This window comes from Raphanus sativus, chromosome 9, assembly GCF_000801105.2.
Source record: "Raphanus sativus cultivar WK10039 chromosome 9, ASM80110v3, whole genome shotgun sequence".
Lineage (NCBI taxonomy): Eukaryota > Viridiplantae > Streptophyta > Magnoliopsida > Brassicales > Brassicaceae > Raphanus > Raphanus sativus.
The window spans coordinates 7,258,447-7,327,657 of record NC_079519.1 but is presented as its reverse complement, the minus strand read 5'-3'; the positions used below and the strand labels follow the sequence as shown (position 1 = coordinate 7,327,657).

Here is a 69,211-nt window from a genome sequence, read left to right as displayed (position 1 = left end):
TTTTTGAGTGCTATTTTTGTGACAAAACTTTAAAAAAACTATTTGAGAGAATTTTCCAAATATGAACTCTCTATATTGTTTATATCGTTTAGACAAAAAATAACACATTACAAAATATTAATGTTACACAACACCAATCGATATGTATTATTGATAGTCAGGTAAATATCAAATACATTGCTAAATAAAACATTAAATTTGTTTATTTTTAGCACCCATGATGTGACTTTAACTTTTTTTTCTATATATCATATATTATTGTAAATTTCTTGATATATAATATTTTGTAGAACTCTATTAGTTATTTTTTAAAAATCTGAAGCTCTTCAGTTGAAATAACTCTAGATAGTAGTGTGACGTATAATTGTACGCCTGGACTTGGCAAGTATAGCCCAAATTTATTAAGTCATTGCATAGCAATCTCGTATAAGGAATTGAAGTTTTTTGAGTTGAAAGACCATCTTGCATTTGTTGGTATGAAACTTATTTTAAGAATAAAAATCAGTTTTCCCACGTAACTTTAGATTAAGATTTCTACTTCAATAATCATGTTGTCTAAGCGAGTTATCATGACCTAAAACAGCATAACCAATTTTTTTTATATGTCGATAAGAATAAACAAACATAAGCATGCATATGTATAACAATCATATTAACTTCCCCCAAAAAAAAACTTTTCACATTAACTTACGTGTACAACAACATAACATCTATATGTACGTCCTTAGTAGCATAACCTAAAAAAATATAACCAATTTTATATATCGACAAAAATAAACACACATAAACATAATCATGCATTAGCATAACAATCATATTAACTTCCTCTATAAAAAAAATTATCCCATTAACTTATGTGTACAACAACAAAACATCTATATACGAACGCCTAATAACTAATGTACGGCAGCATGACAATTATATTATTTTTAAAAAAACCAACATTAGTTTCATGTGAAGACCAAGATACATATCTAGTTGTTTCTTTAACATATGACACCCAAAAAAATAAAAAGAAGAACACGCGAAGATGAAAAATAACATGCAAAATACTCTCATAATAATTTTCTTGTATCTCTTATTATGTTTGGTATCAAAATATGAGAAGTGACAAAATATGAGAGAGCTTAATCATACATATATAGATATGAATAGTTGTAGTTTCTTTTAGTTTATGATTTTTTTTTAAAAATAACTATTTAAATAGAAAAGTTGATAATCTATAAAAATATTTGAAATAATTATTCTACAAATTTTTTAATTAGGATTTGAAGAAAGGAAAACTACTATTTATAGTTTTCTTATGTTGAAGATTTTACTAAGTAAATTATTTGACAAATATTTTTTTGTTTAAAATTTAAAGAGAAAAAAGCAGAGAAAATTAGTATTAAATAATTTTAAATTTTATTTATTCTTAAAAATGAGATATATTAACACATGTAAAATTTTTATAAGGAAATTACTATAAAATAATCTTTTACAATAATATTTTCTTTATGATTTTAGAAAATTTAAATTATTATTAAATAAATTATTTTAAAAATATTTTTTCTTTAGGATTTTAAAAGTAATTATCTTAAAATTACTATTAAGTAATATTTAAATTTAATATTAAATTATTTTTATAATATTGTTTTTAGAAATTATTTTTTTAGTTTCATAATATATATATTTTAGTCATGAAATATTCTAACACATGTCACAATATTAAAAAGAAATTATTATCAAATATAATTTTGCAATTATATTTTTTTATATTTTAAAAATGGAAATAAGTATTAAATAATATTTATAATTAATTATTAAAAAATCCTTTTTATTATCTTTGTATATATTTTTGATTTATGAGATAGTTTAACGCATATCACATTTTTAGATATATAACTTTCATGTGTTACAATCATGTTAATTATCAACTTTAAAGAACAATTTTTTTAAAAAAAATCATTTTTTGTATCGTAGTATATATTTTTAGTCATGAAGTATCCTAAAACATGTCACAATATTAAAAAGAAAATTATTATCAAATTATATTTTGCAATTATATTTTGTTTAAGATTTAAAAAATGGAAAACTACTATATATAATATTTATAGTTAATTCTTAACAAAAATCATTTTTATTATCTTAGTATATATATTTTTATTTATGAGATAGTTTGACGCATATCATATTTTTAGTCATGAATTATTCTAACACATATCACAATATTAAAAAGAAAATTATCGTCAAATTATACTTTGCAATTATATTTTGTTTAAGATTTTAAAAATGAAAAATTACTATTACATAATATTTATAATTAATTATTAACAAAAATCGTTTTTATTATCTTAGTATTTTTATTTTTATTTATGAAATAGTTTAACGCATATTATATTTTTAAATATATAATTATCATGTATCACAATCATGTTAACTATGAACTTTGAAGAACTAAAATTAATATAATCTTTTATAATTATATGTTCATTAAGATTTTAGAAAAAGAAAATTAGTATTAAATAAATTATTTTTTCAAATCTGTTTTTTTTTGTTTAGGATTTGAAAAAGTAAAAATTCTACAATTTACTATTAATTAATTTTAAAATTGTTTTTACTATTAATTAATTTTTAAATTTAGTTTTCTCAAACTTTTTTTTTATTTTCTTAGTACATATATTTTTAGTCATTATATATTTAAACACATGTCACAATTAGAAGGAAAATTATTATCAAATAATCTTTTGCAATTATTTTTTGGTTAGGATTTTAAAATGGAAAATTACTATTAAACAATATTCATAATTACTTGTTAACAAAATTCATTTTTGTTATAATCTAAGTATATATACTTTTAGTTATTAAATAGATTAACACATGTCACAATGTTAAATATATAACTGTCATGTGTCGCGATCATGTTAATTAGTAATTTTGAAGAACCAAACTTTATATATATCGGATTAGAGTTTTCAAAAGATTATAGATTAGATGCTAGGTAATTATAAAACATTGAATCCTTTATAAATAGATCTATCTATATATGTTGCCCAAAAAAAGATCTATCTATATATACTACTCCATGTATATATAATTTTAGTATTATTTAAGAAATGAATTTTCTTATTTTTCATGTTTTATATAATTTTAGCCTACGTCGTTAATTTTAATAATCAATTTTAATAAGATTAATTTTTTTTTTTTTAATAAATAATTATTACGTTTTTTGTCGCACCATCAGAAAACGAACCGTTGGTTGAGGACATGAACTTGGGAAAGGTCAAGTTAGGATAAACGGTCAAAAACATTGGACGTCATTGGCCTGCTTATAAAGCTCAAGGAAACTGATGTAAAAATTAATATCACCTTAAATTTTAAGTACGCTAGACATTTTGAAATACTGTTTAACTGATTTATTTATGTATTTTCTGTTAATAACATGTTCGTAGAGAGAGAGAGAGTAAAATTATGCTACTTGTAAAGATTAGTTGTTTGGTTAATTTTAAATAAGAAAATAGTAGATCTCATATACGTATCTTGCAAATGTAAAACTGAAACACAAACCACAAATTATATTAAAATAATAATATTGATCACAAGTAAAATATATCTCTCCGTAGGGCAAGCCGACACTAGTATTAAATCTAAATGAGTGTTTCGATTTAAAGATTATAGCTTCCTATGTGCAACATATAATATCAAGTAAATATAGGGATTCATTCATACATAAAGCATACAATTACACTTTTTCTTTTCCATGGGGGCATTCAATACTTTTTAAAATATATTAAATCTAAAAATAACTAAGTTCTATTGGTTATTAAATCTATATGTTCACATAATTTCTCATATTCTCTAAACTTACAAAATACCCTTGTTCAAAAACGCGTCCGCCTGGACGATTCATCGGCCGAGTAAACGTGATATAGTGGATGAGCGTTTCGATTTGCAACAATTCGGTTGTATTGTACGAAAAAATAATTTTCTTATATTATAAATTCAAAAATTGATAATTATAAGTAGATCTAGTATTTATGCCGCATAAAACGAAGAAAGAATGGTGAAAACCGAGAAAAAAAAACTTGAAAACTCCATGAAAGTGTTGCAGAGACTCACCACAGATTAAAGAGAAAGAGAGTAAAATCGTAATTCTAACACTTATTAAAGAAAATCGAAAAAATAATGACCATTAGGACACGCTCTACTTTCGTTATAATCCAACATATTTAATATATATATGTATCTATGGTTAAAAAATCAGAAAAAAAAATCCCCGAGTACTCCCCGACTTATATCCGATTTTTGGATAACTCACTAGCCTTTGGGTTACCGCACGCGTAGCGCTTAGCGAGTTTCTGAACAAGGCAAAATACCGTGACATAATTTACCAAAATGGTCACATTATAGACTATGTAGATGCTAACTAGACTAGTTTTTGTTTTTTGTTTTTGTCAGCTAACTAGACTAGTCTTACTACCATTAACCCCTAACTATTTTCCATTTTCTTGCGTCCTTCCTATCAACAACTTGTAAATCAATTTTCACTTAATGACAGTCCTTAAATTGACCAAAATACCCCCAAAACATTTTAGCTTTGTCCGCAAGACGACACATTGGTCAAAACACTGTCTTCGCCAATAAACCTCGCCAGCAATTCGTCGTCCCACTCGCACTCACACCCACTCTCACTCGCTCTCATCTCGTCTGTACTCCACGCTCCGTTCAAACCAAGGCAGCAACCGAACAGACCGGTTGCGTCGACGCTTGCCATGGCGGAAGCGTTGCTGTCTGAAAACGAAGGACCACAGCTCTCCTCGTTGACGTTGATCGTGATGTAACCCGTAGATGACTGAACAACCACCGGAACCGCGTAAGGATCGTCGATAAACCTCACTCGGAAATTCTCCTCACCGGAAAAGTTAGTTCCGTCGACGTTCATCGTCGTCGGTGAAGAAGAAGAGTCAACGAGCTGCATGATTTCTTCAGGAGTGTACTCCTCCTCGTTAACGTCTTCCCGGGGGATTGTCATCTGCGTTTGCATTCCCTTCACCGCCGCCGTATCTCTTCCCCTCTCGTCTTCTTTCTTCCGCGTCTCCTCCATTCTCTCTCTGCCTCTCTGTTCAACTCTTTGACGAGACTACGAGATATATAGAGAGAACTAAGACCGTACCGTTAATTATTTAGTTATGTTCTGCGATCATCTTTATATACAAATATAAAAGATTACATGTTTATGATAATATCCAGGAATACAGTGAATCCGGTTTGTAACTTGTAAGTGGGGGTCCAAAATGAGAATGAAATTATGTCTAAATCAAATCAATTATCAGAGCTGTCTGTATAAAGTATAAACGCTTCTTTTGTTGAAATATGTTACACGTTTGACGTCTTGATGATATATAATTATGTTGTTTTGTTCGTTCACCAAGCAATTGAAAGACAAAGATACACATGTCAACTCTTCTTTGGATAAAACAACTCATGAAGAGATCATTTGACTTTTTTTTTTATGTCGGCTTGTGTACTGCTAAACGATGCAACTGTTTCATAATTCAAGCTTTGATTTTTTTATACATTACTATATAAGAAGAAAATAAAATCCAGAAAAAAGTGTTGAAAATTTTACGAGGAGTTAGCAAATAGAGGAAGGTGGTCGGTGGGTAATTTAAAACTCTAGAGAAGAAGAAAAAATAGGAGAAAGTTAACAGACCTCTGAAAAATACAGAGACGTGCCAACTGCCATCTGTTTGGTCAGTGTGTACTGTAGTGTGAGAGATTAGAACTTTTTTTTCTCAATCTATTTACGCATCTTACCAATCAGAAAAAACGAATGTCATCTTTATAAGCCCACGGCCCATTTAACATTACAAGCCATCTTGATTTACCCAAAAAATAAAACCGAAGCTAGTGATGCCTTCTGCCTTTAACGTGATATGTACATTGAAATTAAGATCAAACAGAATCTCTTGTTTCGTCTAAGATACAAATATGACTAATTAACCGGGAATGATCTCTTCCAATCTGTTCCTTAACCGGTATCCAGAAGGTAAAGAGTTGCTTGCTTGTATCACAAGACACACTCTCTTTCCTTTTCCTTTCTTAACTTAGGGCAATCAGAAACCCCCAAATGTTCTGTACACGGAAACGATCTTTCAACGCGAACCAGATCGTAACATGAGCGATGCTGACCCGTGCTCGCTCAAGCTTCCCGTCGACAACCTCCTCATCTTCTGCCAGAACCTCTTGCCTCGACCTGAAGCCAAGGGACCCGAGTTAGACTGTCTCTCTAACCTCCCTGAACCGGTGAACATCTCCGACACAGAAAGTCCTTTCTCCGTGTCAGGCTCAGAGTCGTAACTCGGTAGCAACGGATACCGAGCCATCCTCCCCGAGCCTTCTCCACCACAAGAGCTCTCAGCTCGATTCTCATCTTGAGTAAGCGAAGCTACAGAGTTGAGCTCCTTAGCTTCGTCGCATTCGTTGCACACAAGTTTCAAAGCTTGCACTACCTCTCCCATGAAAGGACGGTGCGATACTTCAGGTTGAACGCACATCGAAGCTATCGCAGCGACTTTAGCTATGCTATCGAATGGAATCTCGGGTTGTCCTAAAGACTGGTCTATAATAGCTTCAAGCCCTTCTCTGCTCGTGAGAAGAGACCTAGTCCATGAAACCAAGTTCTCTTGACCTGGTGGCTGAGTCATATCCACCGGCTTCCTCCCCGTGAGTAGCTCGAGAAGCACAACTCCGTAGCTGTACACATCACTCTTCACCAAAAGATGACCTGTCATTGCGTATTCTGGCGCCACATACCCGAAAGTTCCCATTACACGTGTAGAGATATGTCTGTTATCTTCATCATCAAGTGCGTTTCGAGCCAGTCCAAAGTCAGAGACTTTAGGCGTGAAGTCATGTTCAAGCAAGATGTTACTAGACTTGAAGTCTCTGTGTATGACTCTAGGGCTCGAGTCTTCGTGTAAATACGCTAATCCACGGGCTGCACCAAGAGCTATCTTCAACCGAGCATCCCAATCTAAAGGCGAAGCCTCTTTATCAACACCGTGGAGGTGAGATTCAACGCTGCCGTTTGGTATAAGTTCATAAACCAAAGAACGGTTACGATCTTCTATACAGATACCAATCAGATTCACCAAGTTTCTGTGATGAAGACGGCTAAGCATTTCAACTTCAGCCAAGAACTCTCTCCCACCTTGCTGGTCATCTCTCTTCAACACTTTAACCGCTACTTTAGTTCCATCATCGAAAAGACCTTCGTAGACCCGTCCAAACCCGCCTTCACCAAGAACCCTAGACTCCGCAAAGTTATTGGTTGCTTTCACTATTTCGCTTGCGGTGAACGTCTTGGCAGAGAGTGTGAACGGAGCAATGCTTGACGCAAAGGACAGTGAAGTTGAGCTAAGCCTGCTTCCGGTTAAAGATCTGGTAGAACCTGATGGTTTCGCCAGGGAAGGCAGTGAAGGTTGAGCAAGTGTTGCTCTTTTAGACAGCCTCTGATCTCTTCTTCGCCGGAAAAGCAAGAACCAAACAATGACGAAGCATAAACCGATAAAAGCAGCAGCTGATAAAACAATCACAGCAATAGTTTCACCGTTGAGCTCTTTCTTCCGCATCTTCTTTGGAACATCAACTCCGAGCGGTTTCATAGCTCTACCGTTGTTATCACCGGGGTAAGGTCCTTGATCTATAACGGTCATACCGGAAACCGGCGGAGAAGCAGGTAAACCGGGATAACGGACGTAAACCACGTCGTACTGGCAAAAGATTTGTACTTTTTTACTCCAGAATCTCTGGTAAGTAAGCATTGCTGTCATGTTATCGAACTTATCTCCGAGTGGGACTAAGTCGACAAGAACAATAGATTTATCTGGCTGTTCGCTTGCTGCGTTGGCTCCCATTATACGGACTTGGCTCTGTTTCATGAACACTCCAGCGCTTACTTCCCGAGCGAATTCTGAAACCATGGGGAAGAAGTCGTAGAGGGCCATGCTTAGCCGAAGCTCGACCTGGATAGGCCAGACGCAGCCACATGGAGATCCAGGAGGTGTGTTCGTGTATGGTTCCAAGCAAACGGTTGATGAACAATCTGCAGACAAAAAGTGGTTTTAGACCAGAACAAGAACGTGTTCATCTCAAAATAACTGAAAAGAATGTCTGACCTGAGTTAGGGGGAGGAGGAGGAAATGCTTGAAGAGGCGGAGCGAGTGGGAACTTCCGAGACTTTGAAGGTCGTGAAGAGGACCTGAGAGGAAAAACTTTAGGAGAAATAAACAGAGTTTAGGATTTTCACATTAGGCAAAGTGGTAAAAGCAGATTTTTCCTATTTTATGAGTGAAGGACTCGAACCTTGGGTAGGAGAAGGTGCTGGAGCTATGGAGATATGATCCATTGAGGAAGTGATTGGAGGGTGAGCAGGAGAAATCAAAGAAGAACGAGCATGGTGTGGTGATGGAAGAGGAGATGACACTGAGCCTATAACAAGGAAACAAAGAAAGAAGAGAGAATTAAGATCACGAGAAGCGTGATGACTGACCAATCTAAGTAGCTCAAAGTTGAAACGAAACCATTACGCTTAGGCTTCCTGGGAGATATAAGATGCGTTGGTGGTGGTGAAGGAGCTGGACTAATTGTGATCTTATTTCGCCCTTGATGATGCCGATGGGATGAAGGTGGAGGAGGAGATGCTGAGCGGTGTACATTAGTGGGAGTAGAATCTGGCGGTGGAGTAGTAGATGGAGGAGATACGTGATGAGAGTTCCCGTTAAATTTCGGAGCTGAGGGAGCTATGGAAGGAGGAGGAGAAGCTGCAATATAATAATAAAATGAATTAGTCTTCTTAATACAACTTGTATGGTTAATGCCCTACGAAACATAAACCTTTATGTGGGAAGACAGGCAAGGGTTTAGCAGCTTCGTTTGAGGGTGCAGCAACCGGATTTTTGTTCTCATCTCCATTGTCGCTGGGCGGTGGATGATCTGGAGAAGAAGAGGAAATGTTTGATAACTTTGGTTACGGTTTTTTTTATGGATAAACATATTAGAAAGGTGAGCTAACCTGGTGAGACAGCAGGGGATTCAATTGGGAAAACGGGGTGGGTAACAGGCGAGTTTCTTATTGGAGATCCCTTTGTTGGACTAGAGGTGGGCACTGCACAGTTGGAGGAGAATAAACACAGACAAGAATGTGGGGAGAAGAATAAATACAGAGTCAGTAATTCCGCAACAGCATACCAGGTGAACTAGAAGGTAACTTTGGTATGACTGGATGGACTGGTGGTGAAATGTCAATCGATATTGTTGGTGGAGATGCAACTGGATTCAGAAACCACAAATGAGTTTATGCTAATAAAAATAAATAAAAAAGCCAAAGGGGTGAGTAAAATATGTACTGCTATACCAGGAGCAATAGGCTTCTGCTTGTGACTGTTGGAATCATTTTTAGGAGGTACAACGATTGGTATAGGCGGAGGCAGAGGCACTGATGGTAATGGTGGAATATCCGAAACAGGGGATGAAACAGGGCCTGCAGATTACAGAGCATTACAATGTTAAAAGATCCAAGTAAAGAACAGTGCAAGCTAAAGATTCAAGATTTAGAGAAGATTGACATACCTGGAGATACTCTTCCAGGCTCTTTTGGTGCATCTCTTGGTGGTGAAGCAACCGGTGTGATAACAGGTAGAACTGGAGGAGATTTTCCCGGCAAATCCTTCACGGGTATTGTAGCAGGAGCTGAGAGAAGAATCAAAACCCACCACAAAATTGAATTTTTTTTTTTTCAATACAAAATTCTACTCTACTTCCCAAGAGTGCCCGCCAAGTGTTCGAATAATTGTCTGTGAGAGAATTCCATTACCTGGAGCATTAGGAACAGAGGCAACAGGCCCACCCGACGGTGGAGGATCTACCACGTCAGCTATAGGAGGAAGAGAAGGCGGAGGAGCTGCCACGTCAGCTATGGGAGGACTAGACGGTTGAGGCGGTGGCGCATTGCTGCTGGATGTGTTGTGAGATTCAGGTGGACTGATCGGTGCTTGACCAAACCCTTTTGAAGAAGATTCAGGTAACGGTGATGGTGGTGATGATAACGGAGGTAACAAATCCAATCCTGAAGGTAACAATTCAACAGATCACGAAACAAAATCAAAAATCTTTTGTAATAAAAAAAAAATCATTCTATTTTCTGAATAGAGAAAAATAAAAAAAAAAAGATTGCGTCAACAACTTGAGTTTTGACTCGAGAGTTACTTTACATCCAAAAAGAAGTATTTCACGATATTTAAAAAAAAAATCTCCAGAAATTAATATTCATCGACGGAAACTCACAAAAAAAAAACAAATTATTTTTTAATTTCGTTCATCCTTTGAATCTAAAACAACATTTAACACTAGTGGAGTTATTGCACGCTCATTTTTAATATATATAAAAAAACCGAAGATAGCAAATTGATCCATATATGGGTCTGATGCCAATTGATCAACCAATGGGAAAAATGATTGCTTTTTTTTAACTTAGGGGTAAACAAAAATTTAACATACCTGAGGAAGAAGCAGCAACTAAAACCGACGAAACTAGACAGATCTTTAGGAGGAACACCAAAGTCTCCATTCCATAGAAGAGATCAGCTTCCTCCGATGATCACGAGGAAGGTCTTTTGTTCTGTTGTGGGTAATCTTAAGCTCTAAGTTTTAAACCTGAGAGAGAGAGATAAATCGAAGTGGCAGAAGGGACAGAAATGGCTTCAAACGCAAGAAGAGGGATACAGAGAGAGAAGAGAAAGTAACAGTGAGAAAGAAGCAAAGTAATGATATTTTTTCTTTTTCTTTTAATGCTCACAGAGGAAAGGAATTAATAAAACAGAAACGAGTTTGGTTTAAGAAGAACGGTAGAAATCAAAAGGGATGCAATTAATCTTTGAACAGAAACGTTTCTTTTTTGTCAATTTGTTTCTGCTCCTAATTGGTCGAGAGAGAGAGAGAGAGAGAGAGAGAGAGAGTTTAGATTTAACATAGAAGGTGGGATCTTGAAGGTAGTGGGATAGTGTCAATGGAGGAAACCAGCCTCCGTGTCTGAGAGAGCCTAGTGGGGTTTTTGAACCATTTGTATATTTCCCTTTTTCTCCGTTTAGGTTGAAGAATGTATATTTAATATTGTAGTTCTGTTTTTCCTTTTTCTAGTCAGTGCCAATCGACTCAATAGATTCCCTACACATATACAGTATATATCTAGTTTTGTTTTGGTAAAATTCATTTGTTTGAGAAAGTGTGTAGAAGCGTTTCTCAATATATAAATTTGTGACTACATAGTGTTTTTAATGTTTTATGTTTAAATAAATCTATAGTGGTAATGGGACAAAAAGAAGTATTATTAGTTGAAAACTTACAAATTATTTTTTGTTTTACGTATTTTAATCTTCAAGATTGCTTAACCAACAACCATTTTTGTTTATTAATAAAAAGGGAAAGGTTATATCATGTCAATTAGATTTACACAGCTAACCAGCATCTTTTAGTATACTTATTCGTCACTTTTGAGACATTTTAACTACATACAATAAATGCATATTTCATATAGTTATCATTTTTGTATCGTGTAAATCATTGTTTGTTTCCCTTATATAACAGTAGAAGTTGTCTCCGGTTTTAAATTATAAACCAAACGCTAGACACATATCCAATTGGAAGTAAATTTCAAGTTCCAATTTCTATAACAGATGCAATAAGAATGAGATCAAGTAAATTAATAAATAAAGTATTGCATTTATTAGGAAAGTATTAAATTCAATACTCCTTCCGTTTTTTAAAGATCCATGTTTTAGGAAAAAAATTTGTTTTAAAAAGATATATTTTTTATTTTTTCAATGTATTATTTAATGAAAATCTGTTAACTTCAAGAAAATTAATTGTGTTTATTGGATTTTTATTGGTTAAAGGTTATGGAAAATTGTTATTCACAAAAATCAATGTATTTTTAATGTGATTTCTTAATATATGTAAAAAATTTAGGATATGTATCTTTAAAAAAAAGGGAGTAGTAGTTATTAAATTCCATAGCTAATTTTATATTCCATTATCTCTTGATGTCATCAGTCATCACCCTCAAAATGTACAGGTATTATGTGATAATGCATATGAAGTCTAGGTTTTCATAATAACCAATTCCCGTGGTCGAAAAAACCAAGTGGTAGAATCGATTGAATTTTTTTTATTGCGAATTTGTTGGATATAAATAAAAAGGAATCCAATGAGGAGACAAATTAACCCGATCGATCCTTTCTTGTTAATCCAACCATCACTAAAAGAAAGAAAGAAAGAAAAGTTAGGTTTGGATTACCTTTTAAAACCGATTTGACGTTTATCACATTTAGGTGTGGGTGTGGCATACTATAATAGTCTATAACCGTAACGTAACTTCATATATATGTATGTTTATTCCAATTTCAAGTAACATATAGACAATCCATCTTGATTTCAGGGTATCATCAGTTTCGTATATTCTTGTTTTGTAACTTTTGTTTGTTTTTCATTCCTTCCACGGCGTTGTTTTCATATCTTACTATGTTTGCTTTGGGACATAAAAAAAAAGGAAAGAAAGAAAGATAAAAAAACCATGGAAACCGATAGCAACAATTCACTTTAACTGATATAGACACCGCAAAAGCACCGACGCAAAACATATAGAAGCTGATGTCATTCGATTACGCTGTTCAGTCCAGAACTAAAATGCAAACATGTCAAAGATTAGGTCCAAAACTAAATTGATCAAATGTTGACCAATAACAAAAGTGTATGTACACACTGATCAGGTTGATGGCGTCTTGGGAAAAAATAATTGAGAATGCATAGTACTAAACTATTAATTAAGTCTTCAAGACCGAAAGCACCTTGAGATACTAAAATATAAAATGAAAGTACACAAAAGAGACGGAGTTTTATAGGCTGTATGTGTTGGTTATATTGGGTTGTAACCCAAAAAATTGTGAATTATATAATGAATGAATCGCCACACTTTTTTGAAAAAGTATCTTAGTCTTATTTCAGATTTTGGATTATACGAAATCTTTTTATAGAATAAAACAATCAAAATTTTACTCTCGTTTTAAGCTAAGATACAAAAGTAAAAATAGTTTTAGTGTATGTTTCTTCAAAGATATTTGATGATTTTTAAACAATAATTTTTTTTCTCTTTCTCTAATTACTGTTACTTTATATTGTTAGTTTCTGATTTTCTATCTTCATTTACCAATACCTGCATTTCCTTTTAAAGAGAATGAAAAGTTGCAACCAATAGTTACAATGGTTAAGTCAAAAGTTGCAAAAGTTAACGACGAGTTTCAGTGGTTAGTAAAAAATTGCAATGGTTAATCATCAAGAACTGTAATTATCAATATGGTTAATCGCCAAAGATTCCAATCATCAATGGTTACAAAGTTTCATTACATAGTTGCAATTGTTCGTAAAAAACAATTGCAATAGTTCATATAAAATATTGAATCTATTCATTTAAAATTTTAAATATATAAAAATCCTCATTTATTTAAGTGTAATAAGAGATTCATTAAATAAGTAATATATATCAAACTCATGCATGAATAAAAATGTTCGAAAAATTGAATTTTTATTTTAGTACTATACATTCCAAAGGATGTCTTAGAGATGAAATCCTTCAATCTATTTTGGACACATGAAGATAATACACACATATGTATTTCCATACTACTCTAAGTGTTTATATTTGACACTATTATAAGCCATGTGTCCCTATCATTTTATTAGAGCATACAAAGCCAAGTCTCAATTTATTGAAGTGGCATCATTTCACATTCATATAGGTAAATACTTTCAGTCATTCACCTGCAAATACACTTTTCAAAGTATTTACTAAGAATAATCAAGAATCTCTAGACTCATAGAGAGAGAGAGAGAGAAAATCGCTCCCAGACACTAGTTACAAGAAAGGTTTTTAACCACGGGATAAAGACACACATCCTCCTTTTACCTCCTGTTTTATTCCTCTTTTCGGCTGACTGAACCTGCAACAGTCTGGCTTTTCTCAAATCTTTTGCCACTTCAGTACAAAGTCAGCGGGTAATCCCAAGTACTGCCTTTAACCCACCGGGTTCTTCCCCCGACCCGGGGTCGGAGGGACCGCCTGTCCACCGCAAATACGTCTCCGGCGACCGGAACTACGGAAGAACTGATGAACTCCGGCGCTCTCACTACCAGCTGGGATGCTTCTCAAATTTGTTGATACAGGGGTTCCTGTCCTTTTGGTGAAGCCTTACTTTTCTCTCTGCAAAAGTCCACAGATCTACAGATTTTCCCAGCAAAACATAAGAAGAAGATTGAGGCCTGTACAACTCCTACAAGCCAAACCGGAAAAGAGCTCACAAATCTACTGAAACGATAACGGCTTTAGAAACAGAGGTTCCTGTACTTTATAGCTGCTGAAAACTTGTGAACAAAGTACTGCCTAAGCTACTTGTTTATTTAAGGAGAAGAAAGTTTAGAGCAAAGTCACAAGAAAACCTAGCACCATGAGCAGAAGACTATCGAGAGAGGAGAAGGGGAAATCAATCCGGTATGATTCCCTCAATGCCCCACGAACTGCTCGAATCAAAGCCCAACTACCGGATAACGCTGAAATCGACAGCAAATTCTCTCTAACTTTGATTGGGAGGGTAACAAAACCTTCTGCTCAAAAGTTTGGAGGCAAAACACCAGAATAAAGCTCGCGTAGCAGCTCAGGAAGAGGAGTCCTCCAAACAATTATCCCATCCCTCTGTACTGGAAATTCACAAGCAACGCGATTGGGAACCTAGAGGAAACTTTACCTTCCAGTCCTCTGCCTCCAACGCGTCAAACACAAAGGAAAGGAAAACTCCTAGAGAAGTTAGAGAAAGCTCCAAACAGAGAATCTACAAAACTCAACCAAAAGAATGGGAGGACAGGAGAAATTACAGACGTGACCACCAAGCAAGGGAGAGATCGAGAGGAAGCGGGTATAATTATCACCGACTCACACGGGATCATCAACACAGATACCCTGCCTCAAATGGAAGAAGCTATTACAGAGAGATCTCAAGGAACACAAGTATCTCTCGTGAGGGGGGAACAAAAGCACCAGAAACTGTAGCTGAGGCAGGTGATAGAGGGGCTCCTCTACAAACCTGCCCACACCCTTTACCTCAAGAAGCAGTAGAAAAAGCACTAGGCGAAGTAAGAGACGCGATGCTTGTGTATACAAAAACTGCGGACCCAACTGAAAGGGAAGCAAGAATAGAGAGAATGAGGCAGGCGGAGGAACACGGAGAGATGGAGACAAGAGCCATCAAAATGGTGAGAGACTCAATGATCGCAGAAGCCAGGATGACTATCCAAAACTCTGAGACATTCTCACCGGAAAGAATCCCAGCCACTCAGCGCTTGAGCCTCCCCGATGAGACACAACATATCTCTGGAAAAAGCTCAGGAAGAAGGAGCCAAAACCCTGATTCACAAGAAAGAATCCTTGTAACTCAAAGACTGGGTCCTCCACCACGCCTACAAGATTCTCCAGAGGAGAGAGAACTACCAGTATTACCTCAGTCAGAGGAAAACAGAGTACCAGCGACTCAACGACTAGGACATTCGACTGAGATATCACCGACCAGTTCAGAACGAGTCCCAGCAACAATGCGCCTCGGACCTGTCTTGGATCCAGAGAGGTCAAAGGAACTAATGTCCACTGCACCAGGAGGAAAAAGAAAACCGGGACGCCCCCCAGGGAAAAGAAAAGTGCAAGGTAGCCCAAAGCTAGTGGCGGGATCGGGTTCTAGAAGGAGGACAGTCTCTCAAAACAAACCTCCCACAGTGCGACGAAGGCTAGCTCCAGATCAAAATGCAGTGGGAAAAGCTAAAACAAAAGTGGGGACAACAAGGAGAGCAGGATCAGCTGCGACCTCAGCTACAAGTTCGGAGAATAGGCCAATCTGCAACTTGATCCCAGCGAGCTCAAGGAAGAGGATGGATTTTCGGACTCCATCCATTCCCGGTCCTTAAAGATTATGAGCTGGAACTGCCAGGGGTTAGGGAATCCCCGGACAGTTCGACGTCTAAAGGAGATGAACCGATCAATCTCTCCTGACATTTTATTCCTCATGGAAACTAAAAATCCCGATAGCTTCGTTCTCAACAAAACCGATCAACTTGGATATGAGCACCATCATCTAATCCCGCCAACCGGTCATGGTGCAGGGGGGTTAGCGATCCTATGGAAACAGGAAGTAAAGCTCCATATTTTGTCCTCAAATGCAAACTTCATTGATACTTGTATTGAATATGAGGGAAAAACTTTCTTTGCTGCCTTTGTATACGCCGATACTGATAATGCAAAGAGAAGATTGTTTTGGGAATAAATGACTCCCCTAATGAATAACAGAGACGTCCCATGGATGATAACAGGAGATCTAAATGACATCCTCAGTAATGAAGAAAATGAGGGGGGACCGGCAAGACCAGAGGGATCGTTTGGTGATCTCCGAACTTTCTACTCCGAGGGAGACCTGTTTGACTTACCCCACTCGGGTGATTTCCTATCTTGGAGGGGACAGCGGGGCGACCATCTGGTTAGATGTCGCCTCGATAGAGTTGCTGTGACCAGCTCGTGGGCAGAACTATTTCCGACTGCAAGGAGCCAGTATCTGGAGCTTGAAGGATCAGATCATAGGCCACTGGTGTCTATCTTTGCGCCGGAAAGAAAGAAAAGGAAGGGAATGTTTCGATATGACCGCAGATTAAAAGACAACCCGGAGGTGAAAGAGCTGGTACAAAACATATGGCAAAATGCAGGGGATAGCTCCATTAGCACAAAAATATCCATGACCAGAACTGCGATTGTTGAGTGGAGTAAGAAACAATATCGGAACAGCAGGATCACCATAGAGAAGAAGAAAAAAGAGCTTGAAAGCGCACTGGTGAACCCGATCAATGATGGCGATCTTATTAAGAAGGTCACAACAGACCTAGAGGCAGCCTACCAAGCGGAAGAAGCTTTCTGGAGACAGAGAAGTCGCCTCCTTTGGCTGAAGCTAGGAGACCGCAACACTGGATATTTTCATGCGGTGACAAGAAAATGACGCAGAGTCAACTCCTTCTCGGTTATTGCAGACAGCAATGGGGCAGAGGTGTATAAGGAAGGCGAGATTACTAAGGTCATAGTCCAGTATTACGAAGACCTATTCACTTCGATGGAGGGAAACAGAGCTGAAACAGTTGCATACGCTCTTCAAAAAAGAGTAACAGATGCGGAGAATGCGGTTCTAATACAGATACCGTCAGCAACGGAAATCAGAGATGCGGTGTTTTCTATTCACGCAGACAAGGCACCGGGACCGGACGGGTTCTCAGCCAGCTTCTTCCACTCCAATTGGGAGGCTATTGGACCAGATATAGTCAACGAGATCAGAGGCTTCTTCGAGTCTGGAATGCTACCGCCAAGGATAAATGAAACAAACATCCGACTCATCCCGAAGATTAAAAGCCCACAGAAAGTAGCCGATTACCGCCCCATAGCGCTGTGCAACGTTTATTATAAGATCATCTCAAAGATCTTAACGAGAAGGATGCAACCGCTGCTCACAAACATCATCTCCGAGAATCAGTCGGCCTTCGTCCCCGGCCGAGCCATCTCTGATAATGTGTTGATAACACATGAGGTACTCCACTTCCTAAAGAACTCAGATGCGGAAAAGAGATGTTCTATGGCGGTTAAAACGGATATGAGCAAAGCATATGACCGGCTCGAATGGGAGTTTATCGAGCTAGTCCTGAGACAGTTGGGTTTCCACGAGACATGGATCACTTGGATCCTGGAATGTGTATCCACTGTTACACTCTCCTTCCTCATCAACGGCTCGCCTAGAGGAAGGGTACAACCGAGCAGAGGCATCCGTCAAGGAGACCCTCTTTCACCATACATTTTCATTTTGTGTAGTGAAGTTCTCTCGGGCTTGTGTAACAGGGCAAACTAAGAGGGTTCTCTAAAAGGAATTAGTGTGGCAAGGGCATGCCCCCGGGTCAACCACTTACTTTTCGCGGATGACACTATGTTTTTCACCCGAGCAAATGTGAAGAGCAGCCAATGTCTAACCGGCATCCTACAACGATACAAGGAAGCCTCTGGCCAAACCATCAACAATGAAAAATCGTCTATCACTTTCTCAAGAAGAACACCAGGTGCTCTACGGACACTGGTAAAAGACGCACTAGACATACAAAAGGAAGGTTGAGTAGGCAAGTACCTCGGTTTACCGGAACAGTTTGGAAGAAAAAAGAGGGATCTCTTCACTTCCATTGTTGATAGAATCCGGCAAAAAGGAAGCAGCTGGTCAAACCGGTTCTTATCGAAAGCGGGGAAGATGATTATGATCAAGAGTGTTCTCTCTCCGATACCCTCTCATGCGATGACTTGCTTTAAGCTACCGGTCTCCTTGTGTAAGCGTATCCAATCTGCTGTCACCAGGTTCTGGTGGGACGATGTTGACGGGCAGAACAAGATGGCATGGGTGTCATGGGACAGGATGACTCAACCGAAAGCTATTGGAGGATTAGGATTCAGAGACTTCCAGGCTTTCAACGATGCCTTCTTAGGCAAATTGAGCTGGAGGATTCTCAACAAACCCGAGCTGCTGTTATCTAGAATCCTTATGGGCAAATATTGCCAAGCGGAGAGCTTCCTGGACGTATCACAAAAGAGCGCATCATCACATGGATGGCGAGGCGTTTTGCTAGGCCGAGACCTATTAAAACGAAATATGGGGTGGGTTGTAGGAGACGGTACTTCCATCCAGATATGGGACGATGCTTGGCTGAGTCTATCTACACAGCTGAGACCTACGGGACCAGCAACGGAATCAACCGCAAGCCTCATAGTCGCTGACCTGTTTGAGGAAGGAACTAGAAATTGGAATACATCAAAAATCCGACAGATCCTACCACAATGGGAGAAGCTCATCAAAACCATAATCCCGAGCGAAACAGGAGCACCAGATAAGCAGATATGGCTGAGCACACCCTCAGGAGAATACACGACAAAATCAGGGTATCATGAGGCGATAAAAATGAGAACAGAGGAGGGAGGACATCCAGAATCGAGGGAACTAGAGTGGTTTAAGGGAGTCTGGAACCTCCATATCTCTCCAAAGATCAAGATGTTCCTTTGGAAGCTTTTCCAGCAAGCTCTACCAGTGGGTGAAATCCTGATGGCGAGACACATTACGACAGAAAGCCAATGCCCAAGATGTGGTACACCTGAATCTATAGATCATCTTTTCTTACACTGTCAGTTTGCGAAGGATGTGTGGCAAGCTGCACCCTTTACAACGACGTTTGAGTATAGCGGATTGATAGATTTACAAGATGTATGGCTGAATCTATGTGGTAGAAACTGTTTACCTCCCACAGGTCTTGCAACAGGTCACTTAGCGCCCTGGATATTATGGCATCTATGGTGCGCTAGGAACCAACTTGTTTTTGAGGGGAAGTCGATGTCTGCAGAGGAAACGCTCACAAAGGCGGTGACAACGGCGAAGGAATGGACTAATAGCCAGGAGAAGGATAAACAGAGACAGACCTACAAGACCCCAGCTCGGGTCCCTGACCTACAAAATCGCACAGTTGTGAATTCGGATGCAGCATGGCGAGCGACAACCGGGACTGCGGGACTTGGCTGGACTTTAAGGAACGAGGAGGGCTCTCATTCTTTCACCGCAGGTGCTCAACATGTTGGCTCTGTTTTAATAGCAGAAGGCTTGGCCCTGAAGAAGGCTCTATCCAGTTGCAAAGATCGTGGGATCAAACGCATACACTGCTTCTCTGACTCGGCTCAACTTATGAAGGCGGTCAATGGGGGAGAATTTTACCTAGAACTTTATGGGATTATTTCTGATGTTTTTGCTATTTCTTGTTGTTTTGATGAGATCTCATTCTCTTGGATATCAAGAGAGAAAAACAAAGAGGCTGATCTTTTAGCCAAACATTGTCTGGTTGAGGAAGAAGCCATTATGGCTGGCACCTAACCTTTTCGGTTACATTAATATCAATCTGTGTTTCAAAAAAAAAAAGTATTTACTAAGAATAATATTTCCCTAACCTTTTCTTGCATGTCTAAGCACATATCTTATGATGATAAAAATGTGCTTCAATCTTTAAGCGTAGGTTTTCCACATTAAATTCATCCTCTAACATCATATTAAAAAAGAATTGGGTATTCCATAATTAAAGAGTTCAAATGGACTTTAAACACAATCTTTTAACCGACTTAATCACTAAGTCCCTAACTAATCATTTCGTCAATGATTAGCTAAATTTTGTTAAAATCGAACAAACTCTATTGTTATCACCCTGTGAGTGATCAGATCCGTACTGTGTTATGTTTAACGTCAAGGTGTCTAGACTTACTATTATACACTTGGATGTAGGCTTTAGCCAATGTAGCCTGATTATCATAATGGATAGAAATTTGTGATATTGGTTTCGTCCACAATGGAATCTCATACACTAAATTTCTTAGCCACTATGTTTCTTTATCAGCAACGATAAATGCTACGAATTTTAACTCCATGGTCAAACTTGTAATGCAAGTTTGCTTCTTAGAAGCCCACAAAATGACACCTCTCCCAAGTAAAAACACCCAACCACTTGTAAAAGAATGATCTTCTATGTTGGTAATCCCACTTGCATCTGAATATCCTTCTAGCACCAAAGGAAATCCGACATATGACAAACCATAGTTAATGCTTCCTTTCAAATATTTAGCACTTTTTTAAGTTGCTTCATTGCCTCATCCAAAGAATCATTCTCAGCATTCTCTGGTGCGGTAGACATAGGCATGCTTAGAACATACACTACGTTCAAATTTGTGAGGAAAAAATGTATCTTCTTTTTCCATCTCCGGAAATATAATCTCTCAAACTTATCTAATTTTTCAAACTTCGATGTCATCTCTCGTACTGATAAACCAGACATAATTCACAAGAAAATATTCTTTAAGATTGTTGGTTATATTGGGTTGTAACCCGAAAAATTGTGAATTATATACTTGAATCCTTAAAGAGTATTCCGACTCTATTCCAAACTTTGGGTTACACGGATCTCTTTGTAGGATAAGACAATCAAAGTCTCACTCTTGTTTTAGACTAAGATACAAGATAAACAAAAAAAACTTTAATGTCTATATGTGTTTCTTCAAAGATCTTTGTTAATTTTTGAACAATGAATTTTTTTTTTCTTTTTCTCCCTCTAAAACTACAATTACTTTCTACTATTTAGATTCTATTTTTCTATCTTCATTGCCAATACCTATACTTACTTTTATAGAGAGTTAAAAATTAACGTTGCAACCAATAGTTGTAATTGTTAAACAAAAAATACAAAGGTTAACGAAGAGTTACAATGGTTAGTAAAAAAATTGCAATGGTTAATCACCAATAATTGCAACTATCAATATGGTTAATTACCAACTATCAATATGGTTAATTACCAAAAATTGCAATCATCAATGATTTCAAGGTTTATTATATAGTTGCAATTGTTCATATAAACAAGTGCAGTGGTTTAAATAAAATACTGCACACATTCACTTAGATATATAACAGTATGAAGCTCAAAAATTAAAATTGAGTTCAAACTTTTTTGGGTACAAAATTAAGTTCAGACTCGAAAGAAACAATGGGGTTAATAATACAAAAGATAGGGAAAAAGTTGCATATCGTAAAGGCATATACTGTATAAGTCTTGGTCTATTATATAATCAATACACAAGAACGGGGCTGAATATGTTAATCAAGAGATTGCATTCATAAGGCAGACGAGTAAACCAAGCGAATTAATCAACAACCCAAAAAAACATCGCAAAACACGTGGTGAAAGAATCAGTTCCGTTGTCACTAGTTAAAGACTTAAAACGTAATAAAACAAAACTGAAATCTGGATTAACCCATTATTTTCATAACAATAAAAATAATCTTTTAAAACATAGGGAAAATCGCATAAAAACCCTCAAAATGTCACTTACTATCACTTTAAGCCTCGAAGTTTTTTCACTAACACTTTTAACCTTCAAAGTGACATTTGTATCATAAAAAACCTCCAAAGCAAAAAGTTGACCGGTCCAGTAGGTAATTTTTCAAAAATTATTATTTACTTAATAAAATAAACAAAATAAATAAATAAAATTCCAAAAAATAAATAAAAATCGAAACTTTTAATAAAATTTACGAAAATGAAAAAAAATCAAAAAATTAAATTAAAATTTTAGAAAATTAAATAAATATTTTAAAATTAAATAATTTTCTAAAATATTAATAAAATAAAAATAAGTAAATTAATAATAAATAAGATTAAATTTAAATAGAGATGAACTAAATAAAAAGTTTACAATTTAAAAAAAAATAGAAAATTCAAAATTCAAAATTCACTAGTGACGATGATAGTTTCTCACATAACCATTAATAATGACAATAATTTTCATATCTCCAATGATAGTTTCCAACATCATCGTTGAAAATGACAGAAAAATCTTTTTCAAACTTTTGAATTTTCATTTTTTGGAATATATGAATTTTTATTTTTCTGTTTTTTAATTTGATGTTATTTATTTTAAAAATTTAATTTTCTAAATATTAATTAATTTTCTGATTTTTATTTAATTTATGATTTTTATAAAATTTACGACTTTTATCTAATTTTCTGATTTTTATTTAATTTTTGATTATTTTACTAATTAAATAATATTTTAAATAATATTATTTTAAAAAAAAATAAAAAAAATAAAAAAAAATAAAATTAAACAAAAATCGTAAAAATTAATAAAAACTCATAAATTAAATAAAATCAGAAACCATCATTGTCGCTTGTGATATATTTGAAATTGTTATTGTCCACGATGATATAATATATTTTTTGAAAAATATATTGTTAAAAAAATATTTTGAATTTTTTATTTTTAAAATAAAATTGAACTTTTTATTTAGTTCTTCTCTATTTAAATTTAATCTTATTTATTATTAAAATTTTAGTTATTTTTGTTTTGTTAAAATTTTTTATTATGTTTTCATTTTTGTGAATTTTATTAAAATTTTTGATTTTTATTTATTATTTGAATTTATGTATTTATTTTTATTTTATTAATTAAATAATTATTTTTGAAAAATTACCTGCTGAACATGTCAACTTTTTACTTTGAAGTTTTTTTATGATAAAAATGTCACTTTGAAGGTTAAAAGTGTTAGTGAAAAAACTTCAAGGTTTAAAGTGATAGTAAGTGACACTTTGAGGGTTTTTTATGCGATTTTCGCTTAAAACATATATATTTCAACGCACCGATAAAAAATCCAGCGGTTCATCATTCACCCAACTAACAATAAAACCATAAGAATAATAGTAGTATTGCAAGGAGTGGCGAGAAATGCAGATCGTAGTTTTGGTGTCTTGTGTGGGGACAAATGCAATCCATACGATCAGATTTGAGTTGGGGATTTGTCGTTTATTTTTAAGCAAGTGATCGCAGACAATGACGTCAAGTCTTTGTTTCTCTACTGTTCAAACATACATATTATTCGAATCATACATATAAAAGAGTCAAACATATTTAAGTCGAAGAAGATTTTGAGCCGAACAAAAATCGAAGTCAATATCAAAATCCCCACGCTTAACAAAAAATGAAGTTTATAAAGAGTGTAATAGAATGGTCAAATGTATAGATTAACGTAGAAATCTAATATATCTAATGATTTTTTTTGGTCAAATATATCTATGATTATAGCCTCTCTATATAAAATAATACAGGCATCATGCGATCTTTCCGAATGGTCGTGAGATGGTCCGAAAAAACCTTGTCGAGACTCGTGACAATTTAATTACTATAAACCCACCGATTTAAATAAATATTCTACTCTGAACTGGACCCGACTAAGGAGTCGGTACAGTACAGGTAGTAGTGCTGGTGCCAATGCCATCATGTTATTTAATTAATATTCAGAATTTCCAAAAAAAAACTTAAAAACAAAAAATATTAATTAATCTAAGAAGATGCAGTTAACCTAAATTAATGAAAAATTAAATGGTGGTTGATGCATTTTGTTCCCTCTCACAGAAGGTAGTTGATGCATTTAAAGAGACCGACTCAAATCTGCGTAAACTAGTCTATAAAAAGATGCAATTAAGATACATTACCAGAAAGTTATATAGTAGTTGATATGCAATTAAATAGAGATATAGAGACCCTAAACATGGGACCACAAAATTTCACTTTCACATTTAAAGGAATGAGAAGGTAAGAGCCATGTGCGTATTAGACAGAATCTGTAAACCCTTTATAGGAGGGTTTGGTTACTACCAGTTGGTGTAGCTTTTCCTTTGTTTCCTTTATTCTTTTGCTAAAGCTGCAACACTATTTAAGCTGAACTTAAAAGATGATGTCTCTCTCTTCTTTTACCATGTGTTGGCCAACCTCATGTCAAGGTACCATACTTCATATGCAGAGCTTGAATCCGATTCACTAAAACCAGCTTCACTTTCACTGTTCTAAATACTAAACCCGGTTTCACAAAGTCTTTTTTTTTGGTTTCACCAAGTTATTATTGATTTACAGATGAAACCAGAATTAATCAGATACTAACTGGTTATTTGTTTATACTCTCTATGAAAGAGCTTTATTTTTTACACCATCTTGGGTAATAATGATAGAGATTACCGTAGAGTAGAAAAAAATAAGGGTACTTTGTTTTAACCAACCAACAAGAAAAATAAAAGGGGACCAAGGACAATGACTAGTTTAGGTGAAAAAAGGTCAAGCACGTGCTTCTGCGGTGATCACTCTTCTAAAAAAGGTAATATATCAACAGAAAGTGTATACAAGAGAAAACTACACTGTTTAGGAACCTGTTTCTAAACATACATGGAGAGACCTTTCAATGTCGATGGCATCTCATGATTCAGCTCCCGACCTACTGAAAATGTGAAGTAAAGGCGGGTTAGCAGGAAACATAATTATTGAAACATGATGGAAGATCTTAGAATTTTTTGGTACCATGCTGGAGCAGTAGCAGAATACCTGAGTGCACTGGACACTGAGTTAAGCTTGATTCATGCGCATAAGATAATAACAATAATTCAGTAAGGTTACTCAAAAGGGTCAAATTCTTGAAATTGTTTCTTGAATTCTTCAGCCAGCTTTGCCTCCTCTTCTTGGCTAATCTTACAGTTTCTCCAGTCTGCTCTATCTGGTATCTTTAGCAACCCTGCTAGGACCTGTAAAACCCAAATTCATTATCCAGACAACAAAATATACCGGATAATCCTGTCTGCACCATGAATATTATCTATCTAACTGAATACAAAACTTATAAATAATATGGCCTAGTCATGCAATGTCTCTTGTGGATGATCACTAACATAAGTTGACAGCAAGTGGAAGATTTAATCTAAGGAAATCGAGATATTAATTAAGTATCATAATCACAGTTGCCTGGTACTGCATAAAATAGTTTACCTCACGTCCAAATTGTGCGGGGAATACTTCGTTCTCTTCCAGGGTGTGTGATAACACAGTTCCATCAGGAAGTTCCACATAGAAGAGACCCAAAGCTGCATCGTATTCCTTCTGCAGATACTTTCTGCCCTCGGAACTATCACTAACTGCGGTAAAGACTTAACATAATTTAGTACAAGAACTCAAAATGGAAAAGCAGAACGTAGGTATAATCTGAGTTATGAAAAATAAGGTCCTATGATTCGATAAGATAGAGAAGAGAAACAACAAGAGATGTAGCTTACACTTTTTAGTCACAAGCTTGAAGCCCAGTTTTTCAGCAGCAAGGCTAAATATATTAGGAAGAAGACGAGCTCTGGATGATGGTACAGGAACAACCTACAGAAAATATAATAAATCAAACTAATGTAAGCAACTTTACAACCCTAAAGATCTATCTGATTTGCAATTGAAATTTTTCTTGCCTGAAGGTTAGCATGAGAAACACGTTTAGAGACCAGTTCAAAGAAAACCGCATCGTTTCCTTGGCTCTTATAACAATTTCTCAGACCATTTTGGTATCTACTGAGCTCTGATTCACCCTCAGGGGACAAAACCAGAGTATTGGGCAAATGTTCTATCGGGATTATCAATACGTGGTCGTCGACTAGTGAACCTTTGGGTAGAGCACAATAAAAACTTTCCCCAACACTGACGATCAAATGTGACTCCACACTCGGGCTTGATAGACAAAACCAGCATTCTTTAGACCTGAGAGAAACAAATTTTGAGAAAAAAACAATTACTTTCTCAGCCTCTAATCAAAATGATATTTATTTTGGCAAGAAAAGAGGTTAGAAGATAATTCAGTATAATACCTGTTAGCATTTTCAGATCTGGGCTTCCTTTGTACACTCAAATCTTGAAACTCATGCTTGTAGCTGCACTCTGGGCCCTTTTCACATTTACCTTTGATAATAAGATCAAGACAAACACCTCTGCGACACTGTTCTCTTGCCTCAGCGTTGTGTTGGAAATGGCAACTTTCTCCACGAGGACAGGACCCTGAGCACACAAATTTGAAACAGAGCTTTTCCCCATCAGATCCATTCTTTTGCCGCTTCGAGACATCGTACCTCCAATACTGTGAATCAGAGGCATCGTCGTTTGATCTCTTCTTCGATTCAGCAGCTCCCTCTCGTAACGTAAAGGGACAGAGTGTAGTGTTTGGAGGCTTTGCACTAAGCTCTGATGGTGACATGGTAGATGTTGGTGTAGGAGAAAGCGCATGAAGAAATTTCTGCATACAGGAAAATGGAGTAACAATGGTCACGAAAGTAAATGCATAAAAAAAACAATTCTTGCAAAGACTTCATTCAAAATATATGTATCGGAGAAACCATGCATACATATAAGAATACCAACTGAGAGAAATGGATACTTTTCAGGAAAATTCGGGAGGGGAGTGACAAAGCAGAAAGAAACCAAAATCTAGAGACATTTACCAAGCTCGTGTGACAGGAGTAACTAGCAAAGACAATTACCTGTTTGTTTTTGTTACCAACTTGAGCAAGGCCAAGAAAGCGAGTTACATGACTAGAATCAACATTTAGGTAAGGTTCACGAGCATAAAACACCCCCATCGAACCTGCAATGTGATAACTACCACAAAACACAAACAATAAATAAGTTCCAAACTTATCAACAACTCCAAGTAACAACAGTATACATACGAATCGAAAAAACCACTTACCGAGGTTTAACTTCCTTTACCAATTCAGAAACATTGGAATCACAACAAGAGGAATCAGAAACATCTACAGGAATATCAGACTCCGCAGCTCTGTTGGTAATCCCCGCAGGCCATTCATTAGTAAATAAACTAATTAAGGACCAACAATTACTAAAAGACATGAACATAAAAGAAACCAATCCATCAACAGTTCAAGATTCAAGAAAAAAGGATATGTCAAAAACAAATCAACAACTCCAGAATCATCAGCGAGTGCACGAAGAGCATCAACATCATCTTCACTGTACTTCCCAAACTGACCACCATCAGATAACGACTCTTTACCAGATAAGTAAGCAACAGACAAACCTAAACACACATAAACCAAATCCACATCAGCAAACAAGATTTGATTCTTTTTATCAAATATCAAAAAAAAAAAACACTGTTCACCATGAAGAGTGAACTTCCCACTTCCTCTTAACCAAAACAAGTTGTGTGCCACCACGAGCCCGTCCATCTTAAAACCTTGATTCTCATCTTTCTTCGAGGTAGCGGAGAGGATTTTGGGGGAGGAGACGCCGTAGTCTCCGGTGAAGTAAGTGGGAATCGGGACTTGAGCTCGGCCTTCGACGTAGTCGAGAAACTCGTCTAGGAGCTCCGGTGAATCGGGGAAGAACTGGCCGACGCAGATGAGTGCATCGAATGGACCGGCTGATTTGCTAACCTGCGGAAAGAATTGGGATTTCGATTAAAACCCTAGGGAGAAGGGAGATAGAGAGAGTGTGTGAGAGAGACCGATTGGACTCGCTTGAAGAGCTGATTGAGACGTCCGAGAGGATCTCCGCAGAGTAGGATTCTGGGCGCCATTAGTAGTAGTGTCTCGTGTTACCGAGAGAGAGAGAGAAGGATGATTTGAAGGAGGAGGAGGAGGCAACGACGACGGAGACGAGAGGAGGTCTGGATGGTTTGGGCCTTCTCTCATAACTTTAATGGGCTTTTGTTAAACCCATCTAAAGATATCATACTTTGGGGCCTTTAGAGGTTGATTGTTTGCAGATTCTAAAATAGTTTCTGGTTTTTGATTTTCCAAAAACCACTTTTTATCCAATCATGATTTTGACAAAATAGATTTCTGTTATAAACATGAAAAACAGAAGAAGAAGCAACGTCATAGATATACGCACCGTAACTTCGACAAATGAGATTTATTATGTGGAGCCCACGTCACTATGCACGCACAGTAACTTTTTCTTTTTACTCTCTATATAAACGAACGAATTCGTTCGATTGTAAAGACACCTCTCTTCCTCTCTTCTATAAGAAACTCTCTCTCGTTTATTTATCATACATCAGTGTTATTTTCTTTCTGCGGGTATAAAATTTCTTTCTATAAAATTTCCGATACACATTAAAATTTATAAGTCTTTTTATAACACGTTATCAGCACGATCACTCTGCAATTCGGTAAAGTTTATATGTATCATATTTACCCTGCTATAATGGTCGGTATACCGCCTATATTATTATTCATTATTTTATAATGGTTGTTTTAATTCATTATTATTTATCTGTATTAATGCGGGCGGTATGTCGCCTCGTTAATAAACCTTGATTGTTAATTACACCATAATTATTTGGATTGGCTGTGCCGCCGCAAAATTTATTTAATACTATAATGGAAATTTATTTATCACCATAATGCGATTGAAATTTCTCTGTTTATTATATCGTGATTATTATATAAATGTTTGCTCACCTATATAAAAATATTGTGAAATTTACTGAAATTGATTGACTGATTATTACGATATTTTCAGACTGATTTTCGATTCAACGATTTAACGTCAACGGTCACAAAGAAAAAATTTCAAAATTTTACCCTTTTCAAACGGCTATGAACAGTAATTTTACATCTATAAATACACTCATAACTCACTCATTTTCTTCATCAAAAAATTATTCATCTTCTCCCAAATATTTTCAAATAATTTTCTCTCAATTTTCTCTCTCAAGAAAGATGATCCGCGCGTTTTTGATTTTAGTTGCAATTCTAATTTGTGTTTCTATTTACGGTCTATTCGTTGGAGAATTTGCTCCGGGAGAATTTACGATGAATATCGGTTTACTTTTCTATACATTGTTTCTCTTTGTAATTGCTTGCATGATTAATATAAATGGTTCATTCTAAATATTATGAAATTCTAATAAAATTTATTATACTTGTTTTTAGAAATGCAAATGGCAAGAATCGAGCATCTTCAGTTTCCGGCTCTCAAAATAACTGGCGAAAACTATGTCGGATGGGTCACAAACGTGAAACCCTATCTGATTATGAAAAAGTTAACCGAGACGATTGTAATCGGTAACAAATCGCCGCCTGAGCATAAGGCTGAAGCGATAATTTTCCTGAAAAACCACCTCGATGAAAATGTTACGCATGACTATGCGAGCATAGAAGACCCAGCTGAACTGTGGCAAGCTTTAAAAGAAAGGTTCGATAACCAAAAGGAAGTCAACCTCCCTCACGCTCTAGAAGAGTGGAAAAATCTGAGGTTTCAGGATTTTCAAAAGGTTGAGGAATACAATTCCGCTGTCCTGAGGATAGTTTCACTCCTGAAGTATTGCGGTAACCCTGTCTCCGAAGCAGAAATGATGAATAAGACTTACAACACTTTCCACAAACAGCTTCACTTCCTACCCGAAATTTACAGAAAATGCGGGTACACGAGATTTTCTGAATTGATGGTTGCACTCATGTTGGCTGAAAAGAACAATGAGCTTCTGATCAAAAATCACAATTCCCGACCTACGGGAGCCAAAGCATTCCCTGAAGTGAATGCTACGTCAATAGAAAACTTAGAGAGAAGAACCCAAACCAGTCGGGGTCGTGGTCGTGGTCGCCATTTCAACAGCAAACGTGGAAAAACTTACAATCCGAAATGGAAGGGATCTAACAAATGGGTTAGATCCGAACAAAGTCCTAAGGGCAAAGAAACTCAAGAAGATACCACGCAGAAGCGTGAGAGTATATGTTACAGATGTGGATGTAAGGGACATTGGTCTCGCACCTGTCGTACTCCTCCACATCTCTGTAAGTTATATCAAGAGTCCACGAAAGGCAAAGCTAAGGAAGTGAATCTCACCGAAAATTTTGAGGGGACATCGTACCTCGATGCCTCTGATTTCGCAAATGAGCTAGACTAGATTCCTCCTGAAGAGAACTGAAGTGCTTATAATAAGATTACTAAATAACCTTCAGTATTGTCATGTATAATTATTACATTTCCTGTCTTAAACGAATAGTGATGTTTTTAATATTACTTTAATGTATAATTATTGTATGTTTTCTAATATGATTATTATATGAATGAATTTCATGTTTCTCTTTTATTGATGTTTATGACTATTACAGAAATGGATCAGAATGCCAGTGGAACAAAATCCAAGAAACGGATACGAGAAATATGTATACCAGATAGTGGAACAACACACACTATTCTGAAACAAAAGAGATATTTCTCTGATTTAAAAACGACAAAAATTATTGTCAATACAATATCAGGTCCTGCAGACGTGATTGAAGGTGCTGGTAAAGCTAAATTTACATTGCCAAATGGAACAAGATTATCCATAAAAAATGCCTTATACTCTCCGAGTTCTAAAAGGAATTTGTTGAGTTTCAAAGATATCTATCGTCACGGATATGATACTCAGTCTGCAACTGAGGATGGAAATCTGAGAAATATGGCAAAAGACATATATTGGAAAAGTTTCCCGAACTCCCTTCGGGATTGCATCATACCTACATAGATGCAATCGAATCCAATCTTGTAATAAAAGAAAATCCAGAAGATTTCACATTATGGCATGATCGGCTCGGCCACCCAGGCACCTCAATGATGCGTAGAATCATAGAAAGCTCACATGGTCACTCACTGAAAATACAGGAGATTTCTCAAGGGAATAAAATGACATGTGTTGCATGTTCTCTTGGTAAGTTGATCGTAAGACCGTCGCCAACCAAAATTAATACAGAATCACCAAAGTTCCTTGAAAGAATTCAAGGAGATATATGTGGACCCATACATCCACCTTGTGGACCATTCCACTATTTTATGGTATTAATTGACGCATCCAGTAGATGGTCACATGTCTGTCTATTATCATCTCGAAATGTGGCATTTGCGAGATTTCTAACTCAGATAATCAAACTGCGAGCACAGTTTCCCGATTACACTATTAAAAGAGTTAGATTAGACAACGCTGGTGAATTCACATCCCAAGCATTCAATGATTACTGTATGGTAACGGGGATTGAAGTTGAACATTCTGTGGCTCATGTTCATACTCAAAATGGTTTGGCCGAGTCTTTGATTAAACGCCTGCAATTGATTGCAAGACCATTGATCATGAGATCAAAACTTCCAACCTCTGTATGGGGACATGCTATTTTACATGCAGAAGCACTTATTCGGATCAGACCAAGTGCATACCATAAGTATTCTCCATTACAGTTAGCATTTGGTCGAGAACCAAACATTTCCCATTTTAGAGTTTTTGGTTGTGCGGTATATGTGCCTGTAGCACCACCACAACGTACAAAGATGGGACCACAAAGAAGATTGGAAATATATGTTGGTTGTGATTCTCCATCAATTATACGATACCTAGAACCACAGACTGGTGATGTCTTTACGGCACGTTTTGCCGATTGTCATTTTGATGAGAAAGTATTCCCAGTTCTAGGGGGAGAAAACAAAAATGTAGAAAATGATATCAAATGGAGTGTACCTTCGTTGTTATATCTTGATCCTCCTACTAAGGAGTCAGAACTAGAAGTTCGACGAATCATGCATTTACAGAGTATAGCAAATCAGCTACCTGATGCTTTTGCGGATACCAAGACGGTAACTAAATCTCATATACCAGCTGCAAATGCTCCTGCTTGTATCAAAGTACCAAATGATCAAGAAAAAGCAAATGATACACGTGAGTCTAAAACACGCTTGAAGCGAGGTAGACCTGCTGGTTCTAAGAATAAAAATCCTAGAAAACAAAAGGATATCGAGATGACTGATACACCCAAAATAGCAGAAAGTATTTTGGAAGAAACAAACGATGAGAATACTGAAAAAGTAGAGCATCCTGAATCAGAAAGGAATCATGAGATTTCTATCAACTACATCCATAATAAGAAGATATGGAACAGAAATGAAAAGGATGATGTTGATGATGCTTTCTCATATATTGTGTCAAGTGAAATAAATGAGGAAATTGAAGATCCAGAACCGAAATCTGTTTATGAATGTCAAAAGAGACATGATTGGAAACAATGGAAAGATGCAATACAAACCGAACTTGATTCGCTTAATAAACGAGAAGTATTTGGATCTATTGTACTCACACCTGCAGATGTGAAACCTGTTGGGTACAAATGGGTTTTCGTTCGAAAGCGAAATGAGAAAAATGAGATCACAAGATACAAAGCTCGTCTTGTTGCCCAAGGTTTTTCTCAAAGACCAGGAATTGATTATGAGGAAACATATTCTCCTGTTATGGATGCAATCACTTTTAGATTCCTGATGAGTCTAGCAGCTGATAAGAATCTTGAGATGCGTCTTATGGATGTTGTTACAGCCTATCTATACGGGTCATTAGATACAGATATCTACATGAAAGTTCCTGATGGATTTAAAATGCCAGAAGCATTAAGTTCCAAACAGAAAGAGTTATGTGCAATAAAATTGCAAAGATCATTATATGGGTTAAAACAATCTGGACGTATGTGGTATAATCGTCTCAGTGAGCATTTAACAAAAGAAGGATATGTAAATGATCCCATATGTCCATGTGTTTTCATCAAGAAAACAAAATCCGGATTTGTGATAATCGCGGTATATGTTGATGATCTAAATATTATTGGAACTCAGAAGGAAATACAAAGGGCATCAGACTATCTCAAAGGAGAATTTGAGATGAAAGATCTCGGACAGACACAATATTGTCTTGGCCTACAAATAGAGCATTATCAAAATGGTATATTTGTGCATCAATCCACATACACTAGAAGAGTGTTGAAACGCTTTAACATGGATAAATCAACTCCTCTTAGCACTCCAATGGTCGTTAGATCACTTAATATTGAAAGTGATCCATTTCGACCATCTGAGGAAAATGAAGAGATACTTGGTCCGGAAGTACCATATCTAAGTGCAATTGGAGCACTAATGTACCTTGCAAATTGTACACGGCCTGATATATCATTTGCTGTTAATCTTTTGGCAAGATTCAGCTCATCTCCCACAAGGAGACATTGGAATGGAATTAAGCATATCTTTCGTTACCTTCAAGGGACCATTGATTTGGGTTTATTTTACTCTAAAGATTCAAAAGGTCCAATGGTTGGTTTTGCAGATGCAGGATATCTTTCAGATCCACACAAAGCCCGATCACAAACAGGATACGTTTTCACGATCGGAGGCACTGCTATATCTTGGCGTTCTCAGAAACAAACGCTTGTAGCCACTTCTTCAAATCACGCTGAGATCATCGCACTCCATGAAGCAAGTAGAGAATGTGTATGGCTAAGATCAATAAGCCGACATATCTGTTCAAGCAGCGGAATTGACGAAAATACGGAGCCAACTATTCTATACGAAGATAATGCGGCATGTGTTGCTCAAACGAAGGAAGGATATATCAAAAGCGATAGAACGAAACATATACACCCGAAGTTCTTCTCATACACCCAAGAGCTCGAGAAGAAGAAAGAGATTGAAGTAAGATACGTTCGATCATGCGACAATGCAGCTGACCTCTTCACTAAATCACTTCCTACCTCGGTGTTCAGAAAACATGTTCATAATATTGGAATGCGTCATCAGAAGGATCTATGACTGCTCATTCGAGGGGGAGCTTACGTGGTTGTACTCTTTTTACCTTACTATGGTTTTTCCCATTGGGTTTTCCTAGAAAGGTTTTTAACGAGGCAACAAAAACGTTGAGCAAAAGATGATAGGTACACTGGTCTCCAAGGGGGAGTGTTATAAACATGAAAAACAGAAGAAGAAGCAACGTCAAAGATATACGCACCGTAACTTCGACAAATGAGATTTATTATGTGGAGCCCACGTCACTATGCACGCACAGTAACTTTTTCTTTTTACTCTCTATATAAACGAACGAATTCGTTCGATTGTAAAGACACCTCTCTTCCTCTCTTCTATAAGAAACTCTCTCTCGTTTATTTATCATACATCAGTGTTATTTTCTTTCTGCGGGTATAAAATTTCTTTCTATAAAATTTCCGATACACATTAAAATTTATAAGTCTTTTTATAACAATTTCCTATTTTTTAGGGAAACTGGTTTTTACTTGCTTTTACTATTTCCTTCCTAGAAACTAAAATCCCTATTCTAGTGGATTCTCCCTAAGAAAAGCTACGACCAGAAACAAACACACAAACACACAAAGCAAAGCAAACGTAAACGTAAACTTTAAAAAATGCATCTCCCAAGCCTCAAGTTTTAACAAGTCTGCTGATCATACACATCCAATCCAATCGAGAAGGTATTTTGCTCTCTGAAAATATTTTTTGTAGTTATCTCTTTATGAATATATACAATATAGTTATGGTTAATTTTATTTTTAAACTTATTAATCTACACGTTTTACTTACTGTTTAAAGGTATGGTTTCTATATATATTATATCTACGAGTTTATTATATATAATATAGTTATTTATATATAAATTTGTGTCTACAAAGAGAATCAAAATTTTATTCTAAAATATAATTACAGAATAAATATAACAGTACGTAGGAATTTACCTCTATAGCTATTAGTAGTTATTTATAATATTAAATTACATAAATTTAACTATCAATGTGTATATTTTCTTATAGGTATGGCACACCAAGGACAATCATCACATGGCAAAGAGGTATTTATTTACTAAATATATTATTTTAATTGACTGATTATATAGTTTTATTGACTAACTTATGTATGATATTAATATTAAAGGGAACTAAAGTACAATGGAACGAGAGCAGGGTTCATATATTTCTTGAAATATATGAAAATGAAATGGAAAAACTAAATTGGCGTACCGGTCCTTTGAAAAAAGAAAGTAAAATGAGAATTAGAAACGAATTTCGTGAAGCAACAGGTCAAAATCCAGAATGGCTTCCGTTGAAAAATAAATTTTATTCTATAAAAAAATTGTATGACATATATCGTCGATTGGGCCGTATGACTGGGGTTTCATTTCACGAGACCACAAAAGCTATTCAAATGGATGATGAATGGTGGAATGATCGTATTCAGGTAATCTTTGAATATCGTAACTCATCAATTTTTTATTTTAAAACATAATAAATTAATATTTTTTTTAATTTAGGAAATACCTGATGCTGCAAAGCTTCGAGCACACCCCCTCACTGATCTCGACATATTGGATCGACTTTTTGGAGGCAAACACATTTCAACCGATGATGGATATTATCCAGGTTCTGGAGTGGATCAGAATACCGAGTCTAAGACGGCTACCGAGAATGAACAGGATACTGTGAATCTAGAAGATGATTCTGATGTGCCTTCAAGAAACCAAAACCAAACACCGTCTTCCCACAACCAGAGTTCCAAACGGGTGTACGGAAACACTTCACGTAGTTCATCTTCAGCACGTAAGCGAGGAACAACAAAGGCTTCATTTGACTTCGTGACGAATGAAGCCTACATGAAACGAACAGAACTTTACGAACGAGCCCAAGATAACAAGCTTGAACGTGCAATTGCCTCATTACAAACACTCACAGGTCTTCAATATGACTCTTCGTTGTATTGGGGAGCAGTGACTGTGCTCCAAAGTAATGAGACACATGCACGTGTTTATCTTACACTACCCGACGATGATGCTAGAATTAAGTATCTCGAAAGAATGACAGGAATCAACCGAGAAGCTGAATAAAAAATTTAAAAATCTTGAATAATTTTCTTTTCTCGTATTTTAATCCATGTTTGATTTTGAATAACTTTTTTGTTTTTTTTTTAATCTTTATTTATCAAATAATTTTTATTTATTTTAATAAATTACTTTTTGTTTTTTTCTTGTTAGAAAGAAGCATTTTACCGAATGCTTGAAGATGATGAAGCAGAAGATGGAAGCATTAATTTTGGAGAATCCTTCATCGATCCTTATTGTGTGAGTATAGAAAGGCAACGAATGAACCTGGATCCAGAACGTGGTCGACGATATGTATATGAATTACTTCATGGTCACGACGTCCAATGCTATAACATAATTCGAATGTATCCGGGGGTATACATTCAGTTATGTGAAAAGCTTAAGGAGGACTACCAGTTGAAAGAGACTGATAATGTTAGCATCGAGGAAAGTGTTGCAATATTCCTTAACATATGTGCTCAAAATGTAACTCAGAGGTATGCTGGGAAGATATTTGGTCATTCACAGGAAACCATAAGCAGGAAATTCCATGAAGTGCTGAGTGCTCTCGAAAAAATGGCGGTTCATTTACTTAAACCTGGTCCAGATGAGCTCACACAACCTCATCCTAGGTTACAATCTAATAGAAATTATTGGCCTTACTTTAAAGGATTCATCGGAGCAATCGATGGAACACATGTTCCTGTCACTATTGCGGGAAAAGATTCAGAAAAATATTGGAACAGGAAAAGTGACACGAGCATGAATGTTTTAGCTATATGCAATATGGACATGTTGTTTACATATGCATATATAGGTATTCCGGGATCAGCTCATGATGCAAAAGTTCTAGCTCTAGCAATGGAGGGGCCTCATCAATTTCCGACTGCACCTTTTGGAAAATATTATTTGGGAGATTCTGGTTATCCTCTTCGACCTGGATTTCTTACTCCGTATAGAGGGGAAAGATATCATCCGAGCCAGTACGATGGAGCTAGTCCGCCCAGTAGCTATAAAGAAATGTTTAACAAACGACATTCTTCTCTACGATCTGTTATTGAAAGGACTTTTGGCGTGTGGAAAGGAAAATGGCGGGTTTTAAGAGAGAAGCCAAGATACAGCATACATGTTCAAAGAAGAGTTGTTGCAGCTTCAATGGCGCTACATAATTTTATCAGGTTATCAAATTTAGGAGATGTTGATTTTGATTCGGACTATACAACTGGTAATGGACCAACTGAAGACTCTGATTCAGATGAAGACGAAGAAAATAATAACAGTAATATGCAAGGCATTCGAGATGAAATTGCTGCATCTTTGTGGGATTCGAGATAATTTTTATTTTATATTTGAATTTATTATTTTAAAATAATTTTTAATTAGTTCATGTATGCTTTGATAATAGTTTTTATTTTTTTTTATTTTTCAGTGATAAATATTTTACTATTAATAATATTTTCATTTTATTATTTTTAAGAACAAAAACCAGAAACTAAAAACTAAAATCTAAACCACCAATCAAGTTTTAAAAAAAAAACAAAATCTACTGCAAAACCAAAATCTAAAACCAGAATCTAGAATCTAGAATCTAGAATCTAGAATCTAGAATCTAACAAAACAATCATCACCTTAGTGTTATTTTTTTTAACAAGGGGCCTTTAGTGTTATTAAACGCAAAAAAGAAAAAGAATTGGAGGAGCGAAACCAAGTGTTATTAAAGCTTCTTTTGCAAGTATGTCTTTTAACCCCCACACAAACTTGAGAAACTAGGGTTTATGATGGCTTCCTCAGATTACGAGATCATAACCGACCCGTGGAATCCTAAATGTGTGAGGGCGTGCTGCATGTATTTCCCTGGAAAAGAACTCGAAGATACGGAGCTTCTGTTGGAGAAGATTCGAGGGAAACTTGACGAACGGATTCACAATCACACACTAGCTGACGACTATCGTATCATTAACGACCAGATCGTGAAGTCACAGGGCTTTGATGTTGATTTCTCCAAGCTGCGTTACCTTTTCAATTTCCAGCCTGCGTTTCTCGATGATATCGATACCGATACCGGCAGAGACTTTTTCGGTAGACTCTCTGTGGAAGCCATTGAGATCTACAACAAAACAGAGGTGATGATGATCTCCTGTTTGTCAAAAAAATTTGAATTATGAATTTTGATCTGTGTGTGATTTTGAAATCAGGGGACTGGTTTTGAGTTCGTTGAGGTTGAGAAAGCAAATATTTACTCGAATAGCGGAGAGGTCTTCTTCATCACATTTGTAGCCAAAGATCCTTGGAACCAGACAAAAGTGTTTCAAGCTAAGATCATTCATGTTTTCTGTAGAGAGATTGTACACAGCTTCTGCAGGCTTAAACCCCAATCAACAAGGTATTGTTTTTTTTTTTTGGAATTAGTTGTATTTTCTTTGCTTTGTTATAGTATATTGTTGTGGTCTCGTGGGGAGAATACGAAGACGCTTGTGTAACTTATGTCTTTTTCCTTGCTTAATAAGTTGAAAATCAAGAACTTTTGATTGTTCTTGTTGTTGTGATGACAAATATAGTGATGCGTATTCAACTTGTGTTGGCAGTAACATGTGTTGATGAAGAGTCCTTTGCGAAGGAAGCGTCCATTACAAGAAAAACGAAGAGAAAGCATGGTATAACTAACTAGTTATCTCTTCTTTATGACAAAAAAAACATTATTTCTTTCAAATTCCTAAGTTACACATATATTTCTAATCGTCTGGGTGGTCTCTTATTTCGGTTCAAGGGGTGGGTTGTCTCTTGGTCTCTCTAATTATGTTGTGTAATAACCATTTCTTTTGTTATGAGGTTTGAAGAATAATTATGTAATTTCTGGGGAGGGTTGAAGTTTGAGAATTCCAGTATGATGTATCCCCAGCTAAGATTAAACTTTGTATATATAATTCATTTACGTTTTACACTAGTGAAACCATATTCAAGTGTCCTAAAAAGCCAAGATAAGCATAAAGCGAACTTGCTGAGAGAAAACATATGCACATCACAATGTTGGCTGTCCCCATGCTCTTTGATAGTAAGCTGCCTCCCAAATACTGTGTATAGCGATTTATCTCATCAATCTTCTGCCTACATCATCTCTGGAAAAACAAAACATGAGTCCACATCAGAAGTTACTTGAGAAGGCTCTAGTATACACTGCTCTAAGGTCTTTTGGATGCTCATGCTTTCCTTCTATACGAGATTATACAGCAACTAAGTTTGATCCAAGATCATTGCCTTATGTCTTCTTGGGTTATAATACTCGGTTTAAAGGATATTGGAGACGAATACAATCATCTTCAACAACATGCTTCCACTCCTCTAATTGGACCATGCATGCGACCATATAGATATCATACTTTGTGGGCTTTAGTGTTATTAAACGCAAAAGAAAAAGAACTGGAGGAGCGAAACGAAGTCGTTTAAAAGCTTCTTTTACAAGTATGTCTTTTAACCCCCACACAAACTTGAGAAACTAGGGTTTGTGATGGCTTCCTCAGATCACGAGATCATCACTGACCCGTGGGATCCTAAATGTGTGAGGGCGTGTAGTATGTATATCCCTGGACAAGAGCCCGAGGGTACGAAGCTTCTGCTGGAGAAGATTCGTGGGAAACGTGACAGACGGATCCACAATCACACACAAGCTGAGGAGCAACGTATCATCAACGACCAGATCGTCAAGTCACAGGGCTTTGATGTTGATTTCCTCAAGTTGCGTTACCTTTTCGATTTCCAGCCTGCGTTTCTCGATGATATCGATACCGACACCGGCAGGGACTTTTTCGGTAGACTCTCTGCGGAAGCCATTGAGATCTACAACAAAACAGAGGTGATGGTGATCTCCTGTTTACTCGATTTTTTTTTAGAATTTTGATTTTGATCTGTGTGTTTTTTTTTTTTAAATCAGGGGACTGATTTTGAGTTCGTTGAAGTTGAGAAAGCAAATATTTACTCCAACAGCGGAGAGGTCTACTTCATCACGTTTGTAGCCAAAGATCCGCTTGACCAGACAAAAGTGTTTCAAGCTAAGGTCATTCATGTTTTCTGTAGAGAGATTGTACACAGCTTCTGCAGGCTTAAACCCAATCAACAAGGTATTGTTTTTTTCTTGGAAATTAGTTGGATTTTCTTTACTTTGTTGAGTAGATATCATCAGAAATCTTATTGTTGTGGTCCTTTGGAAATACAAAGAAGCTTGTGTACCTTATGTTCGTTGTCCTGGCCTTAAGTAGAAATTATAGACAATTAGTTTTTTTTTTGTCACGATAAGACAATTAGTTTTAATGTTCACTTTGCAAGTTCTATTTTTTTTTATTGTTCTTGATGTTGTGATAAAGAAACATAATTGTGTATTCAAATTGTGTTGGCAGTAACATGTGATGATGAAGAGTCTATTGCAAAGAAAGCGCCCATTACAAGTAAAAAGAAGAGAAAGCATGGTATAGCTCTTTTCAATTTCTAAATTACATATTTATTTCTACTAGTTTGTTGATTTTGGTATTTTGACTTCTACCAGGGTTGAAAATTAAACGAAGGTTTATTCATTCAGACCCACAAGTTGATGATTTGGTCCTCGGTGATACGCTAGCAGCCCAGCCCAAGAGCAAAGAACATCCGTCATCAACAGCTACTTATGAAAACAGAGCACAAGGAGATGAGAAGGAGCAAAGGACGTTTAGTGAGCTTACGAATCGGTTCTCTGCCCTTGCTTCATTTGATTTATCAAGGATGATTCCATCTTTGTAGTTCACCTTGGTTTTAAACTTTTAGCCTGAATGCATCTGTATTACAATTTAAAATCAAGACAATATGTTCACTTTGCAATTTTTAGTTTAGAAGTGTTCTTATAGTTGTAACGAGTAATATAATAATGCGTTCAATTTGTTTTGCCTGTAACATGTGATGATGAGAGTCCTTCGCAAAGAAAGCGTCCATTTCAAGAAAAAAGAAAAGAAAACATGGTATAGCTAACTAGTATCTCTTCATTGTGACAAAAGAGTATTTCTTTTCAATTTCTAAGTTGCACATATTTCTTCTAGAACTCGTTTGTTGATTTTGGTCTTTGATTTTCCACCAAGGTTGAAAATTAAATCCGGGTGCATTAATTCAAACCCACAAGTAAGCAGCCCAGCTCAAGAGAAAAGAGCAACGGTCATCAACAGCTACTTATGAAAATATAGCAGAAGGAGATGAGAGCAAAGGACGATGAGTGAGCTTGCAAATCGCTTCTCTGCCCTTGCATGATTTGACTTATCAGGATGATGCCATCTATATAGTGCAACTTGGGTTTTAGCTTTTTTTTTTGAGAAAGAACTTGGGTTTTAGCTTTTCATATAAGTATGTAATCAATGGCGATCCCAAAAACTCTAGAGAGTTAAAAGAAATTAAGAAGTTGAAGAGTGAATCTACAAAGAAATCAACATTTGATGATGAAGATTCCATTGCGAATAACTCGTCCACTACAAAAAGGAAAAAAAATCCATGATGCTCTCCACTACATTTTTCTATTCGATTCAATATGTATTCTTTTGGATATCTGATGTTCCGAATCTCTGTAAAAATCCATATTTTTACCGATCAGATCCAAAACAATACAAATATTAAAAAAATTAAAAAGATTGATGTAAAATATTTCATTACGAAATTTAAAATGTAACATATTTTTCAAAAGTTGAATAACAAATAGCTAATTTAGTGAATAAAATATTATAAAATTTATGTAGATATATATATATATATATAGTGGAACATGTCGATATCCGTTTTTAAAAGCAATACTCTCTCTATTTTTTAACATAAGTAGTTTTAGATAAAAGCATCGATATTAAGAAATTTCCTACTTTAAAAAACTACACCAATCATTAAAAACATGTATGATTTTATTGGTTATACAATATTTAATAATTACCAAAGTTGCATTGAAATATAAAAAAAAAAACTTAAATTCTGAAAAAAAAAATTCTAAACTATTTATAATATAAAACACATGAATTAGTATTTGTTATTTGTTTCGTTTTTGATAGATATTGAATTTTGATACTCTCACTTTTCAATATAAATGATGTTCTATATTTTGTTTCAATTTACATAAAGTTTTGAGGTTTTAAAGTTGACAATAACAAATGCAAAGTTGGTGTTGGTGATTGGAGAAAAAGATTTTTGTTATATATTAAGACTTGAGAAAATTTAGAATCAAAATATTTTTTTGTGTGTTGATTTTAGTTATTTTAAAACATATTCCACATGTCAGCATTTGATTCGCCAGGTGTCTTACACTTTAGTATATAAAAAATATTTAGTTTAAGATTTTATTTAATTAATATTGTTATAATATGTTTTTTGTATGTTCTAGCTATTTGTAAAAATATTATGGATCTATATTAATTATAAAAAATATAAGGATTATAGAATAAATTACAAACAATTTTGAAATAAAGTTTGAAATTTTAATTTTGGAAAAAAACACTTTAAAGCTTCAAAAATAATTTTTTGGTTTTATAATATTTGATGTTTTTCCTAAATACTTTTTAATCTTTGTAATATTTAATATTTGATTATACAACTAATACAAAAAAACAAGTACACACACAAAACGAGAAACTATAAGAAAGAGGAGGACTAAAAGAAAAATAACAATAAATATGGGCACAATCGAATAAAGATCTGATACTTTGTGGGCTTAAGCGCTCTAAACTGAAAGATGCGAACAAATATGTAAATACTTCCCTTCCCGACAAAAGTAAAAATCATTCGTCTTTTACCACCCCCCACACACACAAACTTGAGAAACTAGGGTTTGTGATGGCTTCATCAAGCACAATCGATTACGAGATCATCACTGACCCGTGGGATCCTAAATGCGTGAGCGCTTGCACAATGTACTTCCCTGGAAAAGAGCCCGAAGATACGGAGCTTCTCTTGGAGAAGATTCGAGGGAAACTTGACGAACGGATTCACAATCACACACTAGCGGAGGAGTATCGTATCATGAACGACCAGATCGTGAAGTCACAGGGCTTTGATGTCGATTTCTCCAAGCTGCGTTACCTTTTCGATTTTCAGCCTGCGTTTCTCGATGAAGTCTATCCACTCGGCAAACCAGATACCGGTAGGGTCTACTTTGGTAGACTGGCTGCAGAAGCCGTTGAGATTTACAACAAAAGAGAGGTGATGATGGTTTACTTTTTTTAGTCAGTGTTGTCAAGAATTGTGAAAATTTTTTATTTGGTTTGTGTTTTGATTAAAATCAGGGGACTAGTTTTGAGTTAGTTGAGGTTGAGAAAACAAATATTTACTTGAACAGCGGAAAGTTCTACTTCATCACATTTGTAGCCAAAGATTCCTGGAACCAGACAAAATTGTTTCAAGCTAAGGTCATCCATGTTTTCTGTAGAGAGATTGTACACAGCTTCTGCAGGCTTAAACCCAATCAACAAGGTATTATTTTCTTGGAATTAGTTGGATTTTCTTTACTAAGTAAAATTCTTCACTTTGTTAAGTAGACATCATCTGAAATCATATTGTTGTAGTAGTCCTGTGTAGAGGAAGCTTGTGTTATTTCATTATCCTTGCCTTAGTAAAAAATCAAGGCAATCAGTTTAAAATGTTCACTTTGCAAGTTGTACTTTTAGTGTAGAAAGGACCATTGATTGTTCTTGTTGTTGTAATGAGGAATATAGTGATGCCTATTCAACTTGTGTTGGCAGTAACTTGTGTTGATGAAGAGTCCTTTGCAAAGAAAGCGCCCATTTCAAAGGAAGCGTCCATTACAAGAAAAAAGAAAAGAAAGCATAGTATAACTAACTAGTTATCTCTTCCTTTATGAATAAACGGTATTTCTTTTCACTTTCTACAAGACACTATATTTCTACTCGTTTGGGGGTCTCTTATTTCGGTTCAAGGGGTGGCTGGTCTCTTGGTATCTATAGTTGTGGTGTAAGAGCATCTGCAGTGGGAAAATATCTCATTAGATTTCTGAGAAGAAAAAAATAGTAAAAATAAAGAAAAGGTGGAGAGAGGGAAGAAAAAGAAGGGAAAAGGTTACGGTCGATTCTTTTTACATCTCTCATGGAGAAACTTTCAGTCCATATGTCACATATTTAGTGGCCAACATTGTTTTGTTCTATACTATTATTTGCGAAGTGATTTTTCGCAACGGAGTTTTCACTTTAAAAGTTAGAGTGGTTAATATCGATACTACTCTTAATGAACAAAATATATAAGTAAGCTAAAAAAACTAATTTAATTGATTAGATAATTGATTAAAATTAATAATAGTAAGATTTATCCAAAATCTAAAAATATTTTAAAATATAAATATAATTCTTTATGTATGTTGTGTTGTTATCTGATTTTTTTTTAAAATATAAATTTGAAAACATAAAGTATATAACTAAATATTAATCTAATAAAATTCTTAATTTTATATAACTGAAAAGAGAATATTAAGTGACTTTAAGATTTATTTCTATATAATACATATGTGTACAAAGAAATTTTCAAAAAAATATAATTAATATGTAAGAATTTTCAAATGAAATAAAATAATAATTTATTATCATAGTCTTTTAATTAATAACACATATTGAGTAATTAAAAAATATTTAGTAACTATGATTTAATGTAATAAAACTCAAACATAAAAACGAATCTAAGCTTTATGAAATCAGATAACTCATTAAAACTGATATAATAAAAAAAATTAAAAAAAAAAGATAATTCATATACATATTTTGTTATTATCAAGAATACCTTTAATAAAGATTAAACAATTATTTCTATATATATATTATCATCTAAAAGAATATATTTTAATCATAAATAAAATTAGTTGCAAAAATATATAGTTAAAAATATTTCTAATATATATATGAAACCTTTCAAGAAATTAACGCAATAATGAATATATATTCTGATAAATAAATTTCATATATAAATAATTTGATATTCTGTAAAAATGCTTAAAGACAATGTTTTGAAAATCGGACCGGATACTGACTCGGTAAAACTACTGGTTGACTGGTTAGACCGGTTCAACCGGTCGAACCGGGTTTTTTATTTATATAAAAATATATATTATATATATTTATACTATATAAATTTTACTTCTACATATAATACTTTCTCTATTTTTTTTATTAACTCAAAATAAACAACAAACATAAATCTGATTACTATATAAACTAAATATTAAAAAAAAAACAAATGATTTACAGCTAAAACAATCATATTTATTTATTTTTACAACTAACATTTCAAATTTTAAGAGTATGGTAAAATAAAATTAGTATATGAGACTCAAAAATATATTTTTCACATTTTTTCTTAGAAAAATAAAAAATCAACTAAATAGTGATAGTTGAACACTAATTATAAAATATTAAAATTTAGATAGTAATAATTAAAAACACTTAACTATATGTTAATTTTTAAGAACCGGGTTTTAAAGTTAAACCGGATCACCGGTTTTACCGGGTTTCAGCCGGTTTTACTGGTTTTTATCAAATCCGGGTTTTAAACCAAACCGGACTCGGCTTCTTTAGCGAGTCACGGTCGGACCGGTTCGACCGGCCGGTCCGATCCGGTTTTCAAAACACTGCTTAAAGATCAAAAACAATAACTTATCATGATATTTAATTAGTAATTGTAAAATGATTAAATCCGCTTGAGCGGGCATAACTTATCTAGGTGTGTTACACGCATATACAGGCACAATTCTCTTATGAATATTTATTAGTTTATATATTTTATTAAAATTTATATGCTTATTATTTTATTAAATTTTTGAAAACAATAACATATTAAAAATATTTTTGATTTTTAAATCTTATACTTTTGTAATCACTTTTGTATACCTGTTTTTACTTATATTTTGTTCATATTTTCCATTTTTTCCATTATTTATATTTTCCATTACATATATTTTCTCATCTATACTATTTAAACATAAAAAAAAATTTACTTAGAAAAGGTAATAGTTGGATCAATATATTTATTGTTAGAGAGTGTTTATGGAGTTCTTCTTAGTCCGTATGTTTGGGTGCTCATTTCCAAAATCACCCTCATAGCCATTTCTACGCTTTCTGGAGTCGTCGCACTTGTTTGCTCCCTTCTCATGGTGGAATCCTTACACAACACTGTGGACATTTCTAGGTGATTTTCCCGTGCACACAAACATTTATGAAATAACTAAATTATAAAATTAATAAATATTTTTTTTTGTTTATAAGTATTAAGTGTCTTTGTAATTTATATGTATAATTAATAAATTAAAACGGTATTAAAAATCATTATGTTACCATCTTAATTAGATATGTGATTTAAATTTAATACTTATATTAATTCAAATATTTATTTTTGGTTGAGTTACTTCTATTCTTTTAAATTGAGCAACGATTTTTGTTATTTTCTTAATTATATTAAAGTTGAATTATTTTATTTTTTTAACTTCAAGTAGTTCAGTTCACCCTCTTATATTTGCACATATATTTTGTAAAGTTTTGTATATCTGATATATGTTGTTTCAGAAAAAATGGAAAAAGATATTAAATCAAAGTTGCATTAGTTAACATAACTTGTAATATTTTAAAATTCATGCACATTTATGAATATATAAATAATTAAATCATAACAATTGTTTGATATGATTCTTCATTTGAAGGAGCTTTTCATGTTGTTTGATATGATGCGATTATTCTATGTGTTAGTAATGAGTAAGAGTTTGACATTTGAAGGAGCTTTTCTTGTTCGAGTATGTGACAATGGGGGACAAACCATTAGACAAAAAAAATATGTTAATAGTCATGGGAACTCTTTAAATAGTTTAAATTTCTGTATTTTTTTAAAAGGTTTAGGACAATGTACATACTAACCAAATAACGAAGTTGTATGATTTTTATTATGGTCACACCAAAGTTAGATGAGTAATGGCATTTTAGGTAATTGATCTAGTGAAAGAAGGGTATTTTATTTAAAGCTATGAAAAGTGCTCTAAGGATGACACCTAAATAATGGCATTTTGGTTAATCACACATGAGGGTAAGCTTATTTAATAATAGTGCTTATCAAATAATATAAAAGGGATAACAAAATTGTTGGTCCATTATCTCCTGAATAGAATGCTATAAGCTTCTTAATTATATTTTTTTCAATATATATGTTTATAGCATAATCTATCTTATTAAAGCTGAAGTACAATTTCGGTGTGTTTGGATACTTGGATAAGAGTATTAAAAAAATTGGTTGTGTTTGGAAACATTGATTGTAGTCTTTTAAAAAAAAAATTGTTTGGAAACAAAGATAGTAGTATTAAATAGAAAAAGTAATGGGCTTAAGTTATTAAGTCCATTATAAAAGAATGTTTTCAATATATATAAGAAAAATACAATACAAAGCCCAATTTGAAATACCAACTCAAATTATGGTTTTTATATTTCATATTAAGTTTTTAAAATATAATATATGTAATTATTTATATGATGATACATATTAAATACTATTAATTATATGATAACTTATATGATGGTACATATAAAATACGATTAATTATATGATGAAGTTATACGATATATAATAATGACTAAGGATGGGTTTTCAGACATCCATACGGGTTTGGTTCTGATCGGTTTGCGTTTCGGGTTTTCGAGGTCAAAGTTTCAGTCCTATTAGGATGTTTCTAAATTTTTGTTTGAGTTTGATTCGGATCTTTGCGGGTTTGGTTTGGGTTTGGATAACCTATTTAAATTATTTTTAAAGTTTTAAATCACTATATATTTAAAATTTCTCAAAATATATAAATAAAGTAATATATTACCTATAAATTTAAATAATATATGTCAGAATACCTAAGCTTAACATATCAATTGGTTTGATTTAAAAATTTGGATACGAAATCAATAATTATTTTAAGTATTTTTGGTGATTTGAGTATACTTTAACTATTTCAGATATTTGTTTTGACTATCTATATATATTTTCAAGTATTTTAAACCAATTTAAAAGTATCATTCTTGATGTTTTATATACATTAAATATAAAAAAATTAATATATAAGTATATAAATCTATTTTTAGATAAATTCAGGTACACGAATACTTCGGTTCGGATCCGATTCGGTTCTCTAACTAACAAAATTTTGAATAATTCGAATATTTAATCAATTTATGTTCAAGTTTGGTACTATATTTACGGATTGGTATCAGTTCTGTTCTTCGGATTCATTTTGTCAAACCCTAATAATTACATGGAAAACAAATATCATCATATTTTTTAAAATATACATCCTCGGAGGTGCGGAGATCAAACTCTATAATTATTTATTTTAACAACAAGCCAAATAAATATGTTGATTGAAAAGCGAATAAAACAAAACTAGAGAAATACATAGTTTATCAGAGATATTCTATGTGTCGAATTTATTATAATTTTTTTTTATTAAAATAAATAAATTCAATAATTACAAACAAATAATATATTTTATAAAAGTGAAAATAATACCCGCGTTTTCGAAGCGCGGGTCAAAATCTAGTACTCTATTAAGCAAATATCAAATCATTTGTTCAACTTTCTATGAACATCTACACAAAACTTATGAAAGAAAATAAGTTTTAATATTTAAATCAAATTTTAAAACAATCATAAGAAGTCAAAACTTTTGATATAAAATGTAAAACATCATTCACATAAAAATTAAGAAATAAATTTGAAAGTTTAATGAAATCTTAATGATTTAAATAAAAATTCAAACAACTCAAAGATCTTACAAAAATCTAAACTAGGTTGAATAATAATGCAAGTAATCAAGCTATATATATTGTATTTTTACATTTAAATATTTAGAGTGTGATTACATCTAAGATGATATTCATCTAACTATAATGATAATATGATATCATGCATTTGTAAAAGAGTTTATCTTGAATGCAATAATACGTCAATGCAAAATAAACATAAAATTATATGCAACTTGAACCAAAACTAATAATAACTCATTGAAATGTCAATTTACATTGTTGATATGATCTTAATTTTTTAGCAATTCAATGTCTAATATGAAAACAATAACATATAGTCTATTTACTATTTTTTCATGACCAACATTTTTAATATGAATCAACATCCGTAATTCATGTCAAATAATAACAACAATATATCATTTTCTAACTGTTTCTTCAAGATCAACTTCTTCAATTCAAGTCAAATAAGTGAAACTTTCTACATTGTACCAATTACTTTTATAACTTTAAATGATGTGTACTTGTATTACTTGTTTATATAATCAATATATATCTAGAAAAGATTATGTATATACAGAGTTCTTATTTAAGTCTTTAACATCTCATTTGGTCTTATTTTTATTGATGTCATCATAAAAATGTTGATTCGATAGCGAATTATCTAAGTTAAAGATGATTTTCACTCTTGCTTCTAAGGATTTGTTGGTTTTACGAACCAATCACATATCTTTTATTATAGTAACAAATTATTAAAAGCAAGTTGTAACATAATAAATGTGGATTTAAATCTGGTCATTATCGAAGAGAAACATTCCAAAATATAAGGAGAAATAAACAATTTTCTTTTTGAATCAAACATTCCATGTACTAAAAATACATATATGTATATGTTGAAATGTGATATCAAAAAAGTATAACTTTATTTCCTTAGTCAATGATCTTCTTTACAACAATTTCAATCTTTCTCAAATCTTTCGTTTTGACATTCAACATATCAACATGTCCAGCTTATTTTTGCTAACCCTTCATCTCCTTAAGTAGTACTCCAGAAATTTTGTATAATCCAATAATATTCATCATTCAAACTGTCATATTTGATCAACATGATGAGTAGAACCACATGGTCACTTTTAGCTTTTAGATGTTTTAGGTCCATAGTAAATCTCCTAAAATTTACACACACCTGGAAACATAATTAATGTAAGGGTTAAACATATTGATATGATTATTGATTAAACAATACACAATTTACATTTCCGCGATGATCCCTTATTTCATCTGTAGCTTCTATGCTCACTATTACTGGAGCAATATTCACCAATTTGATCAAATCTTCTTCGATGACTTTTGTAATCATAACTAGTTCATCAATCTTCAAAACATGTACTTCTTTTCTATTGCAAAAATATAATTTAATATATATATATATATATATATATATATATATATCTTACCATGATCTTTTCAGCACATGGATTCTTTTTGTTATCATTTTCACACTTTCATGGTCTTCTTCTAGAACTACACCTTTGTTCTTCAAGAATGATATTATTTCTTCATAGTTCCTTGGGCAATTTTTTTGTTGATGCTATTATAGAAGTGTTTATTTGATTGTGAAATATTCAAATTAAACTTGATTTTGACACTTGATTTTAGAGATTTGTTGAAGATGTGAAACCAACATGTATCTTTAAAAATAGTAAAAAGTACTAAAACATTTGGATGTATATGATTAATATATTTCATTATAATTATATACACATACATTATGTATAATCATATCTTTTCATCATCTTCACTTCAAGTCAAATAGCTGAAACAATCTACATTGTAGCAATGATCTTTATAACATAAAATGATTTGTACATACATAATTTGCTTATGTAATCAATATATATCTAGAAAATATTATTTATGTACAACTTGTGTACTAACTATGAAATAAATTAAAAGTTCTCTTTCTTTAATTATTTAACAACTCAATTGGCTTTCTTTTTGATGATGTCATCATAAAGGTGTTGATTTAATAACCAATTATCTATGTTGAACATAATTTCACCTTTGCTTCTATGGATTTGTTGGTTCAATTAACCTAACATGTATCTTTTAAAACAATAACAAATTATTAAAAAGCATTTTGTAACATAATTAATGTAGATTTAATGTGGTCATTGTCGACGAGAAACATTTCAAAATATGAAGAGAAAAAATAAATAATTTTAGAATGCAATAATATGTATTAAAATTACATATGTTTGTTGTCCAAAAAAAAGAAAAATTACATGTTTTTATATGTTTAAATGTTCAATAAAATAATACAAGTATAATTGTATTTCCTTAGTCAATGACCTTCTTAACAACACTTCCAAACTTTTTCCAATCTTTTGTTTTGGCATTCAACACAGTCATGTCTAAATTATTTTTGCAAAACATCAATCTCACCAAGTAGTGCTCCACAAATTATCTATGATCTAATAATGTTTACCATTCAAACTGTCATAGCCACATTTATTTATTTTTAGTGATTTTAGATTCATATTAAATCCCCTAAAATTTACACACACAAAAAACATAATTAATATTAATGCTTAAACATATAGATTGAATTATTGATTAAACGATGCATAACTTATAGAAGTGCTTACATGACAGTGAAATATCCAAATCAAACTTAATTTTCACTATTGTTTTTAGAGATTTGTTGGTTATGTGAACCAAACATGTATCTTTAAAAATAGTAACAAAGAATTAAAATATTTGGATGTATATGATCTATATGCTTCATTATAATTATACACACATACATTATGTGCATGTTTTTATGTATGAAATTAACAATACATGTCCAAATTTCCTTGGTCAATGGCATCATTAATAGGATCTTCAGTTTACTCTAATCTTTACAGTAAAATTTAGCACCTATAACATCTAAAATATATATACTCATATAAATGAAAATATATTATTAAATTAAAAAATTTTAGAAATATGAAAATATAATACATAACAGAAAATATAATTATATGAAATGGAATACTTACAGGGGATAATTTGGATTATAGCTTGTCAAACGATGTGATATAAATGAAATGTCTGTTAACAAGAATATAAATTTCCAGAGATCCTTGTTTAAAACAGTGTGAGAATTTCACCATGAAATTTATAAGAACATTTATCACTTTGAATTTTTGTGTCTCTCTTTCTGACTTTTTGTATTTGCCTCTACCATAGTGTCGATTATCATCTTCCACGATCTAGTTTAAACAAAAAAAATTAAACATGAACTTTGAGTATAAAAGATAAGAATATAAAATCAATTTCTGGATAAAAAATCTAAGAATGAACATAATGAAACAAATCATAAGTAGGTTTTCTCGAAACCCTTTAAACATGAATGTTGAATTCAAAAGAGAAGAAAACTCAAATCATTTTCTCCGTGAGAATCCGAAAAAACAAACTAACATAATAAAGCATAAGTAAATTTTCTCGAAACCCTTTTATTCTAGCTATGCTTAATACCTTAAAAAAAAGTTTATGCCTCATGCCCTTCTCACATAACAAATTTTAGGAACCTCGACATTTATTTTTTATTTTACTCAGATAGTTAACCAAATATATTTTTCTCTATATTTACAGTAATAAGATACTTAATAATTATTATTTAAATTATATTTAATTTGTTTTATTTTCCATCAGATTTTCTTCATGATATTTTATATTTTAATTTCATTTTCTATCCTAATTTTATTATACTAGGTGTTTACTGCACCATGTGCATTAATAAAATTTTTAAATTTATATTGTATTTAATAATAATAATTTTTGTTAATATATTAATTATTATTGTTATTATCTTCTTACCAATATATATATATATTGATTTAGTTTTACATAAATTCAGATAAAAAAGATTTATTTAAAACTTTTATTTACTCAGAGATATGAATAATAATTTAAATTATAGTTTTAGTTTGATTTTTATCTATTTTTAGCTAAAATATATTAAATCAACTTGTATAGTTTTATACAAAATCATGTATAATTTGATAGAAAAATCAACTTGTAAGTAGCATACATTAATGTGTCTAACTATGTAAAATTTATGCTACTGATTAAAATTCTCAGAATAAATTTGTAAGTAGCATAAATTATTGTGCATAAATATGCTCAGAATTTTACACTTCAAATTAGTTTCATCAAAATTTACTACAGTATAACCTCTTTAAATTAATAATTTATAAATTAATATCTCTATAAATTAATATAATTTTATAGTTCCAAATTGAGTTTTTGGTTCAATTAGTATCTCCATAAATTAATAATCTCTATAAATTAATAAAAAATTATATTTTGATGTAGTCACAACATTATTAATTTATAGAGGTTTACTGTATTACTTTTGTAGATAAATAATAGTCATGTATATTAAATCAACTTGCACAAAATTTTTTGATTATTGAAAAGTAAAACTAAATACTATTTCTAAATTTTGTGGATATCAAAAAGAAAACTTATTGTATTAGGATAAATTTTATATAATTAAAAAAAAAACAGTTGCATAAAATTTCGAAAAACTTTTTTTAGTATATGATTATTAAAATAGAATCAAATAATATTTTGAACTACGGGCGGGGTATACTTTACTTGTGTGTAGATATTGTAAACCTTTATCAGTATTGTTATTATGAAAATAGTTTTGTATCCTTCATATGTAGTGTGCCTTAATGTCCCTTGCTAAATATTTTAAAATTAAATTGTTGTATCAGTAGAACGACGTTAAGAAAAACTATAAAAATATTTATGTTGAAATTCCATTACATTTGTTGGTTTGGCACTGCCTTATTGATCTTCTTATTCTTTATTATGTTTTCTTTTTAAAAAAAAATTATCGACATGACTGGAACGATTTTTTTGTTTTTTAATTTCTTATGCCGGATCTCTCTTTAACTATCTCTTTTTTCTTGTGTTTCTGATTCATCGGATGATCCATTAAGTTGCAACATCCTCTATTATACAAACTTTTAGTAGTTTCACACTTTTAATAATCTTCACCTATCCCAACTTTAACCAAAAATCAACCCCCCCCCCTTTTTTATCTTTTTCTACACCGAAGAACTCCTTCGTTAACATCTAAGTTTCTCCTTGAACTGAATCTCCTTCCTACTGTTTGTCTGAACAGAACCCAAGAACTTCTCAGTTCCAATAAACTCTTGTTTGTTTCTGTTGTGATGACAATCTAATCGACTCGATCAAGATTCTGTTGTCGTATCTTTAGATGTTCAATTTACTGGATTGTCAAAAAATAATTCGATCCCATGCGCTTCTACTTTCATTTACTGGATTGTCAAAAACAACAGAATTAATAAAACATATTTGATATTGTATTTTTGTTAAACTGTTGACAAATATTTTTTTTTTCATTTTTAATATACGTCGATCGACGTAAAAAGTAGTGAAAACTAATGTTACTTATTATCTTTCTTTGCATGTCCTTACGGATTTTGTTCACGTCTTCTTCATTTTTTTTTGTAAAACATACGTCGATACTCTATACATTTTAATAATAAGTAACATTAGCTTTCATTACTTTTTACAATAGCTTTGATTATTTATTTTGTTTTTTAATAAATCGTATACTTTTTCACTATTAATATAATTCAAAATGTGATTATCTTATTTTGTTGTAGTTTCCCAACTTCACTTACATAAGAAATTCAATAAATATTTTAAAATTATAGTCGATTAGATTTAACACGAAAGACATAAATCATTCATCTTTTACATTTTTTACTTCTTTATGCGGCATCTGAAATCGTACGTATCTCCGGTATGTTAAACGTATTAGTACATTGGAGTGCTGCTCATAGACATATGTTAATACTTTAGTCAATCAGTTTTTAATTAATTTTATAAATTCTTGAAATAAGGACTTTGTATAAAAATGTCTGAAAATATTTTGTGTGAAATATTATGAAAACATATTGTAATAATTTCATGTTACTGCATGAATATATAAGACTATATATTTTATTTACTTCAAATTATTAACTAACTGAGTTAAATTACTTTTAAGTAATTAATTTACAGAAGATTCTAACATATCTTTGCTATTATTTGAGAATAATGCTTCTGATTTTTCTTGCTTCTTGTAATTATAATTCACTAATACTGTATTATGAATAATTTTGCATAATACTAAACATATAAATTGTAAACGACTAAAAAACTAAAACAGATGTACACAGCTTTGAAGTTTTCTAATATTATTTATTTTTAATTATTTTAATAACGATATTTTAAATGTGGCTATCTAGTATAGATTTTATGTTTTAATAAAATTATAAGATATTTTCAATTGTATTTTTAGAAAATAAACGTGTACCAAAGATATGTAAATCTATTTATTGTGTTGAACTTCAACTTTTGGATCTTCATTGTAAAATAAAAATAAAAAATATAATAGTCTTTTCATGTTTAATGGGTTTTTCCAAAATATGTATTTATCTAAAACAGTGATAGTTATGCTGTAAATATTTTTTATCATAGTTGATTAATTTTTATGAAAATAATAGTTAAATTCACAACTGGTTAAACCATTAAATGTTCTTTGTTTTATTCCTCGCTTTCAATTATTTATAAGATAGTATTAGTATATATATAAGTATATAAATTAAGAAATGGTGGATGAGGAGTAACTGAAAGCAAGACATATAGACTGACATAGTTGTCAAAAAAAAAAAAATAGACGACATAATAATCTACCGCAGGAGTTTCTATAATCATGTTGTTACTTTAGATCTCTACAACTTTGTGCTCTCCATTTGAGTCACCATCTTAAATGAAACCAAAAACCAATGATGTATAAATAAGTAAAAGTCACAAAACCTTTTTGATCTCCTAAATGCATAGTTTATATTGTTTTAATGGCGAGGAAGCCTCTCGTCGATATCCAATGCTTGGTTCTTGTTTATGGCTGTATATCTTCTTCCCCTTAGGACTATTTGACCTGTAAAGAAAAGATTGAAATTAGTAACTACCTTTGATACTGCAGAAAGCAATTTGATGATAAATAAGAGGGAAACCAATCAAAGCTGTGGTCTGTTAGGAGAACAAAAAAGTTTAGAAAGTTTAAGACTTTGAGAAGATTATGTAATGCATTTGCAAATCGCAGAGAACGCGTACCCAACCCGAGCTCAATCAATTGTAGCAACCGGTTTGGTAATCTCATTGTTCTTAAGCATTTCATGAGCCTTGGTTTTCAACAGAGTGAGCTCAATAAAATCTAATATTGAATCCAAAAAAGCTAACAGGAAACATGGTCTATACATACATGCTGATGGTAGACTTTGGTGGACTCAACTCAACATCCCCCAGGAGAATCATAGTTTCTCAACCAAGCGTCCGAATTCATCTGGTTGATATCAGTATCAAACAAAAATCAGATATTAAATTGGAATATCATTACCTCCTGATAAAGGAACCAACCCCATCTAACGCAGTAGAACTTGTTTCACCAGGAACCAAACCCACTCGGGTTATATTGGTTTCAGTAACATTCATTTCTTCAAGAATAGTATAAGCTTCCTCAGAAAAAACAATCCCAAATCCACTGACAGAGAACATGGAGCCTGCCTTGAGGGGATGCCTGAAAGTGGCCAGACATCACGGTGGCTGGTATGAGAATCACCTGAAACACATATAATAGGAAAACATAATCAAAAGACGGCATTGAAACCATCTCCGATAGACTGATAAAATCAGACTGATCATATATCACACATTGAATATGTGAGTAAGACGAAACGATCTTTTTTTTTTTGCACGTTACATTCAGGGAGTACATTCACGACATTCATCAAATGTGCAGAATGGCTAAGCTAAATTATTTAACAGAATCTATAATTTTTAAGAAAAAAAATGTGATCTAACGGAACCTATGAAAAAAAAAATTGTGATCTAAACTCAAGAAGGCGAAAAGCATCTAACCGATAAATTACTCCGACAGTGAAAATGCATGATTGCATGAACAACAAAAAAATTCCCAAAATCATCAAAAGCTGGAAAATGACTCATGAAAAATCTATAAAAGAAACTAAAAACAAAAACTGAAAATTATAATCTGGATTCATAAAGGCGATGTTGCGATAGAAGTTAACCGGCGAGAACTGATTCAATATGAACAAAAGGCAGAGCTGAATTAATAACCTGAGAATCAAGAAGGAGCATGAACATCCCATGAGATCTCAACCACAGCGGACATTCCTAGCCTCCCAGAAATGGAGCATGCGAACTTCAACGGTGGAGGAGGAGCGACCATTCTGCAAATCGGAGAGGAAGACTGAAACATTAACCATAGCATACGATTTATGTTTACTGGGAATTTTAAACGAATGAGAGGATGATTTGAAAGGAAGAAACCATACCTTTTTATATTTGAAATCCACCGCCCTGCATAACTAAAACTCGCATTGAATGTTGATCGTGGATAATCGATTAACGGAGGAGTTAAATGATAATTTCATTACTTGTATCGTTAAAGAGAAGAAGATGAAAGAGCGTATTTTGAAACCCTTATCGCCATTAGTCTGTAGACGCGAAAGAGACAAAGAAGCTAGACCTAGTGCAAAACGACGCGTTTCTTAAAGTATAAGTTTGTGGGCTAGACGGAGAGATGATTTGGCCCAACAAAACACAAAGTCCAAACGATTTGATGAGAAGTTAAATGAAGTGCGTCGTTTTAGAAAAATGGGACACGTGTTGCACTCTCCTCTCCCTAATTAGTGACGTGGCGCTAGGAGAAGAGAGACAACTTTTCTTTATAGTATAAGATTCTGTAAAGTGTTCTAATATTTTTATCATTGTACTATTTATTGTTATGTTTAAATATTCACTTTAATAATGATATATTTTTAAAACCATATTCTAAAAAGTTTACCATAAATATAAGTAAATAATATTAAATGTGATTGTCCATGTCACAATTAGCAATGAGCCATGTCATAATTGTTAATATACCATTACTTTTTTAGTGAAAATGATGATAGAATTTATTTTGTTATTTGCGAAATGATTTTCTGTATTTGAACTTTCACATTAAAAGTTAAAGTGTTCAAAGTCGATGATAACCTTAATAAATCTTTATATATATTTATTATTATATAATTATATATATGATTATTGATAAGTGATAACTATACTAATCAATTAACCAAAAAAATAAAAGAAAAACGTGTTTACAAAAATAAATTCATGTTTATCCTAATGCCCATTGCTTTATTGTCATTTTTACTCAAAAGAAGAAACTAAACCAATGCTAAAATATCCGTTTTATAATATATTATATTATTGGTATGGTGTAATACATCTATACTATTAAAAGAGAAACATTCTGAAAAAATCTACTTATATAAAGTTGTTGTACCCTCATTAATGGCATAACAGTAATTTAGTTAATGGTGTTACATATATTATAAATCAATTCTGTATACGTAATATGATGCGATTCAACTGAATAATATCAAATGTATGGGACCCACTTCTCTTGACTTAATTACGGTTTTAAATGTGAATATTCTTTCTTCCTCTTTTTTTTTTGTTACCAAACTTAGTGTTCGTAATAGAATTAAAAAAAAATGAGTGGCTCAATATTGGTTCTACACGCATTCATATAGTATCCACTCCACATTTATTATGGACAATCTATGGTATTGATCAACACATATTTAGAAAACTGAAATGGAACATAACGAAAACTGAAATGAAGAAACACTTTACCAAACTATCTATATATATATATATATATATATATATATATATATTTATTATGTTAGTTAATCGTTATAAAATTATCTGTGGTGAAATTTTGTTATTTAAGATAAGTTTAACAACTATTAAAACCTTACAAAATATACTATTAAACTAAAAATATTTTTTTTGATGTAAATGTTAAATCTCACGAACTCAACAAATATAATAACTCTTTGAAAATGGATACAAAATATAATGAAAGGACAGGTATGGACATTCCGGTCTTTAAGGGCCTGACTGGTGTAACCGCAGCGGTTGCGGTTGCGGTTGCGGGAGTTTGCGGGTGCGGGTGGTTGCGGTTTTAAGCGTTTTTAGAGATTTGTACGACTGGTATAGCTGTTAGAAATTATTGCGTTTGCGGGACTCTTATGACTGGTAAACTACAAAACGCAACATCTGTTAAATAATAATTTAACAATATTTACATTTTATGTAATTATAAAAATATTAAAAATCATAATAATATGATAAATATAAAATTTTATATTTATAAAATCATATTATTCAATTTTAAAAATTTATAGAAAATATTTTAGTTTTGAATTTTTATAATATAAATTGAAATATAATATGAATACATTTTACAATTTCTATTATTTCAATTGAAATTTTTTATTGGATATTTTTAGTATTATTTTTATTTATTCTGTTTTTAAAGAAAAAAATTTATCCACCCGCAACCGCCCGCAACCGCAAACGTTAGCTGGAACCAGCTTTTGATTTTAAGAGGTTCGGAGCGGTTTGAAGCGATTTGTAGCGTTTTCTGTGATTGTTTCGAAACGCCAACAACCGCTATAAACCGCAAAAGCTGCGTTTACGGGTGGTAGCGGGAAAACCAGTCGGCACCTAAGTCATGTATGGATTGGTTCCTTAGAGGTTTGGATTCTTCTGGTCCTAGACATATGGATCTAATTTAATATTTGAAATTCTTTAGTTCGGATTTGGGTTACTTCTTTTAAGATCTGGACCGGTTCAGATCCATAATTCAAATACTTAAAAATATCTGTAATTTTTGACTAAATAACAGATACCGATCGGTTTATGTGTTTAGGACCCAAAAAAATTAGAAATACTCAAAAAAAATCCGAAACACAGAAAATATTTAATAACAAAATTTTCTAAAATTTTACCTAAAATCTGACCAGAAAAACCAAAAACATACCAAAAGTCTTATCCGAATACGAAAAATATATTTTAAATTTTGAAATTTTACCTAAAACTCAAAACTATAATAAGACAAAACAAATACAAAACTTAAAAGATAAATGTATACCCAAAATACCTAAATATACAGGATAAATATTAAACAATCTGGATATTTTGGGTATCTGAACTGAGACCCGCATGTCAAAAAAATATCCAATAGGTTTTTTACCATAGACCCAAACCTGAACAGAACATGTATTTTCGGATCGATTTTGGTTTAGTTTTTTGGGTTTGAATAAAATACCTAGGCCTAAAAGAAAGTACATATAATTGTACATACAAAATATCAAATAAATTAATTCATAATTAATTTTAAATAGATTTCATTCTTTGATATTATATAACTTTATAACATAATAATACATCATACGATATTATAGAAAATTTGTTTACAATCCCAAAATATCCGCGCTTTCAAAGCGCGGGTCAAAAACTAGTTCATATTATAAACAGTAATTATGTTTTTCACTGTTGACGGAGTTCTCGCCTGAAACATGATAGAAAAGAGATTTTGTGATGTTAGCTATTCTTTAATAATATCAAAACCATAATAACCATCAAAAAATTATTAGTGCTTTAATGTTTGTTTTCATAATGCACGTATCACTAAAAAGATTAATAATTATATATTTTTTATTTATTTTTTATAACCGTAGTGTAATCTCAAAGACTTATACCTATCTTCTTTTAATAAAAATTCAAAATAAATGAAATTGTAAAATAAGTTATATCTTTAGTAATTCAAAACAAAATATCATTATTCCACAAATTATAATATATTGTGTGTAATTTTATATGTGGTTATATCCTCATAGTTTTATAGATTGTAGTAATATTTAAGAAGATAAAAACATGACAAAAATAATAAAAATAGTTGAAAAAATCATTAAAACACACAAAAAGTAACATACCATTGTGATTTTTATATTAATAATATATGTATTATTAGTATTTTATAAAAAAAAAAAAAATGTCCTTATATGCGGATATAACAACTACTGTAGTTGATACATAAACAAAGTTCGAAAAATCAAATTTCAAATAATGTTTTAAGGGATTTTGACTATTTCTTCTAATTTTTTTGTTCTTCGTATATATATATATATTTTTAACTCTGTAGGAGAAAACGTTAAGAGTGGACGTCTCTAAAACGACGTCGTTTAGTGACCCAACTTCCGCAGAGAAAAACCCCGAACCCTAAAATCGAATTGGATCGATCATTTTGTATTTGCACAAACGGAGGAGAAACATGGTTGTAAGGCTCCGATTATCGAGACTAGGATGCAAAAATCGACCATTTTTCCGGGTAATGGCAGCTGATAGCAGATCCCCCAGAGACGGGAAACACATCGAGGTCCTCGGTTACTTCAATCCTCTCCCAGGTCAGTCAGTGTTTGGAGTTCATTCGACTGTCTCCTCTCTTCCTTGCTTCTTACACGATCTCTCTCTCTCTCTCTCTCTCTCTCTCTCTCTCTCTCTCTCTCTCTCTCTCTCTGTGTGTGTGCAGGGCAGGACGGTGGTAAGAGAATGGGTCTCAAGTTTGACCGAATCAAGTATGTTCCTTCTCTCATTGATGAGTTAGACCATGGAACTGGAAAAAAATTAATTGCAATTTTATCATTTTTTTGTTTTATATATGCATCCAATATAAAGGATATGAGTTTAGTCTTATTATTATCCGAAGGTTGGGTTTTGATCATTTTTATTTCTTGTCATGCCTACTTAACTATTAGTTGAAGCAATGATGTTCCTCATTGGAATCCAATCAATTAGTACTAGTTTAAGAAGCGAATTAAAAAATTTGAGGAACTGATTTAACAAACTTGGTTTGGTATATGACAAATGAAACTCCTCCTCTAGTCTTGAGTCTTTCTCTGTGGAACTTCTGCTCTGTGTTCTGTTTCATTTGCTTCCTAGTGCAGTAAGATGAAGATTCTACTGATTCTTTATTCGGAATTCACACTTACATTCCTAGGGCCTGTTCGTTTCTCCATTTTTAATCTTCATTCAAATGATTCATTTGTATGATCCACTCAGATGATCCATCCAGATTTTAGAGGTTGTTCGTTTCTCCATTTAGATGAGCCATCTAAATGAACCATTTGAATGAATTGTATGTTTGTTTCTCCATTTATAATTTCCATTCAAATGAATTTGATATACAAATTACATATATACCCTTATTTTGAATTAATCATATGTTTGATATTAATTTTCAGTATACTAATTTTTATTATTTAGTATAAAATATATTTACACTAAAATTATTTTAAAATTATCATTTTGACATTTATAATTATTTAAATATGCATTTTGATATTCATAAATTTATAAGTTTCAAATATTTTGAATTTTTTTTAATAAATCAACTATAATTTTGAATTCTTTTTATTATAAAAAAATCTGATGAAAAAGAATCTAACAAAACTTTATTTAAAAATTAAATATTTTTTATAAAATAACACATTAATAAAATAACACATTAAAGTAATTTAATATTTTGAACTCTTAGTTTAATTATATAATGATCTATCATGTCAAAAGTGTTCTCATCAATGATCGCTATATATCTCATACTAAAATGCCATAAACACAATTACACATAAACCACAAAATATAGCTTTATACATCGTTACATTTCCTGCAACAACAACACAAACACAACATAGGTTTAACAATTACTGAATCATACATCATCATTCACCATTTCTCAAAACTAAAACCCACATATGAGACTTGACTCAACACAAAATGATCTCAGACTCAGCAAACAAACTCGTGACTGATAATAAGATCCATCAGCTGAAAAAAGGCACGCTACAGTCTTAAGGATACACACGACATTGGGCAAAGATCAAACCGTGTATGTGCTGATTTTTGGAGGTGCTTGCAAGTCAGTCACATCAATGTACTGCACATCGACAGAGAATGTTCCAGAGCGGTAAAACGTTAGAGCCTTGGCACTAGGAATTGAGTTTCCTTTGGGGAAAACAATGGTGCTCTGCTGGTTCTCAGCTCCTTCATTTTGAGCATCAACAGCTGCTCCTTTCCACGCCAGCGAAATGGAGAAAGGGAAACTCTCATGAACCTTATCAAAATAAATAACATGACTTGTTAGATGATCTGGAGTATGACAAAACACACATGTTTAAGCACATATATGCAGCCATTACCTGGAACTCACGGACTTTGAAGGTGGGTCTGAGAATGGCACACTGCAAGGCACATCCCCTGGAAGCTTCAAGAGAGAGATAGAAAGAGATAGACAGTGAGCAATGGTTGTCACTGACTAGAGAGTAACAAGGAACTAAGAAAGCAGTAACAAGTTTAAACCAACTGAAAACTAGAATCAAACAAATTCAATGCTATAACTACTCAATGCTAGAGAAAGTGTCAGTACGTTTCATAAACACATTCTCAAAACCAAGCAAACCCATGAATACAACTCAGAGAATGACAAATCAGAGATTAATCTATGAACAAACAGATCAAATTTCATAAACACATTCTTAAAACCAAGCAAACCCATCAATGTTTCAACTCAGAGAATGACAAATCAGAGATCTCTCTATGAACACACAAGCTCCAGAGATAGAGAGAAAGAGAGCAAGAGATACCTGAGAGAGAGAGGGGCGGAGAGAGAGACGCGGAGAGAGAGAGACACGGAGAGAGAGAGGCGGAGAGAGAGATCTCAAGCTTTCATGGCGATTTCATGGCGAGAGAGATGCGAAGAGAGAGACGCGGACAGAGAGACGCAGAGAGAGAGAGTCACGGAGAGAGAGAGCTCAAGCTTTCATGGCGATGAATTCATGGCCAGAGGAGAGATGTGGAGGTTTCATCGTTCACGGCAGAGATACAAGAGTCTTAGTCTTAGGTTTGTAATTTCAGGAATTGGTGAGGGGCAAAATCGACATTTCAATATTTTGACTGAGCCATCTCCAGCCAACTGCTTCGTTTCGGTCCAGCCAACTGAGTCTTTAAATTAAACCTATTTTTTCTAAAATCATTCAAATGAACCATTTGAATGAGTTGTACTTTTTGTGTCTAAACGAACACAAAGTTCATTTCCATCTAAATGGATCATTTGAATGGAGAAACGAACAGCCCCCTATACAACCTCTTTTGCATATGTAATATGATCCTATGCATACTCTTTTGCATCTTTTCAAATTAAAGTTCATGACGTCTGGATAGTAGCAATCAAATATGTTGTTTATAATTGGGTAATTTTCAACGAAAAATGCGTGTAGTTTTTGATTAATGGGACATTTACTTATTTTTTATGTACAGGTACTGGTTATCTGTTGGTGCTCAGGCATCAGACCCGGTTCAACGTCTCCTTTTCAGATCCGGTTTACTTCCTCCTCCTCCAATGGTGGCTATGGGACGTAAAGGTGGAGAGAGAGACACTCGCCCTGTTGATCCAATGACAGGTCGCTATGTGGATGCAGAGAAAACACCAGCCATTAGCGACAACAAGCCTAAGGAAGAAGACGACAGCCCATGATTTTCATTAGACTAAGGAAGAAGACAAGAGGAGCCCATGAGTTAGCCTTTGTCGTTGTAGCTTATCTAAGTTCAGTATGTGTAATGCACATTCCTAGTTGATCTTGGCTTATTTCCTTTGTAAAACTTCCCTATGTTTGGGAATAAACGGCAATGTGTTTAGTAGCTTTTGGCGAACCGGCACGCATTTTGCATTTGGGAATTGAATTTCTACCATTTTTGTTGACGTATATTTTTAAATCATAATAATATGTATATATCTTTCTCAAATTAGAGTCTCTGAAACTCTAAACACAAATTGCAAATTGGTTATAAAAAAACCACACAAATTGCAAATCATAATGATATTGAATTAAAAAATCTTTCAAATATCATGCCAAATTTTCTGATTTCCATTAATTTTCGATAAAAGTTTATAATCAAATATTAATATATAGTTTATAAAAGACTTAATTTGAGAAACTTGGAATAATAATAGTCATAAACATATAATGGATATTTATTTATTTTGGGCATATGTTGAACAAGTTAATAATTCGTTGATTAGTTGAGAAAGTTATTATTAATAATTAAAAAAAGGAAAATGAAAAAAATGCCAGCGAGGGAAAATAAATAAAAAAAGAAACGGCAGTTATTAGGTTAGCATAAAGAGAGGAAGGCACGTCTTGTGTGTGCGTCTCTAGTCGCCACCCAGAAACCCCTCTTCTTCCTCCTCAACCTCTCTCTTTCAAACTCGAATTGATCGGAAAATGAGCAACGAGAAGGACAGTTTCAACGTCGGTGATCTCACCGCTGGTAATTTCATCTAAATCCGATCTCCTCCTTCCTGTCTCTTTGTTTGCTAAAAGTTTCCTTAAGTCTGAGATTTCTTCTTCTTCTTGTTCGTGGTATGTTTGCAGCTCTTAAAGATGAGGACAGAGCAGGGCTTGTCAACGCTCTTAAGGTCAGTCAGTTTTGAGTGAATATTTCCTTGATTAGGAGGAGGTGTAGTTTCCATTGGTAAAATGTTTGTTTGTTGTTGATTCGATTCACAGAACAAGCTGCAGAATCTGGCTGGTCAGCATTCCGATGTGCTCGAGAATCTGACTCCTAAGATCAGAAGACGTGTTGAGGTCTTGAGAGAGATTCAGGTCCGTATTGCATTGTGTAGTAATTGTGAATATGATCCTCAACTCCTTTTGACTTGACTTATATGAGGAAAATCTTTCTTCCCTTGTTGAGATTGATGAATGTTAGATGTGAGTAAAGTAATGTGCATCCTTTTGATGATTATTATCTGAGGAATTCTCTTTTTTTTTTGTTTTCTTTCAGGGAAAACATGATGAAATAGAGGCCAAGTTTCGCGAGGAGAGAGCTGCACTTGAAGCCAAGTATCAAAAGTTATATCAGCCTTTGTATACCAAGGTACTAATTGCTTTTCTTGTGGGAAGAACATGCCATTTGAATGAGAGTTACTACTGACCACTGTATCTAAATCAAAACCGAGGAAAGTAGTTGGAGACTTTGCATATGTTATAACTCTATTTTCTGTACTTGTAGCTGTCTTGGCTTTTATCTGTTTACAATTTTTTTTCTTGATACTTGACTTGTACCTGGAAATGTGCAGCGTTATGAGATTGTGAATGGAGCTATCGAAGTTGAAGGAGCTCAAGAGGATGTTAAGATGGACCAAGGAGACGACAAATCTGCACAAGGTTTTCTTTCTCTTTTTACCTTTGTAAATTGTATCATAATAAACGGGTTTGCTTATTTCTATTTGTGGGTTTGCAGAGAAAGGAGTCCCTAGTTTCTGGCTGACCGCATTGAAAAACAATGATGTTATATCTGAGGAGGTTAGTGTGTTTGCAGCTATTGTTTGTTCACTTCACCAGGCATATCTGAGGATAATGACCAGTGTTTTTTGGTATCAGATAACCGAGCGTGATGAAGGAGCCCTCGTGTATCTTAAAGATATTAAGTGGTGCAAGATTGAGGAACCAAAGGGATTCAAACTTGAGTTTTTCTTCGACCAGAACCCTTACTTCAAAAACACCCTATTAACTAAGGCCTATCACATGATTGATGAAGATGAGCCTCTGCTTGAGAAGGCTATTGGGTAATTATTTGTTCTTTCTTTCTTCTACTCTTACATATCATTACTTCGTCATTTGCTGTATAATCTTCTTGCTGACTTATGATCCTTGTCTTTTTTTTCTTCTTTCTCTCAGGACAGAGATTGATTGGTATCCTGGAAAATGCTTGACTCAGAAGATTCTTAAGAAGAAGCCTAAGAAAGGTGCCAAGAATGCCAAGCCAATCACCAAAACTGAAGATTGTGAAAGTTTCTTCAACTTCTTCAGTCCTCCCCAAGTTCCTGATGATGATGAAGACATCGACGAGGACAGAGTACGTTATCATCTGGTTTTGAGACTTGCCTTATTTTTTACTATGTTTAATTAAACTTAGTACTAACGTTTTTTCTGCCATTGCTTCAGGCTGAAGAACTTCAGAATCTGATGGAACAAGATTATGACATTGGGTTTGCTTTCTTCTGAACATAAACTCTGTGAATCTATACATTTGAGTCTATATATATATGGAAATCAAGTTGTACATTTTTGAAAATCTTATTCTAGTATTCCTTGTTTTCTGCAGTTCTACAATCCGGGAGAAGATTATACCACATGCTGTCTCATGGTTTACTGGTGAGGCTATTGAAGGAGAGGAGTTTGACATAGACAATGACGATGAAGATGATGATATTGATGAGGACGAAGATGAGGATGAAGAAGATGATGAGGATGAGGAAGAAGACGACGATGAGGATGAGGAGGAAGAAGAAGAAGAAGTAAGCAAGACCAAAAAGAAGGTATTTGCTTCCTTCTTTTTATTCAAGTACCTTTTGTTTCTTTGATTGACTACTAACTTTTTTTTTGAAATTGGTTAAAATGTTTATGCAGCCGTCTATCCTACACAAGGTACACAACCAGTTTCCTCCTCATTATAGTATTTCGCCTGAGTCAAAACCTATAAACCTATAGTTTCTGTCCAATAATCCGACACCAATGAATCATAGAACATTCGTAAAACTATTTGATATTTTAGGCTCGACCATGACCACAAAATGAGAGAACCTACCTGGCTCATGTATGATTAGCGATAGATGAAACAACTGGTCAAAGCTCATTGTTGCATGAACATATGAATCATAGAAACTTGAAACACTTATCTGATATGTAAATTAATGTGATAATGTGAGAGATTAATATATTTTTATAAAAATCAAATTGCAGAAAGGAGGCAGGCCACAGCTTAACGATGGACAACAAGGGGAGAGGCCTCCTGAGTGCAAGCAACAGTAAAACAAAATTCAAAAGTCGGCCAAAGGAAATGTTGAGTGAAACTACATGTAAGGCAAAATGTTTGAGGTCTCTGCGCATTTAAGTTTCGACGTAGGCCGAATTGCCTTCTCACGAGATATCTGATAAAATTATTTTTGGTGTTTCTGCTTTTTGTTTATTTGGATCACTGAGTGACTTAAAGTCTTGGTTTTATTACTTGTTTAAAAATTAAAAATATTGTTTTGTACTTTTTTTTGGTGGGAATGTTTTGTTAAGAAACTATATTTACGGCTCTAACTGGTGACAACAAAAGGAATAATAGAAACAAATAGGAATGAAATGCAGAGGAACAAAATAATAAGAATACTTATTCTTTCTATTCTTTGCCAGTTTTTATAAGGAATACTTTTACTCTATCAATACTATTAATTCTGCAGCATGACCAGTTGATGGAAGTTGAGTCCAATTATTTTATCTTTGTTACTTTTTGAAATATTACTTGACCTACTTTAAAAATATTAACTGCCATTAATCAAACCTATTACGAATATATCTCTGCCAATATATTGTAACTTTTCCTCTGTTTCCTAAATTCTCGGTATTCATATCTCTTTTTTTAAGGAAACGTTTCAGTACTTATATGTATCTCTCAGATATGAAAACTCTTAATTTATTTGATATTGTTTTCTTTGATATTTTTGTAACTTCCCTTGTGCTCCAATATTCTCGCAACCCACTCCTATCTTCTACATATATAAGATTCAATGGTTATAAAATGCAATGACGTGTGAATAAATATGTATATCTGGTGGACTAATATGTACGTATAAATTTGGTTATTTTCAATAATTGTTTTATCAATATACAAGAGTTTAGAGGTTCAGTGTAACCGTATAAAAACTTTGAGTGTTCAAAAATATTTTTAGATCTTAAATAAATAAAATATAAAATATATAATAAGTTATTAATAAGAAAAATAAATTAGTACTGCTATTTACTATTATTATTTTTTATTTGATGACAGTAAAAATTTCATCAAATTTCGAAAAAACAAAATTTATTTAATTTTACCTATTATATTAAAACATAAGTATGACCAATTGATTAATGTTGTGTCCAACAACTATTTTTCCATGTAACCTACTTTAAAAAAAACAACTCTTTTATAATATATACAACCCGCGGATAACCACAAAATTAAATAGAGCAGATGCGGGTACCAAATTATTTGTTTGCGGATTGTGCGGATCATAACTTTTAACAAAAACAAAATTCAAAACCCTTGGGTTGGCGGGTCAGTGAGTGATTTCGATCCGCAACCCAGCCTTAGCCGTACATATACCGGATCAATTTTTAAATTGCTATTATTTAATAAAATATATTTTGATTAAAATTTATATACAAATATGATTAAAAAAGATAC

General features: G+C 33.3%; 11 protein-coding genes and 2 long non-coding RNA genes across 15 annotated transcripts; 8 read left to right on the top strand and 5 right to left on the bottom strand.

Annotated features, from left to right (window-relative positions):
- Positions 1-4,025: 4,025 nt before the first annotated feature.
- LOC108826670 (uncharacterized) lies at positions 4,026-5,260 on the bottom strand. Its single transcript, XM_018600050.2, has one exon. The coding sequence runs from the start codon at positions 5,081-5,083 to the stop codon at positions 4,571-4,573; it is 513 nt and encodes a 170-aa protein (XP_018455552.1). The 5' UTR covers positions 5,084-5,260; the 3' UTR covers positions 4,026-4,570.
- A 641-nt stretch (positions 5,261-5,901) lies between these two features.
- Positions 5,902-11,123, bottom strand: LOC108827703 (receptor-like serine/threonine-protein kinase ALE2). Of its 2 annotated transcripts, none has more exons than XM_018601175.2 (11): positions 10,540-11,123; positions 9,857-10,108; positions 9,613-9,732; positions 9,398-9,523; positions 9,232-9,312; positions 9,056-9,148; positions 8,878-8,976; positions 8,565-8,804; positions 8,347-8,472; positions 8,160-8,255; positions 5,902-8,086 (listed from the first exon to the last, which is right to left on the bottom strand). In XM_018601175.2, exons 1-11 carry the CDS (start codon positions 10,607-10,609, stop codon positions 6,135-6,137), a joined length of 3,255 nt encoding a protein of 1,084 aa, XP_018456677.1. In that variant the 5' UTR covers positions 10,610-11,123; the 3' UTR covers positions 5,902-6,134. The 2 variants fall into 2 exon arrangements, with proteins under 2 accessions (XP_018456677.1, XP_018456678.1); XM_018601176.2 differs by having other exon boundaries at positions 8,571-8,804; positions 10,540-11,122.
- Positions 11,124-24,737: 13,614 nt separating this feature from the next.
- LOC108823408 (zinc finger CCCH domain-containing protein 64) lies at positions 24,738-28,200 on the bottom strand. The gene is made up of 11 exons (XM_056995277.1): positions 28,041-28,200; positions 27,696-27,969; positions 27,481-27,611; positions 27,264-27,385; positions 27,055-27,172; positions 26,389-26,810; positions 25,996-26,281; positions 25,816-25,909; positions 25,532-25,677; positions 25,094-25,290; positions 24,738-24,989 (listed from the first exon to the last, which is right to left on the bottom strand). The coding sequence occupies exons 1-10, from the start codon at positions 28,110-28,112 to the stop codon at positions 25,162-25,164; spliced, it is 1,794 nt and encodes a 597-aa protein (XP_056851257.1). The 5' UTR covers positions 28,113-28,200; the 3' UTR covers positions 24,738-24,989; positions 25,094-25,161.
- A 1,005-nt stretch (positions 28,201-29,205) lies between these two features.
- LOC108824637 (uncharacterized) lies at positions 29,206-30,635 on the top strand. Its single transcript, XM_056993673.1, has one exon. The coding sequence runs from the start codon at positions 29,478-29,480 to the stop codon at positions 30,447-30,449; it is 972 nt and encodes a 323-aa protein (XP_056849653.1). The 5' UTR covers positions 29,206-29,477; the 3' UTR covers positions 30,450-30,635.
- Positions 30,636-34,705: 4,070 nt separating this feature from the next.
- LOC108824636 (uncharacterized) lies at positions 34,706-36,352 on the top strand. Its single transcript, XM_056993630.1, has 4 exons — positions 34,706-34,815; positions 35,152-35,189; positions 35,273-35,575; positions 35,649-36,352. Exons 2-4 carry the CDS (start codon positions 35,154-35,156, stop codon positions 36,216-36,218), a joined length of 909 nt encoding a protein of 302 aa, XP_056849610.1. The 5' UTR covers positions 34,706-34,815; positions 35,152-35,153; the 3' UTR covers positions 36,219-36,352.
- A 31-nt stretch (positions 36,353-36,383) lies between these two features.
- On the top strand, positions 36,384-37,529 carry LOC130500008 (uncharacterized). Its single transcript, XM_056994695.1, has one exon. It carries the CDS (start codon positions 36,384-36,386, stop codon positions 37,527-37,529), a length of 1,146 nt encoding a protein of 381 aa, XP_056850675.1.
- Positions 37,530-37,882: 353 nt separating this feature from the next.
- On the top strand, positions 37,883-39,069 carry LOC108824635 (uncharacterized). Its single transcript, XM_056993811.1, has 3 exons — positions 37,883-38,317; positions 38,390-38,577; positions 38,780-39,069. Exons 1-3 carry the CDS (start codon positions 37,970-37,972, stop codon positions 38,790-38,792), a joined length of 549 nt encoding a protein of 182 aa, XP_056849791.1. The 5' UTR covers positions 37,883-37,969; the 3' UTR covers positions 38,793-39,069.
- Positions 39,070-39,604: 535 nt separating this feature from the next.
- LOC108826770 (uncharacterized) lies at positions 39,605-41,064 on the top strand. Its single transcript, XM_018600126.2, has 4 exons — positions 39,605-40,044; positions 40,123-40,309; positions 40,586-40,654; positions 40,732-41,064. The coding sequence occupies exons 1-4, from the start codon at positions 39,700-39,702 to the stop codon at positions 40,959-40,961; spliced, it is 831 nt and encodes a 276-aa protein (XP_018455628.1). The 5' UTR covers positions 39,605-39,699; the 3' UTR covers positions 40,962-41,064.
- A 1,848-nt stretch (positions 41,065-42,912) lies between these two features.
- Positions 42,913-44,375, top strand: LOC108826313 (uncharacterized). The gene is made up of 3 exons (XM_018599693.2): positions 42,913-43,382; positions 43,466-43,652; positions 43,922-44,375. The coding sequence occupies exons 1-3, from the start codon at positions 43,017-43,019 to the stop codon at positions 44,020-44,022; spliced, it is 654 nt and encodes a 217-aa protein (XP_018455195.1). The 5' UTR covers positions 42,913-43,016; the 3' UTR covers positions 44,023-44,375.
- An 11,259-nt stretch (positions 44,376-55,634) lies between these two features.
- On the bottom strand, positions 55,635-57,566 carry LOC108824023 (uncharacterized). 2 transcript variants are annotated; one of them, XR_001945139.2, is made up of 4 exons: positions 57,373-57,566; positions 57,155-57,267; positions 56,132-56,636; positions 55,635-55,955 (listed from the first exon to the last, which is right to left on the bottom strand). It is a non-coding gene; the product is annotated as an uncharacterized LOC108824023 (long non-coding RNA). The 2 variants fall into 2 exon arrangements; XR_001945137.2 differs by having other exon boundaries at positions 56,280-56,636; positions 57,373-57,562.
- Positions 57,567-61,106: 3,540 nt separating this feature from the next.
- LOC108823725 (30S ribosomal protein S16-2, chloroplastic/mitochondrial) lies at positions 61,107-64,738 on the top strand. The gene is made up of 3 exons (XM_018596999.2): positions 61,107-61,344; positions 61,470-61,515; positions 64,253-64,738. The coding sequence occupies exons 1-3, from the start codon at positions 61,212-61,214 to the stop codon at positions 64,467-64,469; spliced, it is 396 nt and encodes a 131-aa protein (XP_018452501.1). The 5' UTR covers positions 61,107-61,211; the 3' UTR covers positions 64,470-64,738.
- Positions 62,570-63,720, bottom strand: LOC130499387 (uncharacterized). The gene is made up of 3 exons (XR_008938248.1): positions 63,580-63,720; positions 63,136-63,200; positions 62,570-63,050 (listed from the first exon to the last, which is right to left on the bottom strand). It is a non-coding gene; the product is annotated as an uncharacterized LOC130499387 (long non-coding RNA).
- Positions 64,739-65,103: 365 nt separating the features above from the next.
- Positions 65,104-68,070, top strand: LOC108823633 (nucleosome assembly protein 1;3). Its single transcript, XM_018596885.2, has 12 exons — positions 65,104-65,263; positions 65,368-65,411; positions 65,503-65,598; positions 65,780-65,872; positions 66,075-66,162; positions 66,239-66,300; positions 66,379-66,563; positions 66,676-66,853; positions 66,943-66,986; positions 67,103-67,316; positions 67,408-67,425; positions 67,741-68,070. The coding sequence occupies exons 1-12, from the start codon at positions 65,218-65,220 to the stop codon at positions 67,807-67,809; spliced, it is 1,137 nt and encodes a 378-aa protein (XP_018452387.1). The 5' UTR covers positions 65,104-65,217; the 3' UTR covers positions 67,810-68,070.
- The last annotated feature ends 1,141 nt before the right edge of the window (positions 68,071-69,211 follow it).

Excerpts from the sequence above, each read along its gene's own strand:
- LOC108824636 (XM_056993630.1), top strand. The coding sequence starts at position 35,154 with ATGGCACACCAAGGACAATCATCACATGGCAAAGAG. Across the intron at positions 35,190-35,272 it reads AATCATCACATGGCAAAGAG|GGAACTAAAGTACAATGGAA; the intron begins GTATTTATTTAC and ends TTAATATTAAAG. Across the intron at positions 35,576-35,648 it reads GGTGGAATGATCGTATTCAG|GAAATACCTGATGCTGCAAA; the intron begins GTAATCTTTGAA and ends TTTTTAATTTAG.
- LOC130500008 (XM_056994695.1), top strand. The coding sequence starts at position 36,384 with ATGCTTGAAGATGATGAAGCAGAAGATGGAAGCATTAATTTTGGAGAA.
- LOC108824635 (XM_056993811.1), top strand. The coding sequence starts at position 37,970 with ATGATGGCTTCCTCAGATTACGAGATCATAACCGACCCGTGGAATCCT. Across the intron at positions 38,318-38,389 it reads AGATCTACAACAAAACAGAG|GGGACTGGTTTTGAGTTCGT; the intron begins GTGATGATGATC and ends TTTTGAAATCAG.
- LOC108824637 (XM_056993673.1), top strand. The coding sequence starts at position 29,478 with ATGCAAATGGCAAGAATCGAGCATCTTCAGTTTCCGGCTCTCAAAATA.
- LOC108826670 (XM_018600050.2), bottom strand. The coding sequence starts at position 5,083 with ATGGAGGAGACGCGGAAGAAAGAAGACGAGAGGGGAAGAGATACGGCG.
- LOC108826313 (XM_018599693.2), top strand. The coding sequence starts at position 43,017 with ATGGCTTCATCAAGCACAATCGATTACGAGATCATCACTGACCCGTGG. Across the intron at positions 43,383-43,465 it reads AGATTTACAACAAAAGAGAG|GGGACTAGTTTTGAGTTAGT; the intron begins GTGATGATGGTT and ends GATTAAAATCAG. Across the intron at positions 43,653-43,921 it reads GCTTAAACCCAATCAACAAG|TAACTTGTGTTGATGAAGAG; the intron begins GTATTATTTTCT and ends TTGTGTTGGCAG.
- LOC108827703 (XM_018601175.2), bottom strand. The coding sequence starts at position 10,609 with ATGGAGACTTTGGTGTTCCTCCTAAAGATCTGTCTAGTTTCGTCGGTT. Across the intron at positions 9,524-9,612 it reads GCCTGGAAGAGTATCTCCAG|GCCCTGTTTCATCCCCTGTT; the intron begins GTATGTCAATCT and ends TGTAATCTGCAG. Across the intron at positions 8,805-8,877 it reads GCCTGTCTTCCCACATAAAG|CTTCTCCTCCTCCTTCCATA; the intron begins GTTTATGTTTCG and ends ATTATATTGCAG.
- LOC108823408 (XM_056995277.1), bottom strand. The coding sequence starts at position 28,112 with ATGGCGCCCAGAATCCTACTCTGCGGAGATCCTCTCGGACGTCTCAAT. Across the intron at positions 27,970-28,040 it reads TCTTCAAGCGAGTCCAATCG|GTTAGCAAATCAGCCGGTCC; the intron begins GTCTCTCTCACA and ends TTCTTTCCGCAG. Across the intron at positions 25,678-25,815 it reads CAAGCTTGTGACTAAAAAGT|TTAGTGATAGTTCCGAGGGC; the intron begins GTAAGCTACATC and ends TCTTTACCGCAG.
- LOC108823725 (XM_018596999.2), top strand. The coding sequence starts at position 61,212 with ATGGTTGTAAGGCTCCGATTATCGAGACTAGGATGCAAAAATCGACCA. Across the intron at positions 61,345-61,469 it reads TTACTTCAATCCTCTCCCAG|GGCAGGACGGTGGTAAGAGA; the intron begins GTCAGTCAGTGT and ends GTGTGTGTGCAG. Across the intron at positions 61,516-64,252 it reads CTCAAGTTTGACCGAATCAA|GTACTGGTTATCTGTTGGTG; the intron begins GTATGTTCCTTC and ends TTTTATGTACAG.
- LOC108823633 (XM_018596885.2), top strand. The coding sequence starts at position 65,218 with ATGAGCAACGAGAAGGACAGTTTCAACGTCGGTGATCTCACCGCTG. Across the intron at positions 66,163-66,238 it reads AGACGACAAATCTGCACAAG|AGAAAGGAGTCCCTAGTTTC; the intron begins GTTTTCTTTCTC and ends GTGGGTTTGCAG. Across the intron at positions 66,564-66,675 it reads CTGCTTGAGAAGGCTATTGG|GACAGAGATTGATTGGTATC; the intron begins GTAATTATTTGT and ends TCTTTCTCTCAG.
- LOC108826770 (XM_018600126.2), top strand. The coding sequence starts at position 39,700 with ATGGCTTCCTCAGATCACGAGATCATCACTGACCCGTGGGATCCTAAA. Across the intron at positions 40,045-40,122 it reads AGATCTACAACAAAACAGAG|GGGACTGATTTTGAGTTCGT; the intron begins GTGATGGTGATC and ends TTTTTAAATCAG. Across the intron at positions 40,310-40,585 it reads GCTTAAACCCAATCAACAAG|TAACATGTGATGATGAAGAG; the intron begins GTATTGTTTTTT and ends TTGTGTTGGCAG.